Here is a 72,089-nt window from a genome sequence, read left to right on the forward strand (position 1 = left end):
AACCTGTCAAATCCTCCTAGCTCCTTGGCTGTGCCATTTGCTGTCCCCTTGCTGTTCACCAGACAGCAGCTCTTCCCACCCGAAGCACGGGAGAAGGCAGCAAGTCACAAATGACAGCTGAAAAGTGAGGCGTTATCAAAAGCTGTGTGAGACTCTGTCAGAGAGACATTTTATATAGTAATTCTCCTTCTGAGCCTGGGAACCTGTGTATCCCGTCAGTTCCAAAGAACAGAGAGTAGATATGTTCAAGTAACCAATACCAGAAATTGCAGAAATCGATACATATATTAGCGTATCTACACACAGTGATCTACAGCATTTAGAAATCTCCATTCAGAATGGATGATGGATATAGAAACACAAACCTCTATCAAGGGGGCAGGGACGCAAACCAAGTCTCAGATGACTACAGGTACCAGGATGGTAACTACGAAGGGTATGCACCCAATGATGGCTACTATCGTGGTGGGGATGATCCTGCTCATGAAGAAGATGCCCAGAGTGATGTTACAGAAGGCCATGATGAAGACGATGAGGTCTATGAGGGGGAGTACCAAGGGATCCCTCACCCAGATGACATTAAAGAAAAGCAGAAGAAGCGAGCTCCTGCTGTGGCTGATGAGTACAGAGACCGCGCTGACCTTATGGCAGAGAGGATGGAGGACGAGGAGCAGCTTGCCCACCAGTACGAGAACATCATTGAAGAGTGTGGCCACGGACGCTTCCAGTGGACCCTATTCTTTGTTTTAGGGTTGGCACTGATGGCAGATGGGGTGGAGGTGTTTGTGGTTGGATTTGTTCTTCCCAGTGCTGAGAAGGATATGTGCTTATCCAGTTCGAACAAAGGGATGCTAGGTAAGTGCCGCTTGCCAACAGCTCTTCTAATGCAGTAGCCAATAGCTAGAACATCTTTTTCTAGTGACCAGCTGATTTCAGGATCTTCTGATGACTCTCCTCTTGTGTTGTATGTCACGCATAGTCATGGCTGGGTGGATCTGACTCAAAAGGGGTTTGCGTGGTGCTGAGAAGAGAGCTACTCAAAAGCAGCAGAATTGCACCACATCTAAGCCCACCTTCCGAGTGTGCTGTGGCCCCAGTACTGGTCACTGCAGGCTGGATCTGAACAAGGCAGCTCACAGTCAGCAGGTCCACAGGGCAAAACTCATAGGGGTATTCAGGGACAAATAAGTGAAAGGCTAAAGGTGGCTTTTCCTACTTGAGGACCTAGTGACTCAGATTTCTATCCTTTCAGAAACTAAATTGTAATGAGAAGTCCACAAAGCAGTACCATCCAAGTATGGTAGATATAAAAGGCAGTTTGCTGTTTGCTCTGGACCAGTCTGCTCTTACATCGTGGCTCCTGATGCTGCCCTGCTCTCCAAAGTTTTCCACTTTGCCCATATTCCCCTCTTCTTTAGCCCCAAGCAGCAGATCAGCTGTGCAGTCGGTTCCTTCTGCACACTAACTTCTCAGTCAGAGCAGTTCGCTAATACACACTGGGTCAGAAGTAGCAGATGGAGGTTTCTTCTTAGGTCTGTGGAATGCAGTTAATGTGCTACGTGGGGATTAAAGGCCGAGGCTACTGGCACCATTGCTTTTGCATCACCACTGACACCTCCCTGTGGTCGAAATACAAAGGATTAATTACTGTGAGTGAGACTAGGTGGAAAGGTTTGGATGAACATTTTTTTTCCCTTGCACATTACAAGCCAAAGTTGCCAAAGTCTCCCAGATCTCCAAAAATCAGTAAAGCATCCAGCGTGGCCTGTAGCGAGAGCCAGCTGTGCAACAGTACTGCGCATCTGGCAGGAAAATAAAGTAGCTCTTGGAAGAACTGCTTTAGGGGGTGGATAGTGTGCCTGGATGGACATGTACTGGGGATGTAGGGGAATCATCGGGGCCTGTAGTTCAGACATTCTGGCTGAGAAGCCCTTCCTGATGAAAGGTAAATGCAGATTTTGCATTAGATCCCAGCCCTTGACTCCATTCTATTTGCATTATTTTCATGTGACAAAGGCGGTAGATAATCATCCTTATATAGACCTTTCATCGTGGTGTACCGATGTCCTAGACACTTTTCTCTTCTGTTTCTTCTTTTTTCTTCTCTGAACTTGAAGGTCTTTATTTCCATAGTTAGCTAGTTTGGTACTTAGTTTTGCACCTTAAAGAGTTTGCTAACTTTTTTTGCTTCACAAATCCCTTTAAAATTCTAGCTCGACATAGATCAGCTATATAAAAGCAAATTGCTCACAATTGGATCCTGATTTCAAAGGGACTTTCGGATTCGCCAGCTCCCTATGGGACACCAGGCTGGGTGCCTTTCCAGTGATGAGACCTTTTATGAAAAGCAGGTCATTTCTTTTGGTAGCTGTATGAGAGCCGAAATCTTCTGAAACTCTGACCCCATAAATATCTATCTCCATAGAGCTCGAGCTCTGGCAGGCACCCGAGTCGGAAAACTTCAAATGTCATAAGAAAACCTATCTTTGAAGTATTTTTGGCCCAACCACAGGTAAAACGGAGCAAGAAATCTCCCGAGAGAGCTTGTTCTGCTTTTTCCAGCTCGGTATTTGCAAGGCTGAAAGTTCAGGGTGTTCTGATAAGCTCTGAATAAGCAAGGAGACATTTGGGTCTGTATCCAACCCCAGCTCCAGCCTCCTGCACATCAACTCAGCTAATCTGGAATTGCTAATTAGGGGAAGAGAACTCTGCTTGCTTCCTTTCCTGCCCACTTTTAAAGACAGCTTTTGAGGACCTGGGTTTGCACAACAATTTCCTCGGTCCTTAGCTTGTTTGTTTGGGGGATCTGCTCTCAAAGTTTTATATTCACCCTATTTTATGGCTTAAATATGAGGAAAAAAAAAAAAAGAATTTTCCAAAACCCAAGAAAAGTTGATTCATCTTAGTTTGAAGCAGAGAGTAAAGTGGATATTTATGGTAGTGCTTAGTTGTTACTGATTGGTGTTACACATGAGGTCTCTGATTCAGTCTGTCTTATTTGTTAAACAGACTTTTGTGTCTGCTGGATACTCCTCTGCTGCAGATTCCTTCCTGGACCTGAGGTTTTTGAGATGAACCTTTGCGGAAATGAATTAAGCTTGGCTTAGAAAGCTTCAGATTGCAGAGTGGTGCACTGATACGAGCACGGAATACCCAAGGGCATGGAGAAGTCAGGGTGTGAGGACGCTGGAGTGGGCACGGGGCTGCTGGAGGGCATAAGGGGGGCAGAGTGCAGATCTCTCTGGGTCTGGAGAAGGGCAGGAGAGCTTTCTGCCAAACTGAGGGCAGCAGCAGGGAGCAGAGGGTGTTGGAGGTCGGGCAGGCAGCAGGGCAGCGCAGGGAGAAGAGGTTTGGGTGCAGACCTGCCTCCAGCACCGCCTGGTGTCCCAAGTACTGCCCCTGCAAGAGGGCTTCACCCCTTTTCTGAGCAGCTGTGGGTACACGGCAGGGTAAGGACAGGCAGATATCAGCTCCTGAAGGGAAAGGCTGGGGAAGCGCTATTGATGGAAACAAGAACGTAATCTTCCTCAAAACCTTTCCTGGATTAGCTTCAGTGCCCATCCACCAGTGATTAGAAAAAGATATCTCCTACCAAAGCTCGGAGGCTCCAACATGCGCTCATTTCCCTCAGGGTTCCCATTCCCTCGATGGTCTACGGGTTGTGCTATCGCAAGTCCATCTTGCTAATACTCAGGGTTCAATGATACTTACAGGCTGACTTGGCACAATAATGGCTGGCAATCAAAGAGCTCTTCACCTCAATCTCTGCCTAATGTGCATGACGATCTCGTTAAGAGTGTGTATCTGCACAGAATGAACGGAGGGTTGATTAGAGAAGGCACAGATTTCCCTCAAATTACATCATGAGGTTTCAGGGATGCAGGGTCATCATCCCCACGTGAGTTGCTGCCCCTTACCTTGCTCCCGGGTACCAATAGATGTCTACAGACGAGCTCGCGTTTATGCCCAAGCGACCGTTCGCCTCAACACATTTTTGCTAAGGAAACATAATTGGGTTATCCCGAGCGGAGTTCAGGTTGCTTCCAGGCAGCTGCTAACATTTAAACACACAAGAAGGTCTCAGCCATCACAAGAGAGGCCAGGAGGGAAAAAATGGGAAATAAATCAGGTAAGTAATCAAACTCGCACTGAAATAGGAAAGGACAAATAGGAGAGTTAAAGTAGATGCCCCCTAAAGACCAATTTAGTGAAGTTCAGCTTTTGCTAAAATGACATTTTGCATTAAATACTCTGTATATTGCTTATTTTTCCTCCCTCGGGAAGCAACCATGGAAAAATATCAAGCAAATTATGGCCAAATTATGCAAAAATTACAAATAAACAGATGCCCACAGTGTTGCGTGAAATGTGTGAAATGAATATGACACATCTTAGAAAACGTTTACATTTTGTTCTGAAAATAAACATCTCACCATCAGATGCAAATTAACAGCTATTTTAGCCCTAAATATCCCTAGTGGGACAAAACACATATTTGGAGTTTTTCTGTTATGCGAAATGCTATTTTGAAGTTGATTGCAGGGATATTACAAGGAAAAAAAAAGAAAAAGAAAACAACAGTATATATTTTAGCAGTCTTATTTCACCAATTTTAAACACTAGTTGTTAAGAATAAGTTTGGTAACTTGTAACAACATTATTTTTACGCATTCATTTGATAAATCTGCTTTGCTGAGGTTTCTCCAGCAGTAGTTGTAATAATTAATTTCTTAAATTTACTGAAACAGAGTATTCCTTTTCAGTATAATACATCCTGTCAGGAACAGACTATTTTTTGATTCGCTAAGGATAATCATATGAAGAGTCATACATTTTCTATTTACTTATTTGCTGAAAGGTACACAGTATCATTAGTTGGAGAAATATCATATAAATTTATATCTTCAAGCGCTTTTAATCACCTCTCAGAAGACTAAGTATGTCTGCAAGCGTAGAGCAGTAAGCGCACAGCAAAGACAGTATCACAGTAATGTTTTAAACTTTTTCCCATCCTGTGTATAAAAAACTCAAGGCACGGTTAAAGCTTCTCTGGTCCCCAGAGCTGTAGTTGTGTTATCATCGTTTCACAGTTCAGCAAACTGAGACAAGAAAAAATTTAAGGGCTTTGCCCGTAGCTGCAGAACAGCCGCACCAACGCTGAGAATAAAATCGGTCTTTCAGGCACACAGTTCCTTTTTTCTTTTTATGGTTTAATAATAATATTTTAAGGAGGAGGACATACTCTTACAGACTCTTAGCCTCGCAGTGTTAGATAAAAAAAAAAAAAAAAAGTAGAAAAAAGATCTTATTAGTAATTTTGCAGTTATGTAGCAATTCAAGCTTGGCTGTGTGAATCGGGTTAAATAGGATGTGTAACAGCATCCCTGCTTTCAGTTGTGTGAAGAGGATGTTTTATTATCAGCTGAGATAAAATGTGGCCTCAGCTTCTCATTGACCTGAATTCACCTGATATGACAGTAAATCCTAATCCCCTCGGCAGAGCTCAGTGGCTTTTCTCCGCTACTTTTTTTTTTTTTTTCTGGGTAAGTACAGACGAGCCCAGCCGGGGCTCCCCTGCTCTGCCGTGGCTCGTGGCTGCCTGTTTTGCACCTCCGTGGCCACGGACCCCCAACAGGACAGCCAACTACACCCTGGTGAGACCCGCCTGTGTCCGTGTCCCCAGCATCAGGCACAAATTCCTGGCTGCAAATTTGCCCTGGGGCAGAAACGCTCCCACAGCCCAAGAAGGATCGTCACCCTGAGTGGCCGGGATGTGTTAGGGGAAAAAAGGTGTTTTTGTGATTTGGGAACACCCTGCACCTCGTGCAGGCCTGATATGGAGGTGGCTGTGTCCCCATTTACACCCACTGCGGGAATTTCATCTGACGAGAGCCAGCACGAACAGGTTTTCATTTAACAGCGAAGGATTTGTTTGGCTTCCTCTGTTGAAAACTTTGCTTTAGCAGAGGGGTTGGGTGGGGGGAACCAGATGGTCCCATGAATATTGTAGTGATGGACAAGTCCCGTGGGGGAACTGTGAAGCCGGCTGAGTGTAAACAGCCACCCACACCGCGCTGGCAGCGCTCGCCGAAGGATTTGGTGTGCGTTGCCCTCCCGGTGCTGCGTCAAAGCGCTCCTGGATTCACGCGTCCACCTTTGGCTTTAATGTGCAGAATCCCCTCGATCTCAGCAGCCAGATTTGCCCCACATCCACCCCCAGATCTCCGAAAATGGAAAGCCGCCTTTCACATGGGCGATGCGTTTCTCAGTGGCAGAGCTATTAGCTGTAGATGAAGTCTCTCTGCTAGTACTTAATCAACAAGGCAAGCGCAACGAGTCAACCCTTTCATTTGATTTCCATTTACAAGGTCAAGGAGATTGATGGGGAAAGCACCAAAAAGCCTACAAGGAAAAGGAGATAAGAAATTTCAGGAAGAAAGGGAAAAAAGGCCACTCAGCCCTCAGTTCATCCTCTGCTGAGACCACCCCCTGTTCTGTGACACGCCGGCCATCGCTAGAGGACAACACAGTCAGGACTGCCACCGGCTTATTCTTCTCTTTAAATTACTTACACACAATTGGATCCTGTGCCTTGCCTCATCCATCTCCCAAATAGTCCAGATCAGACTCACAAAATTTTGTTTGTGTCCATAAAGGGCATCCGTGTATAACAGATGCTACACCAGTAGGAGTGTTTGGATTTTGTTTCTACTACAGTTTGAATTGCAATATATATGAGGTTCTAATCCTTTTCTGTTGTCCGAATGCTTTTCCCTGTCAAAAGCCTTCTTTTTTACTGTAGGGCGGTACAGGTAGTGGCCTGGGCTTTGAAGGCAGGTAGAAACTTCCATGTTCCTGTGGTTACCGGCTCCGTGCAGACCTGTTAGCAGAGGTGAGACAACCCTGTGCCTGGACCCAGGCAGCCTCCGCACCTTCCTGACAGCCCCAAGGACTCTGGGACTAATTCTTCCCATTGACCTGGTCTTTTATTTCTGCTCAAATGTTCCATTTTTTCCATGAGTCCTTGTCCTGACTTGAAAGGGATTATTTTCAGATGTGCCTCATTTTTAAGATCTTTAGTCCCATTAACTGTCAATGAAAGAAATTCACGATAGTGATGGAGATTTAGGTAAACCTTGAATTTTGTGTTTTCTTTCTGAAACCCTTACTTCTCAAAATAGTAAAAAGACAGCTTAGCCACGTACTGCATCCGCCTTTCCTTATTCCTAGTACTTCAGCTTTTAAGTCCACAATTCCTGTCTAACATGGAACACAACTTTGATAAAGGCTAATAAGTTTCTTAGTGTGAAAGCACTGTATATGTTACCTCTTTTCTAGCTGGAATAAGCCCAGTCAGTGGTCACATATTTTCCTTATAACTTCAGCATTGGATGAGTCATAACCCCAAATTTATTCTTAGAATTTCTGCTCTTTGGTTTTCCACTGATTTTATGGGAGGCAGACATTCCCACAGGCATTCATTATACTCCATTACTCGCGGAATAGTCTGCAATTAATGGCTTATTCAGAGTTGCCCTTAACATTTCACCTAACCACTCCATGCGTTAATTTGGAAGCTGAGCTCTCCTAGCACAGCCTAAGTCTGCGTGGTTTGAAGCTGAGGTTTGAAGTCAAGTTTCTGGTCGAGACCGTTGTAGTGTTGTTCCGTAGAATATTTGGTGGGCAGAAGTAAAACAGCAAAAGAAATACCACTCAGTGATCACTTTTCTTGGTCTAATTCTCCTTAAAATTCGAGTTTCCTTGATGTGAGCTGCGTCTCTTTCAGAGGTAACAACCATGGCTATGTTCTCCAGAAGACTGTCTCTCCCACACGGAGACCGTATTCCCCACCTCCCTGGGTCTCTGCCACCTTATTGTTAATCCAGGACACAGCAGTCTGCAATGCCTGATGTTGTTCTGCACCTTGGGTCCCAACATCTGTCAGCTGCCAGAGTGTTTTATGGCAGCTGCCCCAAAAGGTTTAATGATATTGGCCAGAACATGCGGTCTTCCCAAAAGAGACGTCTCTGTCATAATAAAGCGTCCTGCTGATTTTGTTTCAGCCCTGAAGTAAACATTTCTAAAACTGGCATCCTTCCCCTCAGAAGCTGGCCAAGCGGACAGTCTCCGGACACGCCTGAGGTTTCCTTTACTACAGATTTTCATTGTTTTCAATTTCTAAGAAACAATGCATCCATTGGTTTATCACACCCGATAACCAATTAAAGCCACGTGGATGCTGTGTTGCAGAGATATAACCTCAGTTTGGGCTCCTCAGTCAGCATCTGCAGGGGTTTGCCCACAAAAGCGGCTCCACTCCACTTCTTGATGCCCAGTTTCACACACTGCCACGTCCCATGCCAAGCTCACCCTCCCCCTGGCCGGATTTCTGGCTGCCCCGCCGCCAGCCAGTGTACTCGGCTGCAGTAAATCACCAGCTAGCAGACAGTAACAACCTTTTCCACCTCCTCTTGACCTGGGACATTTTCTGTTATTAAGAGGATTTGGATGAACATCTGCCATCCAGGGATTTTCTCCAGGGGGGAAGGGGGGGAGAAATAAAGAAAAAAATTAATTCTGGCAGATCATTTTTTCTTCCTCATGGGGGTTTGGCGGTGCGGGTTGAGCGGTGCTGGGAGCCGCTCGCACGGTGCTGGCGGGGCTCGCTGTCAGATGGGTGGCTGCCAGGCACCGGTGGGCAGATAACAGGGTGCATCATCGCTTCGCTTCCGCCTGCTGGCTGCGATCGGAGCTGCTCCGTTAAATGCAGCTCAGGAGCCAGGGTAAAAGCACTAAGCCTTACAACGCTGCATTAAGATTCTTCCTTCAGAAAGATTTTGGGCTGAAACAGCTTTTTTACCTCAGCTCTCCCTTGTAATTGGCACTTCGGCGAACAAGCTGGAGACCAAAGTCAACAGAGAAGAAGGTCCCAAATTCCCAGCTGTGCGCTTATCTACTCTGACTGCCGCAGATCAGCATCTGAAACCTTTACGCACCTTCAGATCACCTCACCGGGACAGCTCGGGGGAGGAGGGTGGGACAGGGAGTGCGGGTATTGGTTGCACAGAGCCACGTGCTTACGGCGTAGGTACCATTGTGCTGGCGAAGTCCTGTGCTGTGGGTCTGGTACAAAGGCTGTTAAGAGCCCAGAACAGATTTTTTTGCCTTTGACACACAAAATCCTGATTGCCCATTAGACATCGCGTGGGTAGAAAAGAAAGCAGAACCGTTCACGGAGAGGTGACCCCACTGCCCTGCTATGGAACAGGGGAGATTTCAGAAGTCCGAACTTTTCTACTTCTGATCAACGTGAGACAAACACCTTTCAAATGCTGCAGTGGCTCTCTGCTGCATAGCTTTTAATTTAGTAATGCATTTCAAATCAAGTGCGGGCATTCGGGCATTCGCAATCAAAAGACAGCCAGTCAGCTGCCAAATAACTCTCTGCGGTAGTCCTTAGCCAGCTTTGCTGGATGGCATAGAACAGCCTTCAGCCATCACACCGATCGTCTTGTTTAAACATTAACGAATTGCAAAAAAATTCATCACCACCTTGTTTCCCAAGTGATGTGTTTGACAGAACAGGTCCTGGGGAAGATGTTGGCTCTCAAGAGAAGTGAACACTTGGTTCAAAGTGAGGATTGACTCTCCAAAGGATGTTCTTCAGCCATGCCTGAAAAATGTTTCTTTTAGCTGCATTTCTGCAGTCAGCAAATAGGAACGTTTCTTATTAAGACTGTATTGACTTGCTCAGCATCTGTTGCCTTCACTGGGGGCCAGGGATGCAGGGAACACTGCCGCTGTTCTTGAGTTATGGTGTTTCCTTCAGTCTCTGCTCAGCTGGGTCTTGAATGTGACATGCCCCCAGTCTCCAAGCATCTCCAAGCATAGTTTTTTTCCTTCAAGAACCCCCTGCACTGCAAGTTCTGCTTTTCGGCTAGCAGATATTCTTCCATCCTGACATAGTTCAGTTCCTCTGGATCATATTCAGTCATGACCAGGCCCCATCTCAAGTGATGATCCCCATCAGGATCTCCACAGCAGGACTGAGCAGCCTATAGGCATAGACTATAATCCTGCCTAGGGTGTCTGAGGTGACACAGGAGGTGTTCTGGGAACAGCCTTTCACACCTCTGTGCTCCCCAGGAAACACAGCAGGTGCCACCACTTTCTTGTGAAATATGGTGATGGTGACACTGCTCCTACTCTGTGGACCACTGGCTTGCAGTAGATAGCTCTGAGACCCGTGTGGGTTGGTAGGCAAGGAGTTGCCAATGCTGTAACATTGTGCTTGAGTGTGCTGCCCCAAACCCTTCCACGTCAGCAGCTGGCAGAGCCATCAGAGCATGCTGTAAAGTCACCTGGTCACCAAGTGTTTTGGTCCTGCAGTGCTAAGGCAGAGGCAGCCGCCGCCACATGCAGCAAGCGGACAAAGCATGAAGGGCTTTGTCCTCTGTGCTGTGAAACTCAGGATAACTTCAGGAGCACAGTCTCTCTCCTTGTGTTCTTGCCTCACCTGGGCTTTTTCAGAGGTGCCTTGGAGACATATGCTCCTGCCTGACCCCTTCCATCCTTACGTGTTTCCTGACTCAAAGGAATGAACAAAGATTTGTTCACAGCCAAGTCTAAAATAAAAATCTGAAGCCCAGAGGCCAATACAGCCTTCACAGACCTGGTCCACGTGTGGCCAGCTGCTGGACTGATACATTCCCAGACGTTATTCCTTAACAGCAGTGCAAATCATGTCCCTCTAGCTGATCAGTGTTTCCAACCCTCCAGCACTGATTGCTTTAGATTTTAAATGCTTAATATCTAATGCTGCTGTCCTTTCATATCATAACTCCTTCAGGCGTCAACAGGAATTTTGCCAGCAGAAGAACCATAGCTTGTGGTTAGTCCTGGGAATATTCTTGCTCACTGAAGTCTCTACATCTGGAATGTAGATTAAAAAAAAAAAATCCTGGACCTTTGAGCATTATTAATTAGTGCTATTTACATTGGTACCCCAATAAAGGAAAAGGCAATATAATAGGTGGCCCTTCTGGTGGTGGTGTCAGTGGAAGAGCCAAGGACAACTGCCGTGTTTTTTAGGCCAGAGTTGCAAGCACATAGTGAGCTATGTACAGGGAGCCTATTTGGAGAAGAAAATCATTCTCTCCTGTTCAGCCCGGCACTGAACGTAGTCACCGAAACTATTTTTTGAGGACCCCATGGTAGAAGATCTAATGAAGTCAAGTTAAAAAGACGACCCCATTTTTTCTTAACAATGTCAGAGTGATAAGTCTCTAGAACAAACTGTGAACACAAGCAGTAGGTTCTGCCTTCTCCTGAAATTTTAAGATGAAGACTGCACTCTTTTCTGTAAGTTATCCTTTAGTGAGGTGGCAGATCTTGGCTCAGTAACAAAGGAAGTACGTGTGTTACACAAGGTCAGTCTCGGTAACAGACTGATCCTTTCAGATAAACCTGGGAAAAGCAGAGAGTGAAAGAGATGATACACTGCAGAGGAAGGATGGGTAGGACAGGCAGCCTGCAAAGAGATTTAGCCATGCTTTAGCAGCCTTTCTCCTCTCACAGCTTTCTGAGTACAAACAGCCGCCAGAGAGAGCCTCCCCCCTACACATCCTCAGTCCCGTTGCGCTCAGGAGGGTTGGTGGAGTTAAGACATCAGACTTGTGTTGTATCGTTGGTGGCACACAGCTGGGACACGTGTATCCTAAGCTGCTTATGCCTGGCCATTGCTTACGTGCAGGGGATACGTGAGCAGCGAGGCTGGGAAAGAAAGACGTGGGTCTGGTCAAACGAGGGTGTGACTATATTGCATGAAGCCATGCAGTAGGGAGAGATGCAAGCTCACGGGCAGAAGATGGGGGGATTAGGTTTCAGCAATGGCTAGAGCTTTTGGCACCTGAGATAGCTAATTTGGGGGGAGAGGGGTATCTACTTTATTGCATGGTATACTGCATCTCTATCAGATGCCACACAGGCCCTTTAATACCTTCTTCTACATTGCAAACTATTTCTACCCAGTAACTAAACTCACTGTCTCTCTGTCTGTACTCTAGGCTTGATAGTCTACTTAGGAATGATGGTGGGGGCTGTCGTGCTGGGCGGCCTCGCTGACAAACTGGGAAGAAAGAAATGCCTCATCATATCACTTGCAATCAATGCTGCCTTCGCGTTCCTCTCCTCCTTCGTCCAGGGATACGGATTCTTCCTCTTCTGCCGCCTTATCTCGGGCCTCGGGTGGGTAACTGGCGAATCCATCCCATGTTCTGGAGGAGTCCTGTCACAGCTTGACAGTTTGGGTGTGTGGGGTGGGGGAAGGAAGGCTGCTCCGGAGATGCACCTCTGTTATAGAGCCAGGACGGCGGTGCTGTTTAGCACATGTGGTTACATTACCTCACTGTTGACCCTTAAAGTGTTAGCAGTGAGAAAGTTTGGTCATTGACGTTCTTCTGCTACCGCCAAATTATGCAGAAGGGCGAGTGAGACTGACAAATGCCCACCTCGTTGTGCAGTCCTTACTGCCAGGACCTCCAATGAGACCCTCAGCAGTCCCCATTGTATTTTGCCTCCCTAAAATGAGCGAGCACAAAACAACAACAGAGCAGGTATCTAGGTGAAGAGTGGGGCATTGCATTAGCTTTACATAAACCGTACAGGAAATTCAGCTTTCGGAGCCTGAGAAGGATCTTGTTTATCTTTGATGTCTAAGACCAGTCCAGCCAAAGAGAGATTTCTATTTTTCCTCCAGGTCTCACTTTTGTGCAGCGCATCTGTGAGTGTGACTTTCCCTTTTTATATGTGCAATCCTAACTACAAAGACATTGAAGAAGACTCTTATACTTCCCATGTGCTGTTTTTTCTCCTCAGTATTGGGGGATCCCTCCCCATCGTGTTTGCCTATTTCTCTGAATTCCTATCTCGTGAGAAGAGAGGGGAACACCTGAGCTGGCTTTGCATGTTCTGGATGATTGGTGGCATTTTTGCTTCAGCAATGGCTTGGAGCATCATCCCACATTACGGTAACTGGTTTGTGCTTTTGACTTTAACATCACATTCCTGCATCACTACACTACCCCAAACAGCCCACACAGGTAGTGTTAATCAGTCCTTACACATCCCGGCATAAACAACACTGAAAATAATAGATATCTGAAGTGCACACAACAGGTCGGATAAATTGACTGCATGATTGATTGACTGATACCGGGGCTGTAAATAGGACCGACGAGGGCTCCTTGGCATCAAAAGCTTCAAATACACCCCTCGAATTATACCGCCAGAGCCTGAGCTCTTTAACTAAATGTCAGGGCATTCAGGGAAAACTGCACTAAGATTATATTGCAAAAGTTGATCCAGTTATCAAAAATAAGTAACTTTACTCGGGGAGTTACTGGGTGCTATGAGTGATAGCAGTGAGGACAGCACATGCTCTTTTCCTTAGGCAAGCGTCAACACTCTCGGGGCTGTGTATCTGGCAACACGTCTGCCCAGCACGCGATGGGCTGGAGTCACATCTGACTTCCCCTAATTGGGTTGACGAGTGGAATGGGTTCCCTGCCCAGAGCTGGAAGTGGGAGAGAAAAAGTAGATCGGTGGACTCTGAAACATAACTGTGCTCTGAGGAGCAAAAATCTGCATGTCACGTGGTATTCCCTGTATCTCATGTGTATATCCCAGGAAAAAATAAGAAGCAAATATCTACTGGAAAAGATTAATTCCCTCAGTATTCAGTGACACCAGCTGTTTGCAAAATCCTGTTTGAGGAAAGTAGGACAGGCCACAAAGACCATGAAGAAAAACACTGACATTTACATATCTATCAGTCCATTTTTACCATGTTTAAAGTACACTCAGTACGAAGAATTGTTCATGCTTTTGATTGATGTGACAGAAACTGTTGGAACAAATAGGCAAACTTACTGCATAGTGGTGTCATGTTGAAATAATTCCATTATCTGCAATTACATTTGCTTTAAAAAGCCCTTATGTATTTACATTACATTTATTTTTCGGATGACTTTTTGTTGTTGTGTTTTTATAGCTTCTCTTTCTGATTTCCCATGTTTTACCTACTATTTTGGAACTACGGGAAATGAATAGAACACCACGACTGACACAGATGAGACATCTGCAAAAAGCATTGCTTGATGATTTCCTTATTATTTATGCATAAAAATGCTTATAGAAAAAAAAAAATTGAATTAAACATACCTTCTGAGATTTCAGCCCAGGGAAAGTAAATGGAGCAATATAAGAACGATGCTGTACTTGCTAGTCCCTAGCAGGGGAATACCTGACCTGGCCAGACATCAGGAAAAAAGCAGGAGAGGGGGAATCTCACATGCAGGATTAGGATCTTGATTCTTCTAAGTTTGAATCCCAGCTCAGGTTTTGTAGGTCTAGAAAAAAATAACCTTGCTTCCATAAAATGTGAAATACGAGTGTGATGTACGAGATGGGAGGGCGCCACCTCTAAAGCGCCTCTCAGATCAGAGAAGATTTAACCTTTGTAAACTTTTTGTAACATCATCGAGCAGCAATAAATTATGGCCCTGATTCCTCTACCCTTTCCCAGCCTTACTTGCCTACAGCTGCATGGAGCTATTCTTATCACTAGGTAATTTTTAAACTCAAAGATAAAAAGAAGGTTTTTCAAAGGCAGAGCCAGAACAAGCGTGTTCCATTTTCTGCCACGAACATGAACTCGCTCGCTGTTATCTACCGAGCGTGCTATTGAGCCTCTAAGAGCCGTCACTACTAAAAATAGCAAACTTTCAACCTGTCCCTGTGTCATACAGAGCGGTAAAGTTGAGAGCTGCTTTAGGAGAGAAAAACTCAGAATGCCTGGTCAGTATTTGTACTTTTTGGCTCTGTTTCCAGGCTGGGGGTTCAGTATGGGAACCAAGTACCACTTCCACAGCTGGAGAGTCTTTGTACTTGTCTGCTCTCTGCCCTGTATCGCCTCCCTGGTGGCACTGAAATTCATGCCTGAGAGCCCACGTTTTTTGCTGGAGGTAAGATGATTCATCGGAATGTTGCAGTCTGATATTAGCAGAGGATAGCTAGTCCCTAATGTGTCACCGTCTGTCTCTTTGTCCCATCAAACACGCGTAGTACAAGCTCAAAGGCAAAACCACTCCTGCTTGTCTACACTAGCTCCACAGATTGCTTAAACCCCAAAGACTACAGGCTACGAGGTCAAGCAACCGCGGTTAGTGTTTCACTGCCAAATGCGGTACAGAAGAAAGGCGGTGAGCGCTGGGAATTTTATAAGTCCGACAAAGGCATTTTGAAAACATCTCACAGAGTTTGGGCATGCATCTACTGAATCCTGGTGGAAGAGCAAAGGACAGAGTACGTTTTACTGAGTAAAATACATAAACCTCAGAGCTCTTAAGCAAGTATTCTTTATTCCCGTTTCACATAAGTGAAATGCAGTGATGCCTAACTCGGGTGAACCCTGCAAGTCTTTAGCAGAGGTGGGATTAGAGCCCAGGTCTCCTCATCGATCTCCTCTTCTTTCATCTGGTTTTAAAGCTCTGTTCCTGACTCCTCTCCTGCCTCAGACGGTTTTAGGGTAACTCCTTTCCTCAGCACAGAGATGCTGCGCTCTGTGAATACAAACGATGCTTTCAGCTAGTTGTGTTTAATGTGGCAATGCTGTACGTGTACTTCTCCACTATATTGGACCTCTAGAATTGTTTTCTCTCTATGCTTCGGTAAATTACGGAGCTGGGAACTACAAAATTAATTTTCCTTTTCTTTGGTATTTTCAGATAGGTAAACATGATGAAGCCTGGATGATCCTCAAGCAAGTTCATGACACCAACATGCGGGCCAAGGGCGAGCCAGAGAGGGTGTTTACAGTAAGTTTAAAAAAAGCCATCAGCTTGTAAAGAGAAAGGGTGGACATATCTCCCTTGGTGCTGGACAGCATCAGTTTATTCCTCCTTGAGACTCTGTCAACGTGACCTCCCCCAGCAGTCAGAAAAAGAACTCTGAAACATGTTCTGTGCTTTCAAAGTTAGATGCCAGCCTGGTTTTTTAAAGAATTAATCAATCCTGTGAATTGCAGTGAGTACTCTCCATTCCTGGTTTTACTCTACAGCATGTAGACCAGTGATTTGCCAATTACACACGTGCTTAATTAGTCTGCTGTAAGAGACTAAAACCAAATAAGAGAGATATTAGTCATGTGGGAGATCTGAGTCACTCCTTTCTCCATTCTGGCTTATAATTAAACTCTGATTAAACTTCACACACCTTCTAATGAGCTTCCACCTGCTTCATACCCGATCTTTAGTCTCTCCAAGGGAAAGTGGGATGAGTGGCCATTACTCATTAGTCTGCTGCTTGTTGTGAAAAAGGTCACACCAGTGGACTTTGTTAACAGTAAAATCAGGTAAAAGGTGTATGCTGGGGTTAGTTGCGAATTACTATAATTCCGTCGTAAAGTCCCAGTGAGCCAGCCAGGGAATAGCCCTTGATTGATACTTTTAAAGACGAGAGGACACCTGCTTTTAAAGGATGGAGAAAAGGAGATTTGGTTGTGTGTAAAACATGTCTTTTGAACAAAAGGGAGATCAAGGCTACGTGTCACGAAACAGGGCCCCTCAGGACTGGTCCTTCAAGAAAATTAAAGATCAATATCATGCGTGACAATTGTGTGAAGGTTCAGGTAAGAAATTAATGAGTATATGTTGTTTTTAGACTACTGGCCATTTGACTAACGCGAACCTTGATAGCAAAGGCGAGAGTGACCATCTCTCTAAATCCCTCCCTGGCTTTGCTGTAACGCCGAGCTGGGACTGGGCAGTTCTGCTGCGTGGCGGGAAGAAAAGAGGACTGAAACTCGATTTTATATATATACACACATGCATATCTATCTAAGTTGGGCACTATGAGAGTCTGAGTAGGGGAATGAAGGAGCAGCTGTACAGCATCCATTAGCGCTCATTACTCCATCCAACAGTGTCATGACTGCTACAGCATGAGCGGATCTCGGTATCGCACCTCGAGGTACGGTGCGACGGCTGAATCAAGATTTACTGACATCCGTTGGCACGGGCGGATGATCGATGCAGCTGGTGTAGCACAAACTGTCAGATTTTGTGTTTTGCTGGTAGGCCAGAAGTTGCCAGTTTGTGGTGAGTCAGCTGGTGCCGGGACAGTTCCCAGATCTGACATTTAAATGGTGCCAGCAAGAGGAACACGGAGACTCCACAGCCGAGCCAAGGCGCTTGCTCATCGTCAGAAATTTATTCAGGAAATTTTCACCTCCTTCTCATGTTTACAAACAGATCTGGTTTCCTTGAATAAGTCCTTTATTTAAAATTACTGAGAAAATCTCTTCTGGGACACATTTTTAAGGTTTCTTGAGCAGTCCACTTCAGGTGTTTGGTGTCTAAAATTCAGCGCGGCGGAGCGAACTGAGTGCATGGTGTGGGCTCACTTGATGACAGGATGCCTTTTCAGATGCACAGATTCTCATCTACACATTCATTTGTCATAGAGGTTCTGCCAGTGGTACTTAAAAGGTGCTGAATGAGAAATATTCCTGCCAGTTGCCTTTGAAGAAACAAATCCTGAGGGCACAGTTTGATGGGGATACAGGTGGCTGATCGTGGAGATACTTTACTTGCCTCGTCCTAATTTCTAGTGGGAATCTAAGGGATAGAGAAATAAGGTAGTGCAGAAGCACATTAGCCAATAAATGAAAGACTGAAGTGGATGTGATGCACTTAAAATATTTCAGGCAAGGAGAGAGAGAGAGGGAAAGGATGGAGGAAAGGAAGAAAGGAGGGCAGGCTTCTTTTTATAATAAAATACCTTGCTGTAATTAAATCAGTTAGCTCAATTGTTAGTGATAACATTCAAGGAGAAGATAGTATGGGATATCAGGTGGAAACATTGCTCAGAAGACAGTGGAATTTAAAATCCACCCAAGATCAATTCTGAAAACTTCAGTCCAATTTTTTTTTTCTCTCTTTTTTTTTTTTTCTTTTCCAGGTTTCCTATATCAAAACTCCAAAGCAAGTAGATGAATTTATTGAAATCCAGAGCTCAACAGGGACCTGGTACCAGCGGTGGCTGGTCAGAATCACGACCACTTTCAAACAGGTAACGAGAAGAAAAAACATCCCACAGGGGCTTTTGAGCTTTGGGCTCTAGTGCCTCATGGCTTCGGGTCATCGTGTCTTGAAACCCCAACTCTCACTCAAAAACATCTCCCGGTGTTTGCTGTAATCTGATCGCGCTCGCTATGCAGGTGCGAGCATCTGCAGACCGCCAGGCCTCAAAATGCCCCTGTGAGCATCACGGTAGTCCAGCTGGGCTAACGGCAGAGCTTCTAGGACAAGCCACAGCCCCGAGCACTTGACTCTCCTGGGCAGATAAATATTGATTCCCTCTCCCCCAAGCCTAAGTGAATTTACCATGAATTTACCACCTGCAGTGGATTCAGAAGAGCATTTGCTCCTTGCTCCTGCCGAGACTGAGTTTCTAACAACGTTATATTGTCTCTTCAGCTAATTTAACCTTTCCCACATGCTATGCTGCTTACCTATGCCCATACAGAACTTTGTGAAAACCTTGCTAGGTCTTCTAGTCTAGAAGGATGAGCTCAAGGTAAAAGGGAGTCTTTCTTGATTAATAGCAATGCAGCTGCTATACATTACTATATTATTGTGGCAGGTTAAGAACACGAGGAGTTACATCCCCTCATGCTCCTGGCAGTATTTTCTGCAACAGGTCAGGAAAAGTAGGTCTTGGTCCGCCTCCTGTTCTGCTTGGCTTCATCCCTACCCAAGTTCATCTTACCCCTCTTAAAGCGTCAGCTGTGTTTGGGTTTTTGGTGTTCAGTGAGCTTTGGAGCTCAGTTCAAAAGCACTCCTGAGACCATAAATATATTCGAAAAGACAAAATTGTCACAGGGTATGAGAACAGGCTCATATCCACATTTACTGATGTAACCTGTGAGAGCCACAGCATCAGCCCAGCCCAGCCCTAGTCATGCACTCCAGCCCATTACAGAGGGTTCAGGTCAAGTACCCTGGCACATAGCTGAGTAAGTCATCTTTTTGTAAGGCATTTATCTCAACAAATATAATTTTGAACCAACACTGAATAGAAGCCACACATCTGACCTTCCCCCAGTGAGCCCTTTTTACTAACATTAGATTTATGATGCACTCAGAAATTAACCTGTCAAGTGTCTGCGGGGATGTCCTTGCAGCTAATTCCTTCTTGTGGGTCTGTAGGTCTGGGACAACGTGCTATATTGCTTAACAGCCCAGTACAGGATGAACACACTGATGCTGGCTGTAGTTTGGTTTACCATGGCCTTAAGGTAAGGTACTTCTTTAACTTTTTCAGGAAACTAGAGGGTCCTCAGAGTTTGAATAATTATTTAGACGTTTAAGTAAATGATTAAAAAATTAATCCTGGTCGTATTTTAAGGAGTCTTTGTGTGTTAAGCCTTGGTCTCCTGTGAACTATTGATCAGTCTGATTGCTGATATGAGAATACAAGGTGCTTGGAACAAATCAGGACTTGAGAAGTGGTGGGCAGGGCAGTAGTATATCGACTTTGTCACCTCTAGATCTTTCATTCGATCTTGTCCACACACAAAAAAGACACAACCCTACCTGATCCTCAGCTGTTATTAGTCTAGATCAAAACTATTCAGGTGAGCCTAAACCTAAACTACAGTTAAACTTTGTCTAACTTTCACTTGCAGAAATCTGCCTTCTGGGGGAGTTTCCAAATTTCTTACTGCTCTGCCAGACTCTTGGGCAGCAAGGACAGCACATTGCTGTATTTCCCAGCCAAGGAGTCAACCTTAAATGAATTGTCCTGCTTTAAATGAACAAAAAATGGCTCAATATGCTTTTGAGACCAGCTGAGTGTTTAGAGTAGGCAGACACTTTGCTCAGTTCTGTGTCAGAGCTGAGCAAGAATTCATATCAGAAATGCATTTGCATTAAGAGTTTAACAAATTTACAAGTTATGAAGTAGACCACTGGAAAAGCACTGCCAGTGTCTCGTATCCCTAATGTATGTCTCCCGTCCTGCTGTAGTTACTATGGCCTTATTGTCTGGTTCCCTGATATGATCCGATATCTCCAAGAAGAGGCGTATGAGTCCCGAGTGAAGATCTTTGATGAAGAAGAAGTGTCACACTTCACCTTTAATTTCACTCTGGAAAACCAGATCCATAGAAATGGGGAATACAGAAATGATAAGTAAGTGAACAGAACTTGGTTCGATGCATGCAAACTGAAATACATTTCTAGAAAGCTCTTTCCCCCCCCCCCTTCCATTTTTCCGCCAACTTGAAAATCTCCGTTGTTCTTTCGGACGCACAGTCTATATCTCTCAAATCCCAAAGGCAGTTTTTCACAGACCAAATATCCTTTTCTTCCTTCTTTTCACACACTCTGCCTCAGCCACTCGCCTCCCCAGACCCAAGGGGATGCCTGCGTGGAGCCCTGGTTCCAGCAGCCCCTCGCTGGGAGCAGGGCAGCGGGCACCCCCCTGGCTGTGCTGGGCAGCTCTGCATGCAGAGGTGACCTCTCTTTCCTTAGCACACACTGACATCTACTGGTCTTGGACAGGAGCGACCATCACTCGTAATGAAGCTGCTCTCCTGCCGCATGTTTTCCCTTGAAGTCCTGTGTATGACTTACCCCGGTCTCCATCCCGCAGCCCGTTAGTGCGAGCTGTGTCACGGCCAGTTGTACTGGTGTGCTTCTCCCGCACCAGCCGACATGTCCCCACAGAATGTGTCACCTTCTCTTTTACGGCTTTGATGTCGGTGAAGATACTCTAGTGGAACATCATTGCTTTCCTCCCTTTCTTCTCCTGTCTGGGCTGGGCCCGGTGGGTTTTCTTCTGCATCCAGCCTGGACCTCAGCTACACTGTGTTCCTCAGCAATATAAATCCTAGTGATTTGTAGCAGGCCCTTATTACTTTTCTAAATCCCCAAAAAATGGGTGGTAAAATACCCCTATATAAGTTCTGTGGAGATCCTGTTGCTCCGGATAGATCAGCCAGCGTGTTCTCCAGCTGCCTTGAGCTATGTGGGGAGGTCCCACTGGATGTTCAGTGTTACAGGAATCACTCATTGTTTTAATCTTCACGGGTGAAACCGTACCTCATTGCCTAGTCAGGTTATTCCTCTCCTCAGAATCTATTTATCTCCCTTTCCTTGGTGTATATCTGATAGACACTGGGGGGGGGGGGGGGCAGAATGCGTCCCCATGTCCTTCCGGAGTCTTTCCCTGCGTCAAGGTGCTGTGCTTGATGGTGCAAACCTAACCCCACAGTTCCTATTCCCCTGCCTATCAAGCAGCCGAACAAAGTCTGGTGAGAAGTGAACGGTGGTCAAATTTAGGGATTGGAGATCCCTGTCTTACACCCAGAGAAGATGCTCTGTTTTCATTGACTTCATTGAGAATTGAGGATGCTCAGCACCTTGCAGGATGAAGGCATAAACCCGTGATGTACATCAGTATTGTCCTGATTTGGTCCTCTCCAATTCGAAAACTCAAAACCTGATCAAGCTACATTCCAGTAATGCCCAGACCGTATCTCAATGATTTACAGCTGTGTTTTCCCTCCAGCCCTTGTCTGTGAGTTAAAACTCCATTGAACACCAGTCCATTACTATACGACTCTTTCAAAGATGGATGTTAAGAAAGCAAACTGCAGGAAAAGGGCTTCTGACCTCCTTTGGGAGTAAATACATCACAGGCTATTACTGAGCAAATGCAGAACAGCTGAAGTTTCGCTGTAACCTCTGAGACCTTCTACATGGAGTAAAAGACTTGAATAGTCTTCTTGCGGTATTTTGAGCATCAATAATATCTGTTAGTAGCTCCAGTGAAGAAGCCCTGCGGTGCTCATTTAATGGTGTAAACAGCCATCATGCGCGACTGTGTTGTAAGTGCTCAATTCAATTAAGTTTCTGGGTATATATATGTGAGAAGGCTTTTTATTTGGCGACAGTCATGGCCTTCTTAACTAGAGCAATAATGCTTGCTCCTAATAGCTCCTTACATCTTCCAAACATGCCTGTGCATTAACTAATACATCTGCTCGGTGTCCCTGCAAAATTTCACAGGTAAATCAATATTGTGTCATCCTTCAAGCAGGCAGGTCAGACACGTCAAGCTTCCCATCGGAGGAGAAATCAATCACCTGACACAGTTGATTATTTTTCGTGTAATCTGTTTTCATTACATGATAAGCAATAGTCCTCGAACCGAGATGGTTACAAGCAGAACTCAGGTAATCGTCCCCCTCTCCCTAGAAGCCCTACTGCATTTTGGCTTTAAAAATCACTTTGAGTTTAAACAACTGTCAGAAGCCTTTCACCAAATGGCTCGGTGGGTTCCTGATAATGTGTGTTCATACTTATGCTGGAGGAAGGGGCAGAATAAGGAAGGCAGCGAGGTCAGTTCACAAAGAAAATGCTATGCACTGAGTGAAATTATGTCTTCTTCAGATGGACTGGTACTGAAAGTGAGAGGATTTGTGTCCATTCAGCCTTAGAAGCACACTTTCTTAGATATGACTATTTTTGGAATAGAAAAACTGCCAGAAATCCTAAAAGGTCCATCTCTCACCCCTCCCCCACCCCCCCCACCCCCCCCTTCAAACCCATCACTTCTACTAAAATACAAAATGTGTAAGCATGGAGTTGGAAGCACGGTTATGCATTCAAGCAACACCTTTTCTGTAAATGATGCTAGAAATTACCGTTAGCGCTCAGTCTTTTGAAACAGCCATTACACGCTATAAAGCGTAGAAAAAACCTTAAAGCACAGAGTGAAGTTCTGTTTCCTGCCCCACAGATTTATTGGCATGAAATTCAAGGAAGTGAGATTTGAGGATTCACTATTTGAGGAATGCTACTTTGAAGATGTGACATCCAGCGAGACCTTCTTTGAAAACTGCACCATCATCTCTACTGTCTTTTATAACACTGGTAACGGGATTCCTCATCTCTGTAATTAGGAGCTATTTTATGAGATTCTGCGAGAAAGGATGATAGAGATCTGTGTGTTTGTGTGTGTATGAGATAATGAGAGTGATGACGGAAAAAAAAAAGAGGATGATGCATGTGGAAGGAGGCTTCAGTTTGCTCCATCAGTGTTTTTAACCACATGGCTTCTGGTGTCGTTGGCTGCTGCACGGGAAACTCAAAAGTCTGCGCTCAGACTTTGGCAGGTTAAAGTAATGGCAAAATGCCTACCGGTTTAACAGCTCGATTCAATAAACTTGGCTTAAAATGTAATTTTAACCAACCTGTGGTTGATGATCGCAGGCAGTAAAATATTCATTAATTTATCCTGAAAAAGCTTTTCACTCCTACTTGAATAGAGAACAAACCATAATGCCATGAAAGCATTGCTTGCGTTGCCCGCTCTTGTGGCATGGGGCTACTGGTCCAGGTGACTCCACAAATATAAGGAGTGCACGAGGTGCCAAGCATGCAGCTTCAGTGTGCCACTAAAATAAAAACTCCCCGGCTGTTTCCATTCGGTGAGGAGCACCTCTCAGATCTTTGATTTGGTTTTGATCCTGAGTCCTGTCGCTGCTGTATGAAGGGAGATCAGCCAAGCAGGATCGAGACTTTGCCTCTTTCCCTCGCAGATCTCTACGAACACAAATTCATCAACTGCAGGCTCATAAACAGCACGTTTCTGAAGGAGAAGGAAGGCTGTCACCTGGACTTCGAGGAGGACAATGATTTCCTGATCTACCTGGTCAGCTTCCTGGGCAGTCTGTCTGTGCTGCCGGGCAACATCATCTCTGCGTTACTCATGGACAAAATAGGGAGGATAAAGATGATCGGTGAGTGGGGACGACGGGTGTATGGCACAGGTCGTGGGTGGGAGCACCACTCTGCAAAGAACCAAGGTCAGTGTGAAGGTCTCTTTGCATCTGCACACACCGACGCAAGCCGAGATGGCTCAGGTGGGGATGAGTCATTCCCGTACCAAACGGAGCAGAAGGGTGAAGACTTGGGGGTGAGGCAAGTGATCTACTCTGTGGCAGTGGGCAAGTTACCTGCTCCTCGCCTCCTCGCCCTGCTTTTCTGTGTATCTGTGACATCCTCTTTTTCTATTTTGGCTTTTATGTTGAAGTCTGTATGTTTGTCCAGTGCTCAGCACAACAGGGTCGGAGCTGAAGCAGGACCTCTTGGTGCTGTTGAGTTGGTGCTGATGTCCATAGCGCTCTGTATAAATAAACAAACACTTCACTTGTAGCAATGAATATTCACAGACGTTATTTGATGCAGCTGCTTGATGGCACGGGAGTTGCCTCTTTTAGTTTTCTCGTTTTCAAATGATTTTACAAACAGCTTCAGAGAGCATATGGTAGAATAACTGACCATGTCACAGCCAAGCAAGATGCCACCCTTTAGCATCATCGGAATAAGTTGTCACCTTATCAGCATTATGGTTGCTTTGGGAAGTTCTGGGGTCGCTTCCTCCAGGGTTCAGACCTTGCTCTCCAGGTACTGTGGGAATCATGCCTCAGGGGACAGCCAAGTGAGTTTAATAAAATCAGGGATGTGGCTCAGGGGTAGGGGATGACTCGGGCTCTTGAGCTCACCAATCTCCCTCTTCTGAGACCAGAGGGAAGTTTAGTCAGCTTAGCCTCAGCGTCAGACAGGTTGAGTTAAGGAAGATGACCCCCACCAGCGTGTCAGGAATGCACGCCGGGGGAGGAAAATGAGCGTTTGTGTAGTGAATTTGGAAAAGACCCAAACAAATCAGAGGGTCTGTGGGAAATAAATTAAATAAAGCTGAATGAGAATCAGATTGTCCACCCTGAAAACATGTCAGCATTTCAGCATCTTCATCTGGAATTGAGATGACAGCTGGAATCCTAAATGCTTATTTCTTCTGCAGAATGAAAAATACAGGACAAAAATTAGTAACGACACGCTGAAACGTTTCACGGTGGAATTTTCAATTGAAACAGCCTTCTGGCATCCCACCCATATCACTCTGTTGAACATATTATTTCTGGTCAGCTTAACGTGAAAACTGAATTTTGCTTTTTGCGTTATGTGCCTCGCTGGGACTTCAGTTCAGTTTTATCGTGTTCCGCTAAAACCTCTCCGGTGCCAAATGTCAGATCTCCCGGTGCACACACGGTGACCCTAATGCTGCACGGTACCTCTTCCGCGGAGGGAATATCCAGACCGCACAGCGGGGGATGTGGTTTGGCCAGGTACCATGGAGGAGAAGTGGATATGGAGTCCTGCAAGGCAGTTCCTCATAGGCAAGGGACCGCAGTGGCAAGATGCAACGTCATGTCCAAAATGAAGCATTCTCATTCCAGATCAGCATCCCAATTATTTTGGATGGTATGAAATTGATTCAAAAAACCCCAAATAAACAAAACACAAAAATTGTTCGGTTTCCTGATAGTAAATGGAGATGCTTCAGCAACAACAGAACTTTCCAGTGAAATATACTTTGATTTTGCAAAAATTACATCTTTCAGGTGAAAATTCCCAACAGGGTAGAAGGCAGTGATGTAGCCATTAATATTTCTGAATCTGAACTGTGCCTAACTGAGCGTGAACGCTCTCACTTTCTCCCTCGGTGGTGTTCATAAAATTATGGCTCCTATGCAAATGTGCCATGAAATCTGATGATGTTCTTATAATTAAAAGAGACCTCAAGTGCTTCATACAATTGACTGTAAATTATCCTAATTGAGACTATAAATGTGTCAAGTGATTTCAATATGATATGAAATGCACCAGCCCTTCACTCAAAACTCAAGTTGGAAAACCTTCACAATGATTCTTCCTCCTCATTGACTTTCATGTTTACTTGCCTCTGCTCTTTCTGGGTCCATCTGGAAGTCTGAGATGCTGGAAACGTGCCTGGAAAAGCCTGTCTTCAGAGTCTCCGTAGAGCAGGACTATCAGCAAGATCAGATGGTCACTGAGAACATTTTCAGGCTGGTTTCCAGCATCAGAGAATGACAGATAGGCAGCATCAAGGTATTTTTGGATTCTTGCAGATTTAATCTGTTTTGGGGTGAAACACCATCATTTGAAAGCCATCTTTGTCAACAAATGTATTTGCTCAACTGTGGACAGGGGAAACCAGCGCCAACATTTTTCTCTTGGTTTCCCCCCGTAGGTGGCTCAATGTTGATCTCAGCAGTGTGCTGCTTCTTTCTCTTTTTCGGCAACAGCGAGTCAGCAATGATCGGCTGGCAGTGCCTCTTCTGCGGGGCCAGCATTGCTGCCTGGAACGCCCTGGATGTGATCACCGTGGAGCTCTACCCCACCGACAAAAGGTGCTCAGAGTATTTCTCCTTTTAGTCTCTACCCTCAGATTTTGTCCTCTCGGTTCTTAATAAGCAAAGTCACTCTAGATACGTGTAGATAGGGGAGGTGTATTTTCTTAATTTTCACCAGTCTAAGGGTTGGACAGTCCTGTGACTATACTGTATCAGCACAGACATCTGCAAGCTCAATTCTGCATGCAGGGTGGCTCGCACCCAGGGAGTTGTGTGGGTGTGTGGAAAGCACGGGCGGATAAAATATGGAATCTGTCGTTTCCACGGATGTGCACGGAGGTCTGACCTTTCAGACTGCATCCCCCAGCCTCTTGTCAGAGCTCAGCATCGTGACAGCCTTCCCCTCCACAACCTGGGGACAACCATGTGCAGAGAATGGTTTGGGAGATGAGGTGGCACAGGAAACTTTGGGAGAATGTGCGGCAGACGAACTCTTTCCTTGCGATATCATCATAAGACTTTTACACCTTTTTCAGGCTGTTGGGTGAAGCCAGAAGGGAGGGAGAAGGACTGTGCTTTGAAGGCAGCATGCTTCTAGCTGCTGGGGGAAGCAGAATTTTGTTATTTCTTTGGTGACAACTCACTCCAGCCAGTGCTTGGAAGGACTTTGACAAGTTCTAGAGCAGGTTGTGTCCTGCTGCCTTTGGGGAGAGCAAAGGCTGCCATAGTGGGCCGCTCTAGGGCTAGGGAGAAGCTGAGATGAAAAGGAGAAATGACTACACACAGACATTCTCCTCATTCACACAGACACGCAAAACCCCAGCATCTCTCATCTATTTATTTATTCTGCCTGGCTTTACTTTGCTAGAAGTGTAGCCTGGGCAACATAAGCACAGTCACCAAATTACCCACCCAGATCTCCTGTAGTTATGCCGAGAACCTCCCTCCTAACCTTTGCTTTCTGCTTTGCTTCCCCGCAGGGCGACGGCCTTTGGCATCCTCAATGGGCTTTGCAAGTTTGGTGCCATCCTGGGGAACTCAATCTTTGCCTCCTTTGTAGGGATAACCAAGGTGGTTCCCATCCTTCTGGCTTCCTCTGCTCTGGTTGGAGGTGGCCTGCTCGCTTTGCGCCTGCCAGAGACTCGAGAACAGGTCCTGATGTGAGCAGCTGAGGCCAGGGGGGTCGGGGGTGGATGTAGAAGAAGAACAAAAAAGAGCCGTGTTTGGAAAAATCAAAATATCCATTTCTATACTGTCCTGTTGATACCTCAAAGAGAGAGGGCAGAGGGAAAGAGGAGCCCAAAGGGATAAAAACGAAACCTCTAGTTCCTGACTCTTTTACAGCCACAACTGGTGCATGCAGCTACTACACACCCCTCGCAGAGCTTGGGTTTAACCTTGCCTACACTGGGAGTCCCCCCCCCCGTCCCCCTCCATCCCAGTGTAACGGCACAGGACGCAAACAGCGGCTTCGTGCATGTGTGCGCCTGAGCGGGTGTGAGCGTGTCCGACGGGAGAACAGATCCCGACCCCCTTATGCCTTTTCCGAGCTGGGAGATGCTGCCTGCCTTGCCCAGCACTCCTTGGCGAAATCCGTATCAGCTGTGCTCAGACACGAAGGGCATCCGAAGGAGAGGCAGGTAACAAACCTACTGTAGGTGAGCTCCAGCGACAGGGACGAGAGCTACAACTGCGACTGGTGACCCTGGCGGTCTTGATTTTGGGGTTACCACCTGAACCACCTGAAAGAGTGAGAGGGTCCTGATTTCTGGAGGATACGAGGGTGGGTGTTCGGCGCTCTCAGAAGAATCGGGGTTTCGAAGCCCTCTACTGTCTTCACGTGGGCATAGAGAATCACTAGGCACCTTCTTTGTGAGAGAAATATATACATAATTTTATATATATATATATGTATTTACACACACTTGCAAACATACATACACAGATTGAAGAGATCAGCTATTGAAATTTATAATTTTTACTTTCTGCACCCTTAAGAAGATCTTAAGAGAGATGCTACAAACTAATCCCAGTAAGTCAAGATTATCTCAAATCACGACCACCTTAGTGACGCTCCATTCTTTATGTCCAGACACCAATTATTTAAATGTATTGATGGCTGGAAATATATATTTCTATGATAATTAAGAGGTTTTTTCCTACAACTTTCACAGAGGAGAAATCGATATGATGTTGGAGCATTCCACGAACCAAATGTGTACATATTATCCAGTGTAAATAAGGGTATTTTGTCTAATACCTAAAGTATGGTAACTGTGAATTTACCAGCATTTTAGCCATATTATTTAAGGAATATGAAGCTTGATTTTCTTATATACTTGGGTCTCATTGAAGCACTGTAAGCACAGTTACTTAAAGCCATTTAACTTGTAGCACAGGGAATGCACGCAGCAAGCTTTCACTGTACAGAACATTAAATTCTCCATTAAGTGGCACAGTTAAGTCTGATATCCTGTAAAGATAATTTTTTTAAATTCACATGCCCTTTTTATCGTAAGACTTAAGTCCTGTTGCACCTAGAAGCAAAGTGAGTTGTGTATTTTTGGATATACTTTGTTGGGAAGCAAGAATGAAAGGCGTACTGTTAAATAACACAGCAACGCTCACAATTGACTAGATAGCGCTAATTAGAGCCTTTCAACAAGCTCAGCAATAGACCAGGATTGATCAGAAACTGTCACATAATGCGGGGAATTTGTCTCACCAGGGTATTTTGTGACGTAAAAAATTCTTTTGTACTTTTGCTAATGATCTTTCTATTTACTTTTTTTGGGGGTCCTTCTTTTTTTTTTTTTTTTTTCTTTCCTTTCTTTTTTTTTTTTAAAGAAAAACACCCAGGGCTGGGCTGAAATCCAGCAGGACTGAAGTCTAACACCTCTGCCTTCAGCAGAGGCAGTCTACACTAACAGCTCGCACGGGGGCCAGCCCCACGCAACCGTGCGAGTCACTGTCAGTGCCGCTCCAGAGGACAGATGAAGGACACAGTACGTGGTTAGATCACAAGAAGCAAATCCTTGCCAATGAGGCAAAACCCTCTAAATAGGCATCGTTTTTATCATCGCGTCAATCAGGGATAAACACTTACAGAGCAGCTAGGCTACAATGGGCTAGTTGGCATTTCTGAGATTTATTCTGAGGTTTATGAAATTGATAAAATCACAAGCTGCTGTAATAACCGAGCTTATTATGCCTCATTTCTTCATTTTATGGGCAGCTTGGGGCCTTTTTTTGATTTGTCTTCAAAACAGCAAGGTTCCTTCTCTAAGGTAGGAGTGAATGTAATTACGTCCTTTGGCAGCGGTTCACAGCTTCTGTTGAGAATCACAGCCCAGAATGTGTTTTTTTTTTTTTTTTCTCTAAGAATGTCTGGTCCTTTCACATGGTGAGAAGCAACTAAATACGTATTTCAACACAAAAGTTCATCATGGTCTTTATGTTTCACCCATTTTGTTGGGTTGTGCACGCCGATTACCACATTGCATTCAGGGGGAAAAAAAATTGTTTCATTTGCTGGACTATTCTGTTGTGCTGCTCTGTGGAGCCAGAATTTATCTTTATTTATTTTACAAAGCACTCTTAGTTACACAGCATCCGACGCTCTGACAGCAAACCTGACTATTTGTGTTCTCCGTTGACATTGCACAGTGACACTAATGACATCATTTATTTTGCAAACTTCTCTGTTAATTTTCAGAGGAGGAAGAAATCGAGGTCTCGAGGAGATAGAAATGGCGAGGCAATATTAGGAAATATTATCCAACTTTAGAACCCTTTCTTCGTTACAGAACAGCTCTGTCACGGGCTGCTAAACCTCACCTTCGAGAGATTAGCTGGGATGAGGTAAGGAGCAATAGGATCTTGTTGTCAGTGTCACCCAGGCCACCCGCATGACCGTAGAAACTCTTTGCACCCCTAAAATGCATGGGCTAGGGGATGATGCACGTGTGTCGTGACAAGGCTCCTGTCCCTGACTCGACCAGGGAGCTCATGACCTAACAGGAAAGGGCAAACACGTGCTGCAGGTGCTACACAAGGGCCTGGGAAAGGACAGCAATGAACAGAGAAGGAAGAAAGGAAAAAGCTAAGGAGAGACGGTGTCACCTAGCCTTAGGCGCCGACGAGTTAGATGTCTGGATCTGAACTCGTCGCCCTGGGTTCCCATTCTCCTCAGTTGCAAGGCATAGGCAATATACGTGACCACACTCAGGCACCATGCCGAGAAGATGGGTTGCCCTGGATGGCCCTGCTGCTCTCCTTCCGTAACAGAGAAATCCAGGGCAACGGCTTCAGCTCCGGCATTTGCCTTTGTGACACCTGGGCTGACATCTCCCATCCAACTTCAGTGTGAACAAGGCTTAGTCAACACTCCTGATGTGCGTGTTTGTTGTCCTTGTCATGGTCTAAACCAACGTAGGCTTCACACTAATGCTCTCCAGAGCAGAATGCTCGTTGGGTGCAGTTTCCTCAGCGCTGGCTGTGTTTTGGTTTGGGTCTCAGTTTCAAGCCGTGGGCTGTCCGTGAGCCTGAGCCTGAGCCGCAGAGCCCCGGAGCACCGTGCGGGGGGAGATTTCTCATCAGGTACATCCTATGATGGCTCAGCTTTATTTCTACTGTAAAATCAGCATCATACCTGCAGTGCAAGGGCCAGCATGCCTCCTCCAGTGGTTCCCTCTGCCTGTTTGCCACAGCCAACGATCTCCTTGTCTTGGATACACCAGACCATCTACAGAGAAAACTGTTGACCATGGGTCCACCGATGATCTCTGCAGAGCACTATTTCCTCGGATTCATGAACTTTCCTGCAACAGGGGCACAGAGGACCAAGACAGGGGACTTGCCTTAAATCCCAAAGACCTCTGCTAGAGGACAGCTGGACCTCTTCATGCATGCATGGCACACCAGTACAGCCACTCAGCCAGGGACTTTGTGGCATGGGAAAGGTGGGTCTAGGGAACCCAAACTGTGACTTGGTGTCTTTAGCCGTACAGCAGTGTAATGGGGGGCACGGGAGGAGTTCATTACTGAGTTCCTGAGCATGCAGAAACAAACATTTAGAGGAACACAAAGCACTGTTGATACTATTACAAAAGACCAGTGGTATTACGGTAAGAGTTCTGCCTCCTTATATTCCCTGTTAATTGAACTGGTGGTTGTATACCTATTCCTTTACTTCAGTTATGCAGGACAGGTCCTGCAGAGCCTTTGGCTCTGCTACATCCTACATCCTGGTGATGGATGCAGCTTGGGCTGGGGGGGGTGATCCCGTCCTTGCCCGTGTGATCCTCATCCCGTTGAAATACTCTGTGACTTATTAACAGTGGTGTCGGATCTTTTGGACTAAGAAAAGGGACCCGGAAAACCCATACGCAGAGGCAGACGTTCTGCACTCTGGAGAGAGGTCAGGCAGCCCAATGCCCTTCGGTGATACTGGAGAGGTGCACTAAGGGGCATTGCCTGAGCCTGGGAGCGGTCCAGCCCCACGGCTGGGTCCACACGGGCCCAGAGCGAGGTTGCACGGACCTGAGCTTTCTGCAGATGTGCAAGTCTCTTCCAGGTCCTGCTTTGAGGCCTCCAACAACAGAGTGTGCTCTGATACTGTTAAGGAGGCCCCAGGTCTATTTCTGTTCCCTGCTTGTGTCCGTCGACTTTCCAAAGGACACGCAAAACTGGAGAGTATATTTTTAGGTTTCTGTAGATTTGAGCCCCATACATTATATTTCCATCAAGTTTCTCCCTCAGTTTCTCACCCTTGTATTAGCAAATGCTGCTTTTAGGAAGAACCAAGCCTGAGAACTGCAAAGGAAACAAACCTGAAAGAAATTTCTTTGCTCTATGTGATGCTAGTGCTGTATCGATGTACACACTGCAAGTTCCACTGTAAATAACACCCAGTGTTGTGCATTTAATTAAACGTTTCATTTAGGTGTTCTGTCGGCTCTGTGTGGGAAATAGCCAATTCCAGTCCCTTGGTTCCTTTTCTTCATTTGAAACCTTTCTTCTTCATTTGAAACCTTTCTTCTTTTTTTTTTTTTTTTTTTATTTGATCTGTGTCTGGTTGTCACTGGAAATTGCAGCTGTTCCAATGGACTTTGTTTTTGTTCTCTCCATCACATTAAAAAGCTGGAAGAAAAAGAATGACTCTTGTAGTGTTTGTGTTTAATGTTCGCTTTGAGTCTTTTTACAAGGGTTGTTACGGGTGATTTTGTACCCTTACAAGGTAGGGACTTCCTCTGATGTTTGCTATGTGTACGTCCTTGCTCTCTCAAATGATCCCACCTCAATTAAGTCTCCCTTCTACTACCGTTTTATCACACTGTGCCCTTCCTAACACACTACATGAGAAACAATATATAACCTGAAAATTTTTCTGGTGGACAAAGCATGAAATATTTTTAAGTGCCACGCAAAACTGAAGAGCTAAACTCTCCTTTGTAGGAAGAATATGTCCAAAAAAAAAAAAAAAAAAAAGCTGCTTCTTGGCACACCATTTGACCATAGCATACACTCTTCTGGATGTATTTCTAAGGATGTGTGCTCTTTTATTATTTTTTTTTTTTATTTGCAGCTCCCTGTGTAACTTTAACTATCCACCCCGCGCTTTCAGGGCAGGATGATAGAGACCTGCACAACATGAGCTGCGTGGGGAAAGAGCTCCTGGCGTAAGTGGAGGCTGCTTGGCAGGCTATGGGGTTTATGCATGAACGTCAACTTCATGTATTCCATAAAGCGCAGCAAAGTCTCTTGCCCCAGATCCACTGAAGGTCAGCGGGGTTCTGATTCTGAGGCAGCTCTGGCTTGTTGATAAGACATTCAGGTGCCGAAAAGTTGTCAGGTCAATCAGTGTTTAGTCCTCTCTTCACATACGCTGCACACACAACAGGCTAAAGCTGATATTCAAGTGAGAGATAAAGAGCCAGAAGATACTAGAAATGTAATAAAGGAACCATGAAGGTACCTCCATCATTGGGAGTCTAAATCAGACATTTTTCCTCAGCTCAGGTTCGTCCCCATCTGAGCTGGGTCCCACTGGATGAACCAAAGCCAGCAGCAGACTGGGGGAGCTGGTGAGGACTGGTCTCAGGTGGGAGCTGCCAGCTGTGAATTTTGCAATACTCACGTCCAACTGCGGAGTACAGAGCTATGGAGTCAAGAGCCCGTAAGACCCTTGTGTGTGTTCTGCCTTTATGTAGGGAACTATGTATTAGCAAACACCACAAAAAAATAATTTTCTAAGAAGAAGTGGGCTTCTAAATAAAGGTCAGAGATTTGCACTGAAAGCCTTGGAGGTGCTTTCGAGTGGTCCTTATTCCAGGATAGCTGACAATCTGTGTAAGGCTGAAATCTCCGTAGGCGGGAAAAAGCCCATATTTAAATGTGCAGACAAGGTTGTTGATAAAACCTGTGCATAAAAAAAAACCCAAACCCTGACTAATTTTAAAGTAAGGTGCAGGGAATTTAAGAGCAGGATTATGTGACGTGGCTGCCTGAGGTAGCATAGGATGGACTGCATGATAAGAAAACCTCTGCAAATCTGTGTTCCTATTGTTCTGTACTGATGAATCTACCTTGACCATCTCAGGATTCTCATTATGTGGATTTTCTGGCACAGATTCTCGTAGCTACCAATAAGTGACCCAGATTCCCTGGATGCGTAGGTTTCACCCAAGCTGTCACAGAAAGTTATCCAGTGGAGGAAGAAGGCTGGAAATGACAGCGATTCCAACAGCCATTAAATCCAGCAGTAAATCTGAGTGATGCTTCTGAATTGTGAAGTAACTTAATATTGGGAATATGATTTGAGTTAGATTATGGTAAACTGGCCCATCATTTTATCAGTGCTCCTATATCTCAAACACTGGTTTGGGGACTCTTAAAGTAGATATCAGACAGCAATCTGAGTTCACATTCGTTCAAAAATCAGGGGAAGAGCAACAACCGGGTCAGGCACTTGGTGCTGGGACATGGTGCTCTGTTTTTCCAGCTTGTGGCAGAAAATGCTGGAGACTGAGCACACCGCCAACGCACAAACACTGATACAACTTTGCGGCTGATATCAAGTGAATCTGCGTTTCTCAGCCTAAACCACGACACTCAGCCCAGCTTCTTCTAAGCAGATGTGTGTAACAAAAAGAACTAGCCAAAGAGGTTACCACAGACTATTTTTTGTTGGACTGTGGGTGAGGAGAACTAACCGAAGAACTTGCAGCCGCCTTGGCCCATGAGAATTAGAAGAGTTAGGGCTTATATATAATTTTTAGCATTTTAAGCATATACAGTTATTACCGCACTAACCCACAAAGTACTATTTGAAAAAATTTACAAGCGATATATAAATTTATTGTTCAGCAATTGTTTCGCCTATAAAAATATGCGTGTATCTATAGCCACATATATGTATATAAGCACGCATATGCATTTATATGTAAAACTAAATTATTACACCTGCCCTTGCTTCTGCCTCAGCCTTTTCGGGCCCGAAATTAGTCTCGATAAGGCCAGAAGATGGCAGCAGTCGCACAGGCCAGAGGCTGCTGGTCCGGTCGTCCCCCCCCCCGCTCGCCAGCCACTGCAGTGCGGGCTGCGGGAGGCTGCGCTCAGCACCGGCAGCCCTGGCCAGGACAGGGTGCTGCGGCAGAGCCACCAGGTAGGGGCCACAGGGGGCTGACCCCCAGGAAAGTCAGGGAAAAGGGGGTAAAAAGAGCAGCGATTAGAAAGTTTAAAGAAGAGCGAGCCCCGTCTAGCCCCAAAGCTTTCGAAACGGGAGTTGTGCAAACCTGAAGCAAACGTAGGAGCTTCTTCGTTGGTAGACTGGTGCCATGGCTCTCAGGCTTTCTTGGCCTCCAGCTCCTAAGTGTTTTCCAGTGGAGATGCAAATCGCTTGTAAAAGTGTGGTGAGACTCCAGTTAGAGGAGAAGAGCTCTGCACTGGCCTTACCCACACACCGAGGATCAGGTCAGCACCCGCAGTGACTCCTGGGGCGGTTTGTTGAGGTGCTGCAGTGAATGGGTTTTGTAGACAAGTTCTCCAGCCCAGCTAACCATTATAAGATGTCACCAGCACTGCCCCATGGGTTTCTCCTTCTCCAGCCTCAAGCACAGGCAGAACCTTCTGCAGTTAAAATCTGAGCTCTTAAAATGAGAAGTCTCTCCCCAGAGTGGTTTCATGAACCCCTTCCACATACCTGTGTCATGAATGTAAGACAAGGGACAACATGCATATTTCTAAGTGCTTTGCTTGTCACCTCAAAACAACCTGCAACCACAAATCCTCAATGCCTTCCCTCCATGGGTGGTAGGTGATTCAGATCAGAGGACAGATCCTGCTGAAAATTAACCAAATAACACCCACAAATGTTGCAGTTGCCCTTCTTACAGCTTGTAGAAACTGTGGAACCCATCTTGAGACTGGTGCTGTAGTTAAGCAGGGCTTTACCCTAGCCTTGTGAGCTTGCTGCCACCACAGCTGGATGCAGCTGCTGTCCACCATGGATTTTGACACTGATGGCTTTTCTCTGGGAACCAAGAGGTTGGGTTTCCCTGCAAAGCTTTTGATTCACCATAGAAAACAAACAAAAGAGCTATCTAGTAAATATAAACAGACCTAGTTGCAAGGGGAGCAAAGCCAGATCTCAAGTGGCTTCGTTCCTCTCTTCTGTAACCCTAGCGAAGTAAAGAGACTTATCCCAGGGATGACATATCTTCCCAGGGTTGCAGCCCGTCTCAGTGGTGGGGTGCCTGAGGCAGAACAGCAGCTGGAGCAGGCTCTGATGGCTGTGGGGTTTCAGAAGTTGGTAATATTTCTCCAGAGGGAGCCCTTTCTTAGCCTTGAGATCTTCTGCTTCAGACTGGGAAGAGAATATTGCACTCAGCCTCTCGAAACACATCTTTGAATAACAAATTCAGGGCTTTTATCCTTTCTTTTTCAGGATAAGGGTAAGAGCTTTGAAAACTTCCCAGCAGCCCTGTTCCTTCCCTTAGACCCCTGAACAACAAACCGCTCCACAGAAACCAGTCACGTACCGAGCCCTTAGGCCTATAATTATTGCAGAATTTTTACATTTACAAAGTTTTACAGAACTTTTTTACAGCCCTCGTTTGACCTTATCCGAAGAGACCATAAAGAGTTCGCAGCCCTGGCGTGGCCCAGCTGTAGGACCCTGCTAAGTCACTTTGTTCCCTTTCACGTCCCATCTGGAAGAGGACAGGAATAGTGTGAGCTTTGTGTTGGTCTCTGGGGTAGATCTCTAGCTCTGTGTGTGGTTACCTCTGCGTTAGGGGCCTGAGAGATCTTCTTTGGCAGATTTTCAGAGGTTTTGGTTGTGGGGCGTCCTGAAGCTCTGTTACTTTGCTGGCATTTATCTCCGGTATTGCAGCATGTCCCTCTGCCAGGTCAGTTAAAAGAGCTTTCTCTTTTAAGTGGTGTAAATTTAAGTCCAAGTAACTGGTTTCCCTGTATCCATAGGTCAAGGTTCAGTATAAAACTTGTATGGGAGAAATGCTGGTTAAGAAGACAAAAGAAGTAATTTGGGGTGAATGCCACACCCACCACAGAGGAGTTCAAGGCTGAAGTTAAGTGTATCTCCAAATAACGACCATGGTTATTGCAACCTTCCCATGTCCACTGGGGATGAATGATTGCCTTAGATGGGCTTTAGCGACAGGATTTCACAAAGAAGGAGAAATCCAAATGGGAAAAGGATGCAGGGAAATGTTAAAAACCAACCAAACAAAAACCCCAGGTTCAAACCCAAACCCATTTCTGATCATTGTCTGGGCTTAAAAGCAGAGTTTTAGCAATCGCAGTTTTTTTTCTGGTCACTCCACTTTTAGCCCTGGGAGAAATTCTTGTCTAGAGATTTTGACATCCCAGTCAGCTCCTTGGCAATGCGCAGATATCCTAAACAGCCTAATGATAACTTGTCTCGGGCTGCTCAATCAACAGCACTGAGAAGATAAACCTCTTATACCCTTGGAGAGAGACAAGCCCAAAGTTTATATCCACTCTTGGATATAAATGGTGTCACAGACAAGTTGAAAGACTTTCCCAGCTCACCCCCCACCCGCTTGTGGGGGAGAATCTGTGGCCTTTTGCTGGAAATCTTGTTCACATGGGGATGGTGTTTTGAAGAAATTTGTTGAGAAGAGGAGTAGCTTTGAGACTGGCTCCACTCAAGCCCAAGCCGAGAGGAAACTCGGACAGGGAGCAACTTGGGAGGTGTCAACAACCTTCAGTCTATCACCTTTCTTTTCTTAGGGTTGGCTTAAGACTTAGAGGCAGGTTTGCATAGGATTTTTAACATGATATTGTCTGGACTTTAACAGACAAGCAGAACATTTTATTCCTGAGGGTTGTCTTTCTGCTAGCATTTGACGGCACAGAATGCTGAGTGCTCGCAAAGAAACAGAAAAATCTCAAAGAATTTCAAAGAACCACAGGAAACAGTCAAAAAGCTTGTACGCATGAGATAGTTGCTTCAAATTAAGTGGGCATGTTATCTTAAACAGGGTAGCTGTTCTTGAAAAGTCTTCGCCCCAGTGGTCTTTTGCTGAAAGGTGCACTAAAATATGAGGAATCATAGAATCATAGAATCACAGAATTAGTGAGGTTGGAAGGGACCTTTAAGATCATCAAGTCCAACCGTTAACCTACCCTGATCAAAACACCACCACTCCTAAACCATGTCCCTAAGCACCTCATCTACCCTTTTCTTAAACACCTCCAGGGATGGTGAATCCACCACCTCTCTGGGCAGCTTATTCCAATGTTTAATAATTACCAAGCTAATCAAAAGACAATAATCCTTTTCTGAGCATCGGCATCTCTTTGATGCGAGGCATTGTAATGGGCCTTTCCAATGGCTTCTCCCAGTACAGCACTGGTCACGGTGCAAAGCAAAGGCCTCAACCTGAATCTCTGTGGTCGTGCATGCAAGCCCCAAACTAGCGGAATGAAAATTGGGGTGGTAGTGTGGCTCGCTGGAAAGCTCGCAGTTCTTTCTCACTTCAGAAGAAAGACTTTCTGAACTAGATCTCTGAGGTGATTCACAGCACAGCAAAATCTGGGAAAATCACCTTCTGTCTCCTTTTCTTTCTCGCTGTTTTATCTCTTCATCTTGAGGTATGACTTCCCCAGGTATCCACCCTCGTTTGATGCAGTTGGAATCTGGTGACATGATGCAAATGCAATGTTGATTTTTAAGCAAGATTATGTAAATCCAGTATGTTCAGGCACTGTAGTCCTGGGAATTCCCTTATCAGCAACATAATCATTGAGAATGAGCTCCTCCAGTATGTGAGACAGTGGCAGGGAAGGAATAAGGGCTGAGCTAATCACCAGGCATATCTCAGCCAGGATTTAATTGTGCATGACAAGGAACCAGCACAAGGTGAAATGTTTGTGCAACGGAGATTTCCACTGCAACGGCGCTGCTTTTCAAAGAGCAGTCATTCTCGTATAACTGCGCAAAGCATTAAAGCCAATGTGGAGGAAAATCTAGATCTTTCTGTTTGTCGTAGGGGGATCCTAATTTACTTTGCTGTCTGCCCTTGAGCTGGTTTAGGGACAGAGCATTACAATTTTCTGTCCTGAACTCTTCTGTAGTCATCATCCTGAACTATTACTTCTCGTGTTCCCCTTTCCTTATGTAACAGGAACCTGTTGCCTGACATTACACCTATGAGTAAAGTCCTTGGATGGGGGTCTGATTAATTCAGTTTCAAAATGAGACATGGGGGATGATGCTGTCAGTACCTGTATTGTGTCCTTGCATCTTTCTTACCATGTATCTTCGCAATCACAACTCACAAGCGACTGCTTTGTTTTCCTTTGGACATGATTTAGCTTTATTTATTGTCATTGTTGTTATTACTATTCATAAAATAAATTATCAAGGTAACCTGGCTGATGGACTTTCAAGCGTTTGGTAATGACTTCTGCAAATCACAAAGAAAAATGTACCTTCCAAACAGGCATAAGCAAAAGCAGGCAAGGTGATGATGAGCTTTAAAGAATAGGTCTCATTTCAAGTCAAAGATTCCTTCCAGATTGAGATTATCATGCAGTAAATAATGTACCTGAGTCTTTGACAATAGGAAGCAAATTTGCCCTGTTGTAAATATACTAATCACTAGCCTAGCAACTTGCATTATTGGCCGTGAATAATTATTTTCTCCAAGGGAAATATAGACCTTCAAAGGAGATAACATCTTAAATCACAGCAAATTTTAATTTAAATTCAAAGTGTAGGAATGCACATAATACCCCATCTCTCTGTTATCTGGCTGGGATGGTCTCATTATAGTGTTTTAAAGACAGTCCCAATCAGCGAACTAAATACTTGCAGACTAACATTTTGCAATTTCATTTTCTCCTTGTCAGACTGTGTAATTGATATTTGTACTGGAGGTAACAAAACAGAAAATGTGAAGGTGTTGATAACTTTGCCATTACTGTCTCTTAAACTGCCTGAGAGATGGTGAGGACTGGATGACAGTGAGGAACCGGTAACTTTATGATAGGATGTAAAACCATTCCCATAGCCTAAGCCTGCAGTCGGTGCTTGGGTTGGGATAGGTACGTGACCTGATGCTGGCTTGTCACAACATCTCATGCGATCACTTCTGCTAGCAGAACGCCCAGTCCTGCAGAGAGCCGAGCCCATCCACTTCAGCAAGAGCTCCGCTTGCTGCCGAATATGACCGGGCATTTGGAGATTCTGCCACTGGCAGGGGGCATGAACTTGGGCTCTCCCTGCCAACATCCCAGTTTAAGATGCATCTGCAGGGACAGATGGAGGAAGCTGAAATGTTTGCAGTTGATTTTGCTGTCTATCTTCCATGTGGTGTCTCAAGGACTGACAACTTCGCCAACAGACATGTCCGGGGAAGTGACCGATTCTGTTCCTCTTGTCCCTGACTCATGGACGGGGTAATGGGATCTGTTTCATGAGCCCATGAGCTTTTTGCTGAGCATCCACCAGGTGAATTAGAGTGATTTTTCTGCCTCTGTGGGAGTTTGATTCCTCCACTGAATGCCTTGGGTTCAGTAAGAGCACTTCTTCTATGGAAAATTGCTTAAAAGTGTCAAACTACAGTGAGGATCAGGTAATTGCAAAACTTTTCTCTGCAGAAGACTCCCAGAGGCAGCTCTGGAAGATTTTCACAAACAAACATCTGAAATTACACAAGGTACACATCGCATTCAGGACGCTCAATTACACTCACATTTTATTCCCAAAACTAAGCACAAATGTAAATAAGTTAGATGAGCACATTCAAATGATTCCTGAATCTTTACTCATCACTCCAAGTGCCGTACCTCAAGATCCAAAGTTTATTGCCTATTAAGAGTATGTGTGCAACTGGAAGAGAATAAATGTGTCCTAAAGTCAGCACCCTGTGACTAGTCAGACCCCAGGAATTTCCTGTCTAATGTTTGTGTGTCTTGAGCAACACAGAAAGCTGCCAGACAGGCAGGGGAGGAAAGGCGCGGGTTTAGAAGTGATTCCCCACACATGTGCAAGAGGTATTTGGTTCACTGAAGACCCGGTTGCGGTGGGCTGGAGGCAGAAGGACAAAATGTAAAAATGTAAAATGTAGATGGCAGGTGTCAGGACTAAAAAGGTGACGTTCTGGCAGCACAGAGCTCAAATTCCTCAAATTTCCATGTGATGGAGCTGCATCTAATTTTCTTGAGCTCATCTGTGTTTCTGCAGCATGCAGAAAAAAGCTGCAGACACCACATTGACACAACTCCAGAAAATTCCAGTCAATTCAGTGGGGCACATTGCAAAATCTGTGTTGACTATATTGATAGCTGTGTTCCTCTTTACCACCCTGGTGCTATCTCTGCCCGTGCCCGGAGATTGCTGAATGGGTGCCTAAGCAGGGCTTTTCTGAGGATTCAGCTGTAACGTGGGCCACTCTCCCACTCCAGAGCTGATGTCAAGCCAAAAGCTGGTACCCATCTGCAGACTGCTGCCTTTCCAGGTGCCGCAGAAAGCTTTCCTTCAGCCGTCATGGCTCTGAAGCTATGTAAATGCCCAAAGACTTAACCTTCTCCATTGCTTTCCGATCGTTTTCACATTTTGCTTTCAAGTTTGTGCAACACAAAGTGCAATAGGGCTGATGGGTTGGGGAGATGCAAATGGCCTGCAGAGGTGACCCTAAGTCTGAAGCCTTTGAAAATCAGGATTTTCGTGTTGAAATTACTAGTTAGGAAAACAAAAGAAAACACCACCCCCTCCCCCCTCAAAGGTGAATCATTTGTTGAGAGCATCTTCCGGGGTGATAGATAATTGCTATCCGTTCTGCCTCCAAAGCAGCTCAAATCAGCCTGGTGACATTTGTCACAAACGGAGGCAGTTATTAATAGGCTGCATACTTATAAGACTTCTTTACAATGCAAATTGCTCCTTACTGAGCCGCCTTTATCCCAGCTTTTGGGCCATTTTATCCATATATTTCTGACACCTCACTCAGTAATGGTGTCTGAATACCCTTAGAGGAAAGAGGAGTGAAAACTCAGTGGACTCCATAGCTTGGGAGTTCTGGAGGTGTTCCAGCAGGGCTGCAGGACACTACTCCAGCAAGGGTTTGAAAGCCCTGGTGCATCCCTTATTGGTAAACCGATTACCAGAATAAGTCCCAGAATCTAGCCAATATACTTGTCACCCAACGCTCGCTACTGGAGGAGAACAAGAGGTTTGTACCCATCCACTTGGCAACGCCGAGTGAATAAGAACTTTGATTTTTTTGGATTTCAGAGACGCTTTGGCAAATGTAGAGTGGGGATCGCTTTGTCTTCTTTTCAGCATTATACAAATTGTATATTTTTAGCGCTTGAGTTCAAAACTATTTTTTCCGGAATTTCCTGGCTTTAAGCCTCTCAGTTTGAAAAATAATCAGTAAAACATTAAGAAAGGCTGAGAGAACTTAACAGGGATGGGCACAGCTGTTGCTGATGTCCCATGTTGATCGCTGTTTTTACCCTCAGTGTCAGAAGGAAATTCAGATAGGAGAGAGCAAACACAATGCAGCCTCCAAACAAAATACGTAAATGCAAATCAGCGTATAATAGTAGCAGTGACCCAGGGGCAAGCGCTTGCTAGAGACTAGAGGCTTTCAGAATCTCAGATGAGATTTAAAATCAAAGTTCTGAGCTCTTCTTGTCAATAATGGATTAATGAAACAAACAGACGCACTGTGTATATTATGGGAAGACGTCAGAAACGTAAGTACTGAAATCCTGGCTGCATTTTTGTGTGCAGCATGGTATACTGAGTTGCTCTAAGAACCGAGCTTTTGTTTTTTTGAAAACATGCCCCCACACTGGAAAATGCCCCTATATTTATACACAGATGAAATCAGAGTTACAGCAATATGTATATTATATAAACAGACTCTGGTAGCTCTTGCGGTCAGAAGTGATTTAGAAATGCAGATTACTGTTATTATTAATAACTATGATCATGACCAGCTGGGGTTTGTAACCCAGGACACGCTAGTCCTGGCAGTCTATTACTAATGTATGTGTCCTGATCGTTATCTTATAAAACAGCCAACCAAAGTGCTATAGTGCGTGTAGGAAATCATCCCCTCTGTGCTGCTGAGTGAACTAAACGCATAGGTACCGTTAGTCCTCCATTATGTACTCTTCCAAGTACAATTAAGTGCAGACAGGGTCTAAAACTGGGGCCTGTTGTTTTTCCCAAGTGTGTGATGTAGGTGGCGTTGGCTTATTATGCCCATTTCGGTTCTTGGGTTTTTAAAAATAAAAAATGCTAAATGGTCTCATTAAAACCTCATAGAGAAAATTTATTCATCCTACTGAAATATTTTTGAGCTCTTCCAAAACCAGTAATCAGAGTCTGAAGACAGTCATCTGCTTTGCTAATGGACCACAGTTACATGTGTAATTGATTAATTAAGGAAAGAAAATCACTGCTGAGACTAAGGGAGGAATCCACAACTTCAGCAAGCATTGAAGTGAAATAGCAGCTCCTCCTGGGCAAAGCAGACGAGTTTGTTTCAGGTATTTTTGTCCTCTTTATACTGCTCTACCTTTTCTATACAGGTTCTTAGTTGGTTTCCCAGTGTTTGCTGTGTGGGTAACAAATAGGGAAAACAAGAAACACCCCAACTCGCCTTTTCCAGCTGGCAGAAGAAGCATAGTTTGATTGAGTTTGAGCATGTTTTTTTTCCCCGTGTAGTTGTTCATTTTCTTTGTGTGTGTGAGCAATTGTGTACGTGTAAAGAGGCAACAGAGGGAACTCAAACAAGCAGGCTCTTTGGCAAGCTTTGGGTGAGCATGGTGATGTCTGCTGTTCTTTGCAAGCTGCGTTGTCATCATTTACCTCCCGTGAAGGTTGTGCCTCCTGCCTCACTGCTTGCTTTACCAGTTTGGAGCTTCACCGGTGCCTTGTAGCGAAGCTGTTTCACAGGCTGAGGAGAGGTTCCACATGTAGGAAGAGCCAAACGCAAATATCTCGGCAGATAGTTTGAACAAGGGAAGTGCTACAAAGTAGAGTCATCTCTGGTGAGCCCATGGTGAGTGTATTGCTAGGCAGATGAATTGTGCTCCACCGGAGGTCTTTCAAGGCATAAGACTTCTTCAAGAGCGGAAAGAAGTGGGACACTGAGGGATGCTGCCTGCAGATGGCACGGTGAGCGCCGGGGTCTTGCTGCCTCCGCCTGACCCGAGGGACTCCTTGCACTTTGAAAGAACTTTCAGGTGTTTTCAACAATACGGGCCCTCGTGGCTGCATATAAGAGTAAAGACAATATAGGCTTAAATGTTTCCCATCACTACATCTATTGCTTTTCCATGGCTCTCGCACACCTCTCATTCTGGGTGTGTTACCTTGATCTTGCACAAAGCTCCAGGCAGATCCAAAGATCAGGCAGAGTTTATAGCAGGTTAGATGGAGCCACAGAGTGCTGAAAATTGATCAAGGGCCCTCAACCTACCTTTAGATAAACATCTTGAGCCCTCTAATAGCCCAGCCATTGGCAGTTCAGCCAGGCAGCCCAACCAATGCCAATTTTAATAGTTAGAGACTGAGCTGTTCAGCTCGCTCTCTTCGTCTGCCCATTAGACACCTCCCGTTAGGCATTGCCACTCCATTTGTGCAATGGTCAATGAACTTCTGGAGAACAGATGGCTCTTACAAATATCACAGACAAATTTTCTTCAGGCCAGAAACAGGCAGATTTAGCTATTTTATGTTCTTGAGGCTACGTAGACCGCAGTTACAGTTTTGTAGTCCTCTCCCCCTGTACTCTGGCATAGGGCCTTTCATAGCCAGCCCAACATACACCCTCTGGGAAGTTATTTCTACTGTTGAAATGAACTGTTTGTGTTAGTGATGAGTTATCTCAGTTGGTCATGACGGTAACTGAGATACTGAATGGTTTCCACACAAATCGTCTCATTAGATGATGACTTTCAAGTGTTAGAAATTGTAGGCAAGCAGCTACAAAACAGCATCCCTAGGTTACCTTCAGATTTTTTAACATGTAAATTTAGCTTTTAGGCAGACAAAATTAAATATATGGAAGTTGTCTGGGATTTATGGCAGCTGTGAGCAATTGCTATCCTGAAAACTTTAAAAGCAGCATTTTTGTGCATTTAATCTTCAGAGCTTTTGTGATTTTTTTTTTTTTTTTTTTTGAGACCAATTGAGCCTTCTCCTCTCAGCTTCCTTGAACTTTTGCTTGTGAGTGGCAAAAATCTCAAGCCAGGTGCATTTTCTTAACTGCACCTGAAGGTATTTGCACCTAACTACTAGGGACATCTGTAATAACCAGCTTTTTGGAGGTCATTTAGGTCTGCATTGCTATCCAGTGCCGTATAAAGGTTTGACAAAGCACTACTCACCTGGGCTGAATTTTAAGCATGACATTAACTGTGTTTAGCTCCGCTTGGTATCAGTGGGGCTTACAATGGGTTTTAAATATTTCACTGATTAGAGATGGATTCAAGCAGGTGCTTGTTGTTAAGTATGCACATAAGCACCTGACTGATTCAGGACCTAAGAGAGATAAATGGGGAGAGTTACAGAGCAGCTGGTAGCTTTGCCTTCCTATCAGCGCAATTTCCATTCACTGAGCAGGTGAAAAGGGAAAGGAATCAGAAAAGAGAAAAAAAAATAGATTAAATTAAAGAAGGAAGGGAGACAAATAGGTGTTGGTTGGGTCACGGGCATGTTTGGAGTGACATGTTGAATCCTTTTGACAGATCTCCTTGTATGGATGTGTCCGTCCTTTCTGAGGGGCAGTCTATCTTATGGTTGTGAATGATGGCCTAATAGAAGGATCATCAGGATAAGTGCAATCTTATTCATAGTCCATAAACTGGCAGAGGAGAAGCTCCTGGTCTTCTGATTTATGTCAGCTTTGAGACTAAGCCAGAAAACCTGTTATTATGGAGCAACTTTGTATGCATGTGCATGCATGTGTGTGTCTGTGTATGCAAAATCCGTCATTGTCAGACACAATAATAGCATTTTATTGGAAAGAAATTAAACTTCCCTTGCCTTTGGGGGTTTTGATTCATCTTGGAGAGGCAAAACTGAGAGGTCTGCTGCCACCTCATCTTCACTGACTTATGGCTGAGGCTTATTTTATTGTAGATTTTGTTTTCTTACACATTCAGACAACATGGTTGAGAAGGGGGCAAGCAAGAGTGACATCCAGTATTCTTGGGTTTGCTTAAGGATTTTGGGTCTCTCTCAAACAATTTGACTTCCATCCTGGATTTCCATTTTACCTATAAAATGAGAAGAGTGATACTTCTCTACCTACCTAAGAGGCCCCATAGAATCACAGAATGGTTTGGGTTGGAAGGGACCATCCGAGACCATCTAGTCCATACCCCCTGCCATGGGCAGGGACATTTTTCACTAGATCACATTGTTTAAAGCCCTGTCCAACCTGACTTTGAACACTTCCAATGATGGGACATCCACAGCTTCTCTGAGCAACCTGTTCCCGTGTTGCACATACGTGCAATTTTGGAGTTTTACTGTGACTCCAGAATTGTAATGGTAGCTCTGTATTGAATTGCCACTTCTCTCTTCTTTGGATGGGAGTTTATTTCACACACATATACACCATTCAGTTCATGCTCTTATCTGTTGGAAATATTTAGCCCTGTCATGATACCCAACCCAACTCAAAGAAATCAATTCATTCAGGCTTGTGAAGACAATGATACTGCAGAAGGAAAATAAATGAGTAGTGGATGTTTAGTCTATCGGATGATGAAAAACTGAAGTGTTTTAAACACTAATTTATTACCACTGAGACTAGTAATGGGATTTAGGGGCAGGAAGGACTGAAGCTCCTGAGTTAGTTCATTTTCTTGCTGACACCTCCATTTTTCTGGTTGAAGGCCCACGGTTTGCATCAGTCGGTTGAAGCGGACGGAGTCTGTACGGCACAGCAGACAGGCTGTAGGACGGCTACTTAAGAACAGCAGCCTGTAGAGACCCGCATTCTGCCACTATCCAAAGAAAGAATAAAGGTGGCAGGAAAGTGCTTAGGACTGAAGACTAAATCAAGAGAAAACAGAACGGAGGGTAAGAAAACAACGAAGTGATAGCAGTGAGCAGGAGGGGCAGGGACATCTGCAGAGCAGCCTCTGCAGTCCCAATTTGCAGAGGGTCATCACGGCAAACTTCTACTTCATCCTCATGCAGTTAAGATCTGCTGCGATGGACATAGCCTATGGTTTCCTTGGAGCTGTTCCAGCCTTCAAAGACCAGCCTGGTAGCACCTCACGCGCGTTTGATACTGTGGGGGAATGCCTGAGTCTCGGGGAAAAGAGAGCATGAATCCAAGGCTAAACGTGAAAGAGGAGCACTTTGCTAGCACAGATATAGGGGCTGTAGCTTCCCCCGGTAAACTGCCCCGTCAGGAGCAGGTCTCCTTTCAGATCCTCTGCAGAGGTAAATGCAGAGGCTTTCTGGCATTACTCCATCTTCTGTAGGAGGTTTCAAAAGTGCAGACGAGCACTGAGCCATTTTACAGCCCTGACTGTCTCAGCACATTGACGAAGATTAGTGACACTTTTCTGGCCTTTCTTTAGCTCGACAACAGTCTCCTTTGTGACCCTGACACTGTTCAGTAGATCTAGGGGAGACATCCACCCAAACTTGAGCTCCACACAGGGATTTGGCAAAAGCAGTAGGGACACAGATGCCTGAAAGCTGAAGACTCCCGTTGTTGTCTGACTGTTTATCTGCTGCCTAAGAAATGATGCAGTTATAAGGTGTTTGTATGTTGATGGTAACCATCAAAAAACAGAGACTATATGAAATATTCAACTTTGTAATTACTTACTGCAGTAAAATGCAGTTAAAGTGCCTGATTCCCCTCGAAGCACCTTCTCCTTTCATTGTGCCTTCCTCACCATCCAGCAAAGCATGACAAATTAACAGCTGAAAGGGTGAGATCATCATAACGTCCCAGTGGAGAAAACCCTAAAGCAGTCAGTCACATTAATGTAGCTACCTGGGCTCAAGCATGGGATGCTGCCTACTGCAAGTACAATTTTCTTATACTTACTTGACACATGCAAAATGAAGTGCTAGACAACATGCTTAGCTTCACTAAATGGATTTCATTGAATAATATCAGCTTTTGCCCCCCTTTCCTTTCATTATGTCCCTCCCAAATTCGCTATATATAGGGATGGATTATTATTTTGCAAGTAGGAACCAGAGAAAAATCTTTCGGAAGATGATGTCTTTCCCCAATTTATTTAACTGAGTTTTGCTTTTGTATAGAGGGCTTTGGGCTAGGAACTGTCAGTGGGCACACACAGAGGAACACTTTTGTGTGTTCCTCTCTCCCGTGAAAGGTGCGGGAGTCGTTACCAAGAGGCACACAAGGAGAGCTGGTCCCACTGAGAGGTACCACAGGGCGGCTTCCCTCTGGGCTCACTGCTGCTCCGTCGAGGTTCTTCTGCCCCAAAGCCAGTTCTCAGCCATCGCTCAGAAGTAAAACGCTCACAAGTCAGGAAATGCCTTATTAAGTTTCACTTGTCAGCTTTAAGTCTGATGCCGGTGTTGCTGCCTTAAAGCGCGCTCCTCCTTCTTGTTATTGCTTTAATTGTTTTATAGTTGACAGATCCGAAACAGCAGTCAGACCGTCAGGGACCGTAATAACTGCTGCTACCCCAAAACCAATGCAACTTTGCAGATTTACCCCACTGGAGCTTTGGGTCACCTCTTCCGTTTGTCCCAAACCAGCCAAGTCTCTGGGTTTCCATATCCATCGTGAACCGGCAGCGCGCGGCGGACGTCTGATGGCTGAAGTGCAGCGCATCCAGTGCCTCGCAAACCGAGCCCCTGGAGAGGTACGTTCCTCTGACAAACGTAATATTTGGTATCTGCTAACAAAGAGACTCACTAGAACAGACTGGCCACTTAGGCAGACAAAATATAAGAGACTGTGTTCAATGTACTGTATACAGGAGTGCCTTTTACAGCATATATCCTATTAAATTAACTGGAAATGAGTGTTCATCAGTCTCTAAGGGAAGGAGCCTGGAGCCTTTTCTTTTCTCTCCACATCAGACATTCATCAGGCCTTTGATCTGGCTGCTCGTGACTACATTGGCTTACAGAAAAGGTCAGGAAACAGCTCTGCAAATACAAGTTGGATTTCCAAGGGCCAAATCCTTTAGTCCTTAGGTGGGAATTTTCCAATAAAATAATGGTCAAATTCAGCAGGTCGATCTTATTCTTTTTATTCAGTCAGTGCTGTTGGCATCGTGTGGAGACTTCAAATTCACCATTGCTTCTCTCTAAAAACCGGATGGACTCAGAATCAGGGTAAAGTTGTCTTGGTTTTGCATGTTTAAAACCTTCAGCTCTTTCTTCTTACTCGAGGCATCCTCTTCAAGAAAATTCACACTGGTGACTGTCAGATATTCTTCCAGTTTTTGGCATAGAGCTAAGGATTTGCTTTATGGAAAATGGCTGGCCTCAGAAATCCTTTCGAATGCTTCTTGTTACTTCTGGTGGGCAATGAATATCTCTGCTTTGGTGACAGGAATACAGATACATCTCGAGCCATTTGCTGTGACTCCATTTGTTTGTAAACATGGAGACAAAGTTCAGGTTTGGCTTTGTTAAAGCGTCTCATTTTGGTGCCTTTTGTTAAATGATGCTGTACTATACATAACAGTACTTGGAACAGCCCAGATGGTTTTTGTCATAAAATTCTGCTCTGAGATAGGTGAATCTGGGACAGGTGAATCTCACCTATGTTCTTCGTTGTTGAATTCGGTGGCAGAGAACTTCTGCAGAAAGCAGCCCAGCCCTCCTACTTTCTTTCTCCAATTCGTATTTCTAAAATAAATTAAAAGTAAACTCCTGAACCCAAGCTCTGGAGAAAAGTTTAATGCCTTACTTGCAATCTGCACGTCCCCAGTTTGGGGAGGGAGAGCCATCACGCGGGCTCCCTGGCAGATGACACCTCCTGCAGTTATGCCACCATAAAGGGGCCCTTCTCGTGCCTCGTGAAGCTTTTCCAAGTGATAAGTGGTGCTTTTCTGTCTCTCCGTATCCATCAAAACCTCTTAATGAATTTGATCGCACTCTGAAAGTGTACCCTTGCCATAGGAGTGAATTAACACCGAGGGGAAAAGTCAGTTTTCTACTAATTCACATCATTTTTTTTCCAGTTGTCACATTATCTCCTCAGCTTTAAAATCCCTAATGCTCTGGGTATAAGCTACTGATTAATGATGTAAACATTCACAATTCATTGATGCACTTGTATAAAGCCTGAAAAACGCACGGAAACTCAGACCATGTACAGAGCTTCACTACTCTACCCTTGAGTCTCTGCGGTGACCTGCACCAGCAGATGTACCTTGTGGGATGTCACGGGTAAGTTAACAAGTCTGAGAGATTTCAAGTGAAAGTTTGTCACAAAGCTGAAGGCAGAACACTGTACTGCCAACTCCTTTGTTCAGAGTGAGGACAATCTAGCCCAGTTTCCTTTAGCAAATACAATCCTGGTGATACAGCACAAGGAAGGTTGGCTGAAGGTTTGCTCCGAAGACCAACAGAGCCTTCAGAGCAACCCTGAAATACTTCCAGAGCAAATCCTCTGGAAAATGCATATTTGCATTAACTTTTGCAATGTCTTTTTTTTTTTTTCTTCTCGCTAACTTCTTGCCTGCAGAAATCTGCCTACATCTTCGCAGAAAGCAAATCTGAGGGAATGCAAGCGCCGAAACAAACACTTCTTCCAAGGGAAGAGAGCAGCATTTCCCAGACTCCAGCCAGGAGCAAGGTGTAAAAGCATAAAGTCCAGGTTTTTGCCTGCCTCCTCCATAGTTAATACTCAGAACAACACCCAGACTAGGAGCCGCTGCCGGGCACCCTGTTGCTGGGCTGTACTGCTTTCATTGGAAAAGAAAACCGAAAGGCAGTGGTGCTTGGCCCCCTTATCAGATGCCTTCATCGTTAAACAGCCCTGTCTCGCTTAACTGCTCTAAATTATACTTCTGTCCTGTCACTCTGACTAATGGGCACTGCGGCCATTATTTTCATTTTAAACTAGATCCAAACTCAAGTCTCCGTGGATGAATAAATGAATTAATTTATTTTATTGCAGTACTCAGTCCGCAATAAAATGTCAGAGGTAAAGTGGGATTATTTTTTTTTTTTAATGTTCTCAGCTAGGAATATTCTGGGCATGTGCTGTACACATGCTTCCTGGGGAAATTAATTATTGTTATTTTATTATTATTACCGTTTAACACTTGTATGGTGTTTTACATCTTCAAAGCACTTTGCAAACATTTAGCTAATTAATTAAAGTGCATTTCATGCAAACTGTTCCATTTCCATCTGGATTTACAATCAGCCCTCCTTTATGGCGAAATTATGTCACACATAAACTAAAGCAAAATAAAAAGGCGGTTGTAGCTGGGAGCAGCGGCTTGCGTGGAGCAGTGGGAGGTAGGAAGTAATGATGCCTCTACAGCTGTCGCCCTCGGCTGGGGTCCTGGCGGCTGCTGTACCGCTCGCTGCTCCGGACAGCCCTTCACACCGAGAGACCCGCCGCTCGCAGCGAGACGCCCGCCCAGCGCAAGATTTAGAGACAACCCAGTGGCCTTATTTCAGAGGAGAGTTTTGGAAGTGTTGACGGCCGCCTGTTGTTAACAGCGTTCCTCCGTCCTGTTTTCATCACGGGATTGACAGCAGTTATTTCAGCCTTACTTCAAGTCGGAGTGATGGCAATGACATCCTCTAAACGTCTCTGTCCTGGAGATGAAGATAACATTCGTCACAAAGACTTTTTTTCACTCCTGTTGGAGTTCAATGAGGCTTGAAAGACACTGAGTGCGGGTGACTAAATGGGAACATTGCTTTTAACAATGTGGCATTGGGGAACCTGTGGCTTGTTGGTCAGCCTTCTCCAGCACCACGTGACAGGTCTGGCTCTGCCTGCCAGCCCGTCTGTCTCCCACATCAAGCCATTAAAGGCAGAAACGTGCTCAGCCATTTGGATGAGTGGAGACCCAATCCTCGCTGCCTTCAGAAATGCCTCTGCTGGCTCACAAAGGATCAGTCCTGGTTACCTCCAGAAGAGGCTTTGCCAATGACTTTGATATTCTCTACAGGATTTACTAAACATTAAGCGTGAACCCCAGAAGTACCAGATACAATTCAGTAGATGCAATCGGGGTCCTAAAATTGAGGAGCTCCCCATGTCTCAAATAAATGGGGCCAGAGCCACCGCTCAACAGCCTAGACTAAGGACATCTTGGTTTAACTGGCATCTTGCTTCAGCGCCAGCCGCTAGAAATTAAACATGTATAATAGATATATTACATATACAGACAATGTGTTACATGTGGAAAATACGAGGTCTGGACAACCATCACATCCAGGACTGCAGAGAATTGATGTGAAAATGAAAAGACAGCAGGAAAAAATCCATAGCTGGCAGAACTCAGTAATTTTAAAATATTTTAAGACCAAAAGAAAGTTTAACACTCCAGATGACTACTAGATTTGTGCGTGTGCTTGGTTTTGGAGAAAATATTAGAAAGAACAAGTGCCAAAATGCCAAAAAAAAATCAATTTGAACACAAGATGAAAACTTTTAAACAGGAAGAATAATTAAGCAGCAGAATAATTTAGCGTCACAGATGTTTCATCTTCCACAGCCTTTAAAACAAGACTGGATGCTCTATCAGAAGTTTTGTGTTAGCCAAACAGCAGTTTGCACCTTCAGTTAAGCTTAACTGGATGAAGTTGAGAGACGTCTGACACCAGAAGTTTGACAAGAATATATGATTTCTTTTGTCCTTGAACTCTGCGAATAGCGTAGCGTAGGACACCTTTCACTTAGAAACTGAAAACCAGCGCTGGCGGGAGGCTTGCTCCGCTGGCACAATGGCAGAGCACCGCTCCGGATCAGCAGCGTCCGGGGCTTTGCCAGGCTCGTGCTGCATCGAGGGGCTCCAGCTCCTGTGGGCAGGTGTTAAACTTGCAGGGGTGAGCACTTCTAGGGAAACAGCGGCGTTGGGAAGGGATGATCTGGAGCAGTCGAGGAAGAGGAGAAAAGGAACATAGCCTGAACCAGTGACCTTGTAAAGATAACCCAGAGGAAGAAGAAAAGACTTCACCAAAGGGGAAACCAAAAGTTTTTGGTCTTTTTTGTCAGAAAGATTTTTTTAATAGCGAGATGCTGATTTTCCTGCAAAGGCATTTTAATTGCATTTTCCTATTCTGTATTAAGCTGAAATTTTGGCAGTCAATGGCCACTATTTTCCAGCTGAAAATTAAAATATTCTCTTTTGGGACTGCAATTATTTTTTAGAAACGTGCCCAGACTTTGAAGGAAAACATAGATATGTCTTTAACTAACATCTTTCCCTCCAGTGAAAATGAATGTTCTCTTAAAAGAACAGGTTTTAATGAAAAACCCTGATTGCTGTAAGAATCTGTACAGTCACAGTAACCTAAGAAGCATGGTAAATTGTGTCTATAATACTTTAAAGCTATCCTGCTTCTCTCCTTGTGTCACTGCTATTGGGCTGTGTGGTCATACCCAGTAAAACTGTGGTTGGTAGTAATTTAACTATAACCCAAATTCCATGAAAATCCTGACCTTTCACTTAAGCGAGAGCAGAAACCAGTTTTGATCCCCGGTGCAGCCGAGGTAGCTGTGCTTTCCTTTACGACCTGTTAAACATGTATAAGATCTAAGAGGAGAGAACTAGGGCGAACGAGATCTCAAAACAACTGGAAGCTCGTGGCTGTGTTTGCTTTTTGAATTCTAACACAGAAATTGTAATCTTAAATTCTAATGCACATTTTCCTTGAAGGGAAGAGGGATCAGGTGAAAGTTAGCTATGAATAGGCATTTTCTGCATCCTGGCTGCATTTTAAAGGGAAGCCTCCCCCTCCTTCTAATGATGCCCTTTGGCTCTTTGGTTTTTATCTTTAGTTTTTATGTTGGTTTTCCGCTTTGATGATCGTTTCTAAATTGTTGCTTATTATTGTAATATCTGTTCTTTGCAGAACGCTTCAAGCAAGATGTTTTAAAATACAACGCATAGATACTGGTGTAACTACTACTGATAATCTCCACCACGCCTGCAAGAACTTTCCCAGGCTGGGAAACGAGGTAATCCCAATGCTCCTGCAAAAGAAGGAATTCAGAGTTATTCTTCTTTGAATATCTTTGAGTGCAGTAAAGTCTATGACCAAACTTTTATGTCTGCATAGGACAAAGCAGAACTCTTCACGCTGACACCTGTAACTGGCTCCAAGGACCACGCAAAACCACAGCCTTGGCTCCTGGAGAACCACAGCAGTTCCTAGGTGGGTGGCAGCCCTGGAAGTTAAAGGCCCTCTGTAAAGCTCTACAATTTCACTGGGTTTTCCATGCAACACATGGGGTGCAAGAGCAATTTATCTTCTGTCCATTCCCTCTTCAACCCTACTGACAACTGAGCATCTAATCCTGGTAGGTGGACATCTCAGTGGCACCAAACCACCGTGCACTGGCTATTGCCCTCAAGATCATTTACGTGTGCAAACCATGGCCCAGACTGAGTTTCCTTTCCCCCAAGGAGGGAAGGGCTCCCTCTCCTACCAGAACAGCCGGCAGGATTAGTCATGAAAGAAATTGTTTGGCCATATAATTCATACTTGGCTGCTGGGTGCTGGGGTTTCAAAATCTGGGCCCCAGTGGGTTACTTTCCTAAGCACAGGAGGGAAAGCTATGCATGGATTATCCCTTGGCAAACACTGGCTTTAGCTAGAGAAATCAAAGGGGAAGATATTTTAGAAATTATTTTCTTTTCCCCTCTGTGCCTGGCTGCTTTCTTGCTCTCCTGAGACTCAATTTCTAGCACTGAGCTTCAATTTGCAGCTCTGTGCCACCTCTCTGAACTAAAGATTGAATTTAGTGCGATAGAATCACTGAAGAGAGATTGACCCGTCAAGTTCAGATCTTGCTCCATGTTCATGCTTCATCCTGCTCGTGTGTTTTGGGGTAGCTTGATAGTCGAAATGCCTGGCAAATTTTCAGATTGTCAAAGGGCAGTCTGAGAGACTTCTTGCTCCTTCCCCCTCCTTTTACTTCTTCTGAAGTCAGAGTCCAGCTATGGTATTCCTTGTGTTTGCTGTCCCGTTGGGTAAAGGATCCTAACAAAGAGGCCTTTTTTCCCCAACAACATCATATCTTCCCAAAGTGGTGGTATCCGCCTGCCTACCTGGGAGGGACAACTCTGCAGCCTTGAGGTCACAGCGGGTTTGGAGGGACAGCTCTAGGTGGAGACAGAAGCACTGACACGATCTTCTACTTTGTCCCCGTCCCCATCCCCTTGCTTCACCGCCTTTTTTTTTTCTTGAATGTCAGATTGAACAGTGCATGTATCTTGCTCGTATTTGGCCACTCTCTAAACTGATGGGGGAGGACGTAGATGAAGATTTCAGTGTCCGACACTCTGCTTTTATGTGATGAACAAAGATCACGTGGGAACAGTCTTCAGTGACTGATGCCACAGCTGGCCGGGATCAGCTTTACAGATGTGCCTCTCAAGGCATCCTTTGAAAAAGGGACCATGTAGATCATTCCATCATCACCATCTCGATAGTGCTCACACATCCTGACCACAGGGCAGGAGCGCGGAAGCTCAGGCTATGCAGAATGTCTTTATTTAAGGGGTTATTTTCATTTCTTTAGGCTGCCAATATCCTGTAATATTTCAACAGCCAAAGAACTATTTGTTCTTGGGCACCATTTTCTGAAGAGGGAATTTGTCAAGTACATTTGCATGGTTTAATTTCAGTGACTTTGTGTGTGTTTGTTTAAGCCCTGATCCCCTCCAGCTTTTGAAAAGTCACTTTTTTCCCCCGCGTTTGGTAAAGGCTGATTTCTTCCATCCCTCAAAAAAACCTGATGAAGCTTAAAATGAACCTTCCTTTTCAGTCCAAAACAAACAAACAAAGTTCTTGTCCTTCCACGCTCAGATGCCTACCGCGTTCTTGGAAGCGGGCCTGTTGGTTAGCTCGCGCTCAGACCGGCTGCCTTTCCTCCTCCGGCGCACGGTGAGCGCAGGCGCGATATTCTCAGGGCTGGCACAAACGGGCTTCCTGGCAGGACTTTTTTTTTTGATGATAGACGAGGGAAAAAAATAAAACATAAACACACATGAATTTATAAAACCTCTTTCCTGCCATTTCGTGTCTGGTGTTCGGATTATCCTGGGTTTAAGAGTCTGGATTGCAGCTTTTCCCGTTGCTGGGATGCTAATAATAGCTCTGTTATATGTTGATTCTCTGGTGTCTAATAAGGAATGCGGGTTCAGTCCTAGTATCAGCCTGAACACAAATACAGATGCTTTTCTACTTGCTGGCCTATTTCCTTCTGGGAACTTAATATCTTTCAGCGTATTCACGTGTCTGGTTCAAATCAGCCAGCAGACACCACGATTTTTAGGGAGCCATGGGCAAAAAGACAGACAGTCGCAAGCATGATGTGGATCCCATAAACCTCTCTTTCTCGGGTACATTGGCTCAAAGCCCTTTTCCTTTGTCTGGCTGCAGATTTACCCAGGCCCGCAAGACTTCTGTTAATCAAGACTTGGCCATCGCTGTTACATTTGGTGACATCTTCTGCTCTCTTACCTGTAAACTACAATAACCCATCAGTTGTTGCCCTTTTCCACCGCAGCTGTGGGGAGGGGAGGGCTGCGGTTAAACCACCGCGCTTCTGCCCATCGGAAACCAGATCTTCCAACGCATCATCGTCTTAAAAAGAAAAGGGCGACAGCGTCTGGGTTTCTCTCCCTTTGGTCTGTGTTTCTAATTCATTCTTAAAACAGCAGCAAATCCCACCCTCCTCAGCCCCCAGGCCCCAGAGGAGCAGAACGCTGTTAATTAATTCTAATGAACATCAGACAGGCAGCTCCTCTCTCTCTGCACTGGGACAGGGGTTACTTTTATCTCCATCATTTTCCTTCCTTGATCCGATTTCCCCCCAGCTAAATTAAATCTCTGTCCTCTGTTTCAATTGATTTTTCCTTTCTCGCTCTCTTTTTAACTGAAATAAGTTTACATAAATGTAAAAGTAACAAGACAAGGTCTCGGAACAGACACATCAGCTGTCTAACGTGGCACGGGCTGTTGTAAATCAGTAGTAGTGTAGTTTAATTTGTATTTTCATAACTCATTCTGTTCCCCCTCCCCTTTTCCCCCCTAACCCTGAAAGCAGAGTTCTATTTTAATGTCACCAGGTCCTGGGAGAGCTGGACGGAGCTGCCTGGTCCATTGGACCATTCATTTGATGTAAGAGCAATGAAAGACTCAGATTTATGTCACAGAAGCAATATTTCTTGCATTAGCTATTTATGGATATACACATCTTTGCATTTCTCAACAGTAAATAAAATAAATAACAGGCACCGAAAGCCTGGCAGCATGACAGGGACCTTTATAGGATGCAGAACAAGGAAAAAATTAAAAGCGGAGAGAGTAAATAAGCCTGTGGACAGGGCTTCTGACACTTGCCTGGGTAATTGCTGCACTCTGTGCTTTACAGTCGTCACTATATCTGTGTGGGGTCGGAGGGAGCAGATGTCCTCCAGAGAGAATGAGGTTCTTGCTGTAATGCAACACGTGGGAATCCGGCACAGGGGATCAGATGGGAAACAGAGAGAGGACTGACGGCACTTTTGGTTATGAAAGCTGTTTGTTATGTTCACCTAATAAACTTGGAAAGACTTGGCCTCGTGTAAGCAAATGTGATGTCTGTCAGCAGCAAACCGACTTCACTATTTGAAAAAAGCTTTGGGGTTTATGGTTGATGAAGGGCAATAGTTGTATCTATGTGGATGAAGAAGTAAGTTGACCAGCTTTTTGGATTGTGGGCAAAATCCAAAAGTGCTTGCGCTGTCTGTAGTGTAAAACTGAGAAATGGCCCAGGAAAACCCCATTGACTTGTGAGACTCCTTGAAGAATGGCACAGTAAAACTACTCAGCTCTACGATTTGGCCCTATTTGCATACAGCCCCAGTGGTGTGTGGGAAGCTGCGGTGGAGGGCAACAATTTGCGTTAGTTTGCCCTAGGTGATGTGATTGCTCCTGCCTTTCTGATTGTCCTTGAGCTCCCAGATTTACTGGGACAATAAGGTTCCCATCAAAGAGCAAGTTTCAGCATGTGCTTAACTTTCACCACACTCAGCTTAACTCCATAAGCCACTGCAGCTCAAGTATGCGTTGCACCGCCTTGTTGAATTTGGGCCTAAAGCCAGAACAAACGTGTACACACAAACACGTAGGTATGCGTGCATATATACATATATACCCACATATAAAAAGCATATAATGTTTGCTGTCACCACAGCGACAGAATGTCTGTGTGTTGCTGATGCCTTGGTAACGGCGGCTGTGTATGTCTGCACATATGTGTGTACCGAGTTGCCATGGGATTGGGTGTGGCATTTAATTAAATAGAATAAGTTAAAAAAAGCTTAGGCATAAGAAAACCTAACAAGACATCTATCTGCCAAATCGTTATTCCTTTTACGCATCTCCGTACAACCTCTGCATGCAGATCTGCTCCTTGTTATAACTAGGGGAGACTGAAAAGTCTTTGGAGGATCCTCTTTTTCCTGTGCTTGTCCCCAAAGCCCCACGTGTACTAGACAAAGGATGGATAAAATTTAGAGAAAAATAACAGCATTTCAACACAATGACATGCGGACAGGAATGAAAACTGTTTTCTTTGATGAATCCTTTTCCCCCGAAGAATGAGTGCAACAGAGCACCAATAATAATGCACCAGGGAGAAGGAAAGCAGTGTGAAGTCAAATATATCTACCTTGGTAAAATCATGGTCTAGTCATCCAAATGGTAAGAAATACCTGTTACTCCACAGCAACCATTAACAATCAGAGATAGTTCTGAATCCCTCATTTTCTAACCCATAGTTAATGACACAAAACACTGATGCAAGCATTGATACCTGAACTATTGCAGTAAGATTAATAAGTTTTTCCGGTGCTTTCTGAACAGAACTAAGTCAGACTGCTCACATTCATTCAAGGGAATCGTTGTTACATTGGTCCTTTTCTTAAAGCCATCTTGAATCATTAGATTTAGATGTAGCCATAAGTTATCTCGAAACTAAGTAGTTCTCCAGATTTCAGGATGAAAATCCCAACTCCTAGACAATAAACATTTAAACAACCGATTACTGCAACAAATTTTAGTTGCCCGTCACAAGAATCTACCAGGGTCTCTAAAGTTTTGCAAAACAGAGGCAAGGAGGAGGTGGGCAAAGACTTACTGTGCCTCCCCCGCTCTGACGATCCTGAATGCATATCTTCTGTGTGATCATTTTAAGTTGTACTGTACATAATTGCCCATTGACTGAATATCTATAAAAGCCTTCTTTGAATCAACCCCAAATTTTAGAAGAAAACACCTTGACAAATAAAAAGGGTAGTGAAATGAACTGGGCAGAGAAAGCAGCAAAGGAAGAACATTCCTGGCGTGAGGTCATCCTAATGGGAGTAAAAGGCACTTATGTTAAAAAAAAAACATTATAAAGAAGCACTATAGGGCCACTGTCACTATGTGAGGATCATGAGAACACTGTTCACATCAAAAGAAATCAAAGCTATTACTTCCATCCTATGCAATCATGCCCATGAACTCAGGGATCCTTGAAATTCCCCTCCTGCATTATTCTTGTATTGATTTAACAAATCATTCTTACTGGTTTTATTAAACTGGAAGTGTAAATCCAGGCCTGACTGCCATTGCACCTCCACCAGTAGGAAATTATATTTAGCAGTGATGAAATTAATGCCTGAAAGGACACAATAAACAGCAAAGGAAGAGTAAGAAACAGAAAATATGAGGGAAGAAAAAACGAAAAGAAAAAAACAAACCCGAGGAGCAGAGTCGCATTAGGCTGTGTTTGACTGCAAATTGCAAATACAACTCTGATGGCAGCGCTCTGCATGTTGTTCTTCTAAGTATTCATGCAATCAAAATGTGGGAAGTCTCCCTTCGGAACAGGGACAAACTCCTCCACAGGGCTGTATTCAGCCCTTGCCACATATGAAATGGATTTTTTTCCAGTTTCAGAAAGTTTGATTAATGGTGCCTGTCTCCACATCCCCGCTTGTACCAGCGACAGTGTTTTACAGGCGGACTGGTTTGCTGGTGACCTTGACTGAGAAGTGCTGCGGACTCCCTCCACGTGGGCGGGTGAATACCCAGTCCCCAATGCACCGTTTCATTTACTGTTCCAGTTCTTGTTAAATGTCAACTTTCCATAGAGAGCCATGTGTGATACCAGCTCCTGGAAACCTTTTCTAGAAGCTTATACCAGTAACGCACAGGGCTGGAGTCTACCCAAAGCCTGGTAACAAAGGGCTCTGTAAGGTCATCCGCTGAGCCTCGCAAGACCCCATCTTCAACATGTTACTTAAAAGGAATCAAATTTTGAAAGCCATAAACAGTTTCATGAGCATTAGGAAATTCTTATAAGAATAGCAGATTTCTGCACACTTCTTCAGCTCTTATGGAAAAATTCTGCAGACATTTTTTTTTTTTTTTCCTGTGGATTTCTATGAAGAAGTTTGGGGTGAGAAAGTTAATAGAAAAATCATATCTCTGGTGTGGAATTTATTTCTTTTTCAGTGAACCTCAGTAGAGCATTCTGTAGGACAGCTAAAAGGGGGGTGGAAATCTATCAGAAAGTAACATTTTCTAATCTAGTTGACTACAGTCCTGCCCCGCAAAGAAATAAAGATTCTTTCATCCCACGAATCTAGCAACTGTGAAAAGCAGATAGGAAATAATTTGTCAATAGATTTGCAGATATCAAATGGATGCGAGAGGTTAGGGCAGGCACACACCTCTGCACAGAGCCATAGTCTGTCTAACATTTTCTTTAGCAGCTCAGGGAAAGCAAATAGTTTTCCATGAACCTTTTCTGTGGAGGGCAATGAAGAAACAGGCCCTCAGCGGCTGCTGCCCTTAATTGCTTTTCAGGTGTTCTCATCACCGACACCTCTTCCCTGCTGCACGGACCAGAAGCCAAAAGAAGATTTCAAGTAAGAGTCCAAGGAAAAAAAAAACAATTCCGCTGGTTCAGAAGGCTGTTTTCATGTTGAGATGAGGGTGTACTTTTTCAAGGTTCGCACGTATAAGTTACACCGAGGCAGCCCAATGGCCAAAATAAGTCAGTGTGGGCACCTAATGCCTTCGGCCTCTTGCAAACCTACTCTGGGATCGTTAATCCAATAAGCGAGGCAGTGCTGGGAGCCGGTTCAAGCAAAGCTCTGATATAAGCTACTATGCACCAAATCGCAGCAAACACTCCAGTGATTTCCTCGGCCGTGAAGAGAAAGTCTTAAACACCACTAAATGCAACAGGCATTAGCTTTCCCCAGCAGTTACGATTCTGTGGGTTTATTTATAGCCTATTAGCACTCACGGAAGGTAAGGAACAATTTAAAACAAAGTCAGCAATTGTGCTGCCAGAGTTAGGAAGTCAGCCACTCTAGCAATACAGATTGCTTCTCACCCAAAAAACCCTGCCTTGTCCTGCTCCCCTCCCTGTCCGTCCTCGCGGACTTCACAACCGCACACATCCAGCTGGGCTACGGGGTCCAGGCTCAGTAAACTTGTATTACTGCTGAGGAATTTTAACCAAAACGCAGAGAGTACAGAACTATTGAGAGGGTCCAGAGAGCAATTGCTCTCTCCCAGAAATATTGTGGCAGAAGTAACACTTTTCCTCCCATTTGGATCCAACTTCGCCTTCCGAAAACCTCAATATTTTAGGGTGAAAACTATTCTGTTTCTACAAAAGGGTGTATTCCATCAAAAAGCCCTGTTGAGAGAAAATAGACAACCTCCAGCGATACTCTTAGAAGAATATGAGTAGTGACACGGTATTGTCAAAACCCCACACTCCAGCCCCTACCTAAATGACCGCCTTTCTGCACGCAGCAGCGCCCAACTCGGCTTTCTGTTCCTCCGTTTGCGTGTGAGAGAGAGCCGGGGGTGGAGGGAAACTGTAGATAGGGCTGCAACAGGAGGCACCAGCCTTCTTTAAGATAGGATGAGAGAAAAGTGCAGTCATTTGTGATTACTAATTGTGTAACTGAATTAGAAGTTCACCAGAACCCCCAGGCCTGGTTTAAACGATGGCCAGGTGGTGCTGTTTGCTGCGGAGGAGCTCTCCTTCTCTCCGTCCTCACCCCTAGGAAAATAGAAAGGAGCCCAGTTCCCAGCAGCTGTCGTCCATGAGCGTTAGGCAGGGAAGAGTCAAGGGAGAGAGAAGTTAATCTTTGCAGTCAAGGCTCTGGAGGAGATGCTGCTGTGTATTTAGAGCGTCGGCTTCTCTAGGTGGCTGTTTCTTCTCCCGCAGCAGAGGTTGGATGCAGTTTCTGAATCATGCTGGGCTTGGCCATGGACTCCTGTCAGTACACCAAGTGGTTTTCCGAGGGGTGGCGTTGAAGATGACTCCGGACTCGGCTGAAACCTGCTGGAGAGCTTCAAGAAGAGAGGAGCAGCAGGGAAGAGCTGGGCAGCTTATACACCTGCTCATTAAGGTTCAGATAAATGCTATGCAATATCTTTACTCCTGCTTTTCTAGGGATACTCAAAGCTTTAAATAACACTAAGGATAGTAATACTCAAGATTTTTTCCTATTTCTAATATCTGTCTCTCCTATCTTGTATTGGATCTGAATTGCCACCCTTGGCTGGCCCAGACCTGCGTTACACCAGGTTAGTTAGAGCAGCAGCAGAAAAAAGAGCAAGGAGATGTGTTCCCCTTCTCTGGGGACCTGAGCGAAGCTGAACGCCTGGACTCTGTGGGCTTTTGGCTTAGAAAGGGGACAGAGCAGCTGTACAAAGCAGATTGCTGTTCAGAGAAGCTGTGGGAGGAGAAACGTGCCAAGGACTGCAGAGTAAGTAGAGAGGAGTCCACTGGTGGAAGAAGGGCTTTGAGATCTCATCCTTGAGAATGGCAGAGAAGGATTGACAGGAAAGGGCTGGCCTGTAAGGTCACTTCAGTTTAAACAAGAGCAGTGGAGTGACTCTGTCCCAAAACCATCCTTTAGCAAACTGTAAGTGGAAAAACTCCCCAAAGTCTTGGCTTTCCAGAAAGGGGGAAGTTAAAAGCATGTTTTAAATTCCCGCAATGCGAGTCTGCTTTGAACATGTGAAGCTCCAGGCTGCTGAGACAAGGACTTGCACATGTTACCTGCCTCACGGCCCAGAAAGGTGCTATGGGCATGCTGTGCGCCAGGAGTATTGCAGAACCATACTCCAGAAAAGAACAGAGAACTGGGATAGGTCCTCTCTGTGTGTAGACCCACCTCAGCACGTGGGTTCGTGGGACAGGACAAAGATGAGGAATGTGTTGGGAGAAGGGAGGAGACCTGCACGACAGCAGACTTTGAGTATCAAAGAAGGGATCACAGGTCCTGTGGTACAAAGCACTATTGACTTCAATACCTACAGGATCCATCCCATGCGTACCCGGGCTCCTCTGCAATCCCTGATAGGTGGTGTCTCACTCCGTGAATTACAGCAGAGGCAGGAGGAGACATCACATCCTACTGATGCTGAGCTAGAGCATGAAGGTTCATCTGTGTGCTTTCATTCCAGAAAATATTTATACCGCATGCCAAGGCCTCCAGAGGCTTGTTCTTAACTTCAAACTAGCCTCTTCCCTCTTCCACTAGTGGGAATAACGCTAGCTAGTTTCTCTTCTGTACACCTGATTTTTTTTCTTTTCTAGAAATTTTCTCAGATTTTACTTTTCCTGGAGCTCAGAATTATCTGGCAGGTTTTATCATGACGTATGCCACATATGAGATGTTCAGCTTCTGGAGGAATAATGCTGAAAAGGGCATTTGGGACCCAGATTCTGGTGATTGGGTTATTATCTGTGTGGCCCACAGAAGAAAATGGTTTGGCTGCTCCCATTTGAGCAGCAGAGCACAAGGGAAGGAAATACAAGGTCTTAAATGAATCCAATTACTCATGCCATTAATTTAGATTTACTTGAGTAGTTAGAGCATGCTAAATAAACAACAATTGATTAGTTAGATCATGTTCAGTTGAAATTTAACCATGAGTGGACAGATATTTATCTTGCAGTCTAATTGTAAAGGTTTCTGTGCCAGTACGTTTCTGTGGTCTTTAAAAGGCGGTCACTCAGACTTTTTCGTCCTGGACTCACAATTACTCCCAGGATCATTTTCTTCTGCAAGGCTTTTTCCCTGGGTAAGTGATAGTGCTGTAGTGATGACAGGTGGAGGTGACCCTTTTTTGCATGTTGCAACTGAAGTAGAAACACACACAAAAGAGTATATGTGGAATGAACCCTAAGGTTTGCCTCTAGCTCACGTGAAGATCAGCTACTGCTTACAGAAGGAGACAACTCTGGTTTTTACTCTTGAGGGAAAACAGCAAAGTATTACTTAAAACCTGCATTGGTTACAGCAGCTGTGGCAGAGACAGAGAATAGAGTCTTCATGGGCTTTGCAACGCAATCAAGCTAAGAAAGAGCAGGTGGAGCAGAGACATGCACGCTGGAGCAGCTGAAGAACAATAATTCATTTCACATTGACTACATCACATGTATTAGGTGGCAGAAGAAAAAATTTGGATGTTTTATTCAGAAACAAGGAATATTGCTCTTCTTTCCATTTCCTCTTGATAAAATCATGGTCTTCCCTGTAACTCAAACACATCTGGAGGCTGGCTCCTTGCTCTCTCCCCACATACACCAAAAAAATAGAAGCAACTTCATCCAACACTTCCCTGTGACATGTTCTACCTCAATCTTTTCCCTGTGTAAAACACAGCAAGGATTATCTCCCCTCTGAATTGCTCTAAGTGCTCAATCTCTGACAAAGAAAAGAGTGAGAAATCATTTCTTCTGAGACTTAAAGTCTTAATCTGAACCCAGGTAAAATGATTATAAAGTAATGTGCTTCTTAACCACATTACTATCAGGCAACATTTCCTGTCCATTAATAAGTTTCTGAGATTGCTGCGTGGATGAAAATGGAATTTTAAAAATAATTTATTATTTCCTCCAGTGGAAACAGAGTTAGGGTGTAGGTACATGTAAAACCAGAATATTCTCTAATGGTCGGGGGGGCCTACGTAATCTTCTCGCTGGAAGGTACATCTTGATTTTTATCAGAGGTTTGTGGATCTTTGGGTTTTTTTCTCTCTCCATGAATTCTGTATTCAGTTCCAGTCAGTCTGGTTTCTGTACGCTATTTTTATGATGGAAACACTTTGACAATATTGAGATAAAGCCCATTTCTCCCAACCATGGAATATATGTGCAGAGAGAGCAGAATATTAAAATAAGCTCTGTATTGTGAATCACAGTAGCGTTCTGCCCATGGCTTATAGAAAACTAACAAAGCCCAGCAAAACTGGGCTGATTCTTTGCAGATTTTATTTGCTGCTTTCATTTGATGGTCTTCACTGTTTATCAACTCAGCTGTTTTCATCTTTGTCACTTTCCATGTCTCTGAGTGCCTGAGTCAGTCTGCTTCAAAGGAATGCCCTTGTAAAAGAAATATTATCTTCTCCACAGCATTTTTTAAGAAATTAAAGAACTCTCAAGTTCCTACTTGGGGGGTGTGTGGAAGTCAGATCTGGCAATTTTGGTCATTTTAGTTGTGTCGGGTTGTATTTCAAGTAGGCAGCTCTATCTGATGTCTTCTAATTAAAATGAACAGATATTATCAACTTATTAAATTAGCTTCCCATCTGGTAATTTCACTTTTTAAAATAAAACCTTTTCTGCTTAGAAAAAATCTGAAACCATCAGAACAAGTGCTAAACTGAGCTTGATACTTCCAATGCAACAGTGTTTTCCAAACGACGAGGGTGACATTGGTGTAGGGAAGAGAGAAGTTGATAATCCTCATACAAAGTCTGGTAGCAGAAGATGAGGACAGTTTGATGGGGAAAGGGGTGACGATGGTCTTGAACGTTTTACTGACTCCACATCAGTTTGCATTGTAAGAGTTTTCCCTAAAACTCACAGCACTCCCCTTCCATTGGTTTGCAAGTCCTATGTGACTCCTGCCCCTATTCCAAAATAGCATGAATAGATTTAAAATAGATGTATCTTATTAATGCATATCACATACAAATATTTGATATTCCAAAAAGGTGTAAAAGTTCAGCTAAATACTTACTTTATACAAAGCCATTCTCGCATCCCTTAGTTCGCTCTTGGTATCTTCTAGCACTGGCAGCAGTGGCCAGTTGACAGATAAGGTGTGAGTTCAGGTTTTCAAGCCTGGTCTCATCTTCATCGCCACGTGGTCCCCACCAGACAGGGATGACAGGAACATAGTGTCCTTGCAAGCTGTGACACTATGAGCTGCCAGTGCTCAGCCTGTGCCCGTGCTTGCTCCTGCCAGGGCCAGCAGCAATAACACATGCTGCAGACAAATCCAGGCAATTCTCCTCTGCCTCATCCCAGGATGTGCCGAGAGCCACCTCACTGCCATCTTCAGCTGCCCAGGGACAGGCGCCCACCCTGGAGTGCTGCTTCCCCAGGGAGGACAGCAAGAGGAATTTCTTCTCGGCTCTTGTTCCAGAGTGCGCTCACCTTTTTAACTAAAGGACTGTCTAATTTTGAAAAAAGAAATACAAAGAAACAAATTCCAAGTGCACTCTGATGCAGTGTAGCTACATGAGTTTTCACTTATAAAAGCCTAAAATAAGGCTGAACTTTGAATGCTCTGTAATTAAATTTGTTCTTTTCCATTTTGTTTGTTTGCATCCATGGGAATTTGTGTGTATAGCTTTAAACCTCTTTTTCCTTATTTCTTTCTTCCATCTGGAAAATCACTTCCCGACGCCTTGAAGACTTCCCCGGACTGCAGGCTCGTGGATTACCAAATACTGCTCTGGCCAGAAGATATTAGAGAAGACTGGCTCTGTAGTCATTCACATGCATTTCCACTGCCAAAACCTACACGGCGGGGGAGGAAGACTGGACAAAATACAGGTCCGTAGTCCCGAACCTTTTATGAATCAGAGGAATTTCTGGGAAAGTAAAATCTAATAGATAGCATCTGCTGTACCTGGCAGCAGTAGCCTAGAATAGATTCAAGTTCTTCCAAGCAAATTGTGTATGACTCAAAGCCACCCTCCTGAAGATGCAGAGGCTGTAGGGTCCGTGGGAGGAAGGGCTGGAACGCAGCGCACCAGTTCTGGGCAAGTAGGGTGACAGGATGAGGGCCAGGTGATGAGGACAGATCCATCGTGTCAAGGCTCTACATTTTCTTGGCTTCCCACTGCCTGGAATCAGTAAATAAGGAGCGAAATTACAAAGGAACAGCTACGGACAACCCTCTGCTGGAAGAGAAAGGTATATAACTGGAAGAGTTACTCAGCTGGCTGTGAGGAAACTTGTGGCCAGAGGTCCTCCCAAACAGTCGTGTTCACTTCTGAGAATGGAGGTGCCTCAACTGAGACAGGGCAGAGGGATGTAGCGTGATGGGTGAGAGCAGTCCCACCCTGGCAGCACAGCCAGGACCACTGCATTGCTCACTGCAGCTATTCTAAACTGTCGGCAAGGGGCAACAGCAGAAACTGCACCCTGACTTTTCAACAGATTTGGGAAGATTTCTGCCTACACCGATCCTCATGAGACCAGCTAAAACCAATGCGGTTTACAGCAGTTATAATTTTGACCCATTTTTTCCCATGAGGACAACCCACTGAGATTTCTATAGCAGCTTAACTCTGAGTGGCCCTTAACAAAGCTTTCTACTTTGTCAGAAGACATTGCGCTGTGTTAAGTGAGGGATGATTTTACTTTAGCTTTCTATTACACTTATAATACACACAGCATAAGAAATAATTAAACCTTCTCTCTTTTTTCCCTTTCACTGAATGCCTCCATCCACTTGTAAAGTGGGCGCAGACTCAGAAGAACGCATTTCCTTCCAGCGATGGGTCTGGGATAAAGACCTCATCAGTCTGATATCCAGTTGGGATCCAGGCTCAGTAGTGATGAGGCAGTAGCATTACTGTTGGATACCAAAGCAAGAAAGAGATTTTTAATCCTTAAATTATTGTGTTTGGCTCCCTCCCCAACAACCCTGCCTCCACAGAAATGGAAAAAAATAAAAAATAAAAAATCAGAGGAGAATTTTGCTAGCAGATGAGGCAAGAAATTCAATACAGATGACATTTGCTTTGCAAAGCAATAAAATAAGCGCAATCTGTTTAACCGTCAGGTACTTTAAGATAGGATTTAGCGCAAAACATTTTCAAAACCCCATAGCAGTGTTAAACAATCAGCTCTTGGGACAGATGTGGGGTAGAGATGAGGAAACCGAGGCAGGGAAGTTGAGAGAGACACCTCAAAGATGAGCTGTGGCAAAACTGCAACTAGGACTCTTGGGCTTTGGGGTTTTAGCCCAGGAGCAGAAAATGTCTAATCCTGCTTTGCTGAGTGAGGTAACCAGCATGGCAAAAGCTAATCGGCATTTCAGCGGCAAGCTGGGCATCTTTAACTTGTGTTCTCCACCATAAGTGGGGTGGGACCTCAGGGTGGCAGGGTGGTGGTCCTACATGAGTCATGATGGCTCACACCTACCCAGCTGTTGTGTTTTCTTGGGTCCCAGGGCCACGGAGCATCTCGTGTTCCTGTCTCAGCAGTACTGTGTTAATGACTGCCGATGTTTGCAGCACTAATGAAGACATTCCTGCACGTGACACCAATGTTCCTGCCTCTGCCGCTCGTTCTTCCAAGACACGAACACCATAAATCTGTTTTAAAGAGGCAGCTTTTTTCTTACTTCAAGGGAGTGTGCCGGTGTTTAACACGTCAGGGCAAGTCGGCCCCACAAAAGTGCACATCTGCTTTCTGCTGAGATCCCACGAGATCCCTACCTCAGGCCCGTGTTAGGAAATAATTCCATTCTTTGTAATTAGATTCAAAGGGCGACGGCTCCCACCCCTCTGCGTAGGTTGGTGAGGTCCTGCGAAGGGCTACCAAGGAACCAGCCAGAGCAATTAGCACGTGAGCGCCCAATCAGTTCCTGCAGAATGGCCTAAAACACGAAGCAGAATAAAGCCTTGGCACATGCTCTTTCTGACACAAACAAAAGCTTCCCATTAATATTGGAGCAGCGTGCAAAATACCTACCACAGCTTCACGGATATTCAGAAACAACAGCTGGTCTTTTCATGAATGTGTGTGGTTGTGATCCAGCACAGGTTAAAAGTTCATTGTTTCCATTATACTCTACGTATATGTGTATACACATAGCTATAAGTGGAACTCTGGTGGGGGTGGGGGCATCTATTGGCATTTGCTTCCTAGGAGGGGTGCCTGCCTGTGTGTATCTGCGTGATGGAAAGGTCTTGTTCATTAGCTCAAGATGCTCATATTATGTATATTCTATTAAGTACATATTGAATATGCATCTCATTTTCATTTCAATTAGGATCTGAGGGCTGATTTCATTCATGACTATTGATTCCTTCCAGGCCATTTGCATTTTATTCTGTTCATTATTATTTATACGCTCTGTGCTCTCTGAGTAATTTAAATATCCCTCTCATGATTGCCCCCAAGTGATGAATTATATACCCTCCTTCATAAACCAACACAACAAGCCCCGCGTTAATCCTCCGATTTTTCTCTGTGCATTCATGGGGCTTTCTGCACTTGGGCTTTGGTGCCTTCTCTTGGGTTAGGAGCGGGTGATGCATTGCACAGGGAAGAGGATTTACTGCATGGCAAGCTCTCCTACCGCCTGTAGTTTTCCAGTAGAAAGACATATTTCGCCCCCAGCTCTGGTGGGTAGTATTTCCCTGCCCTGTCAGGGTGCTGGGTCTCCAGGAACAGTTGACAACATGACAGCTGAATCGCAGATACCTCCTCTCTTTAGAAAATCACGCCGGAGTTTTGTCCCTGTCTCGTGAACCGGGACAACCAGCTCTTCACTCCCAAATCCTCTCCCTCCCCAAGCACACCCTCTTGCCTGACATTTCATAGTGTCATAGGATTAATTAAATGTTCTCCTCCATTTTTTTTATGGGAAGGCTGTGTCCTTTCAGGTGAGATACTGTGGTTTAAGTTTCTCAGAGAGCGGTTTTAGTTCAGTGGTTTGCATATACAGATATGTATGACTGAATTTGCCTGGTTCCTGAACTCCATGGGGGTGAGTGAAGAACTGGAGATTCTTCCTGACACGTAGAGGCTCCCCAGTGCCTTTTGATGACTTGACAGGTACAGCCTGAGATCAAATTTGCACAATCCTTAGCTTGGAAATGAACAGACAGGCAACTTCAAAAGAGCTGGAATTACAGTTTAAATTGCAAACAAATCGTGTTTTCATTGGAAGAGCTATGCAATAATTAATTGCTTACTTAAATGTAGATCTACATCTGAAAAGGCTTTTGGGGGATTTAAGAAGGTCTACACATTAAACGTGACAGGAACGTATGCTCCTATATTGTTTTGATCTATCCGAACAGAGCTGGAAGGACACAAACGTGCAATAAAATAAAATGCAAACTGAATGTTTCTCAAGGTGTAGAAAAGAAGCTGTTTGCTTGATTAGGTTTTGATGCAAATGGATAAAAAGAGGAGAGGAAAAAGGCAAAGGAAATTCTCTTTTCTTTTAATAAATTAACCCCTCTGCCCACAGCTCAGGCTTTCATCCGCCCATCAGCTAAAGCAACAGCCTCGTGCCACGCGTGCAGTCTCTGTAGAGAAAGGAAAGAATGACACCCTGGCCACCAGGTCTGCCCAAGATGCTCCTCCAACACCTACATATTAAGGACAGGTTTAAGTTGGACGGATGTTATCTAGAGATTATATTTTTGGCTCTCCAGTCACCACATCATTAACTGATTAATAATTAGTGCCCTGGTTACTCCTAGGAGGGGTCAACATGGAAGGAAAGCACTTACAGGGCAAGTGCAATTTAAGTGCTGAGGATTCCCATATAGAGAGCAGCAGTGGAGGCAATAACAACTCCTCAGCCCATCAGGCTTGTAGGGTAGATGGATAGGGGAGAGAGCTGTAGGACAGATGACAAAGGGAGAAGAATAGCAAAGCTTTCAAAACTCTACTAGGCATCCTTGAACAGAACAGGGAAGCCAAACTTTCAAGTTCTTACAGCAAAAGGTGCATAAAATATATATACACTTGCATTTTTCCCGTAAAATTATTTTTAAGGAAGCACGGTAATACCTTTAGTAACACGTGTTAGGGTCGATGATCAAAGCAAACCATTTCACAGTTTTCTGTGTGTAACTAGGTGGAGTTTCAGCTATTTATTTTTATCTGTAAAACCTCACCTGCCTTGTGATTTGGTGACATGACTGACAGATGGCCTGTCTTCACAGGCTGCTGAAATCAGCAGAGCCCTCTTAGCTGAGCTTCGTTTAATTCTTTTCCTCAGAAAAGAAAGTTTAAAATCGATCCTGTTGGATAGGTTACACAATCTGCACCAACTGGCCCTGCCCTGCAGTTATTTGCAGCTATTGACTCTACTTATCTCTACTTCAAAAGACTGATTTAAATTCATGGAAAATCTGAAGTATCCTGGCTGTAAACATAGGCAGAGAAGTGAAGATTTTGTCTTCAACCAGCAGATGACAACGCGAACTCAGTTGTTGGAGAGGTACAGACCTGTAAAACTTTTGTCTCTTAAGGCGAAATAACGCCAGAAACTGAAGGACACCGTTTGGTGAAGGTTATTTTCAGGACCAAAGACCCGATCCCATGAGTGGTTGTGGACAGGCAGGTCTTTGCCCCGATGGGGACTCATGGTGTAAATCCGAATTGGATCCCGACGTCTATCTGTACGCTGAGGCAGAGCCCCATCCCAAACGCCTGGCTGTAGGGTTGTCTATAAATTACTAACGACGTTGTCAGAACTACTTAGCTGACTCCCCGACCTCAACAGAAGCAGAGCGTATGCGGTGTACAACACACAATGGAATAAATCTCACCCGTATATCTCATTGCCCGCTACCCGCACACCTCAAATTGGGATGCTTTCACGTAGGTCCACCGAGATGCCCGAAAACCTGCCATGAGTTCAGAGAACTTCTAACAGGGGAAAAGGAGGGAGCAAGGGCTCGATAAGATGTCCCTGGAGTTTGCTCTCGCTGCATCAAGCCAAGCAGAGTTTGCTTCTAGAGTTCTTGTCGCCAGTTGTCAGGCACAACCTGCTGACAAACTCAAGCCAGTTT

At 44.7% G+C, this 72,089-nt stretch overlaps 1 protein-coding gene across 1 annotated transcript; it reads left to right on the forward strand.

Moving 5' to 3' along the window:
- Nucleotides 1–338: 338 nt before the first annotated feature.
- SV2B (synaptic vesicle glycoprotein 2B) lies at nt 339–27,451 on the forward strand (the record flags this gene model as incomplete). The annotated part of the gene is made up of 12 exons (XM_082488797.1): nt 339–855; nt 12,066–12,246; nt 12,877–13,028; nt 14,890–15,023; nt 15,786–15,875; nt 18,019–18,129; nt 19,269–19,357; nt 20,088–20,252; nt 22,867–23,000; nt 23,669–23,869; nt 26,185–26,344; nt 27,268–27,451. The coding sequence occupies 12 exons, from the start codon at nt 339–341 to the stop codon at nt 27,449–27,451; spliced, it is 2,118 nt and encodes a 705-aa protein (XP_082344923.1).
- Nucleotides 27,452–72,089: the final 44,638 nt, after the last annotated feature.

This window comes from Vanellus vanellus, assembly GCF_965231255.1.
Source record: "Vanellus vanellus genome assembly, chromosome: 11".
Taxonomy (NCBI): domain Eukaryota; kingdom Metazoa; phylum Chordata; class Aves; order Charadriiformes; family Charadriidae; genus Vanellus; species Vanellus vanellus.